Source organism: Aegilops tauschii, chromosome 5 (assembly GCF_002575655.3).
Source record: "Aegilops tauschii subsp. strangulata cultivar AL8/78 chromosome 5, Aet v6.0, whole genome shotgun sequence".
NCBI lineage: Eukaryota > Viridiplantae > Streptophyta > Magnoliopsida > Poales > Poaceae > Aegilops > Aegilops tauschii.
In genome coordinates this window covers 430,545,865-430,617,413 of record NC_053039.3, presented here as the reverse complement: position 1 = coordinate 430,617,413, position 71,549 = coordinate 430,545,865, and the positions used below count along the sequence as shown (strand labels likewise).

At 49.2% G+C, this 71,549-nt stretch overlaps 2 protein-coding genes, 2 long non-coding RNA genes and 1 other non-coding gene across 6 annotated transcripts in view; 4 read left to right on the top strand and 1 right to left on the bottom strand.

Annotated features, from left to right (window-relative positions):
- LOC120965238 (uncharacterized) overlaps positions 1 to 389 on the bottom strand; it is a 6,056-nt gene extending 5,667 nt beyond the window's left edge. Inside the window, exons 1-2 of one of the 2 annotated variants that reach the window (XR_012182980.1) lie at positions 193 to 389; positions 1 to 100 (exon numbers count right to left, since the gene is read on the bottom strand). The exon at positions 1 to 100 is cut by the window's left edge and continues 205 nt beyond it. This is a non-coding gene — a long non-coding RNA (uncharacterized lncRNA). The remainder of the gene's footprint in view (positions 101 to 192) is intronic. The other variant, XR_005757777.3, reaches the window with a different exon arrangement.
- Positions 390 to 4,749: 4,360 nt separating this feature from the next.
- On the top strand, positions 4,750 to 10,970 carry LOC123494192 (uncharacterized). Its single transcript, XR_006664464.2, has 6 exons — positions 4,750 to 6,880; positions 6,995 to 7,165; positions 7,613 to 7,842; positions 7,922 to 8,084; positions 9,782 to 9,894; positions 10,146 to 10,970. It is a non-coding gene; the product is annotated as an uncharacterized lncRNA (long non-coding RNA).
- Positions 10,971 to 13,774: 2,804 nt separating this feature from the next.
- LOC109737446 (cytochrome b561, DM13 and DOMON domain-containing protein At5g54830-like) lies at positions 13,775 to 52,507 on the top strand. Its single transcript, XM_073498031.1, has 2 exons — positions 13,775 to 15,006; positions 51,565 to 52,507. The coding sequence occupies exons 1-2, from the start codon at positions 13,775 to 13,777 to the stop codon at positions 52,379 to 52,381; spliced, it is 2,049 nt and encodes a 682-aa protein (XP_073354132.1). The 3' UTR covers positions 52,382 to 52,507.
- On the top strand, positions 17,752 to 23,511 carry LOC141022229 (uncharacterized). The gene is made up of 4 exons (XM_073498551.1): positions 17,752 to 18,556; positions 22,266 to 22,774; positions 22,951 to 23,035; positions 23,186 to 23,511. Exons 1-4 carry the CDS (start codon positions 17,752 to 17,754, stop codon positions 23,509 to 23,511), a joined length of 1,725 nt encoding a protein of 574 aa, XP_073354652.1.
- On the top strand, positions 49,777 to 51,171 carry LOC109737447 (uncharacterized). Its single transcript, XR_002226594.4, has 3 exons — positions 49,777 to 50,620; positions 50,707 to 50,771; positions 50,874 to 51,171. It is a non-coding gene; the product is annotated as an uncharacterized protein (transcript).
- Positions 52,508 to 71,549: the final 19,042 nt, after the last annotated feature.

Genomic DNA, 71,549 nt, shown 5'->3' with positions numbered 1-71,549 from the left:
AACGTCGGGGAGGACGGGACCCGACGGATCCGAGGCCAGGGCGGCGACGTCGGATGTTGACGAGGCGGGCAGCAGTTGAAGCTTCGAACGACCATGGCTCCTGTGCGAAGAACACACAGTTGAGAGAGAGGTCAGAGAGAGACCGGGGCATGAGAGAGAGGTTAGGGAGGGGGAACAGGATGGAGAGGGAACCCGAGGGAAAAGGGAAGAAGGGAAGGGCACGGCGCTCATCTGCTGGTCGCCGGTGGCAGCGCCGGTTGCCGGATGACGAGGCGAGGTGGACTTGCTATCCGCGAAGCAGAGGAAGCAGGGGAGGAAGAGGGAGATGGCGGCGCGAGGAGGACGGAGGAAAACCCTAGGGATCGCTGCGGGGCTTTCTAGGGGCGGGGGACGTGCTGGCCTCAACGTCCGTGAGCTCACGGCGCGACGGCGCGAGCTCCCTGTGTCTGAAGCGAGGGAGACGGAGGGGAAATGGAGCAGGTGGCCGTTTGAGGCACTGGGCTGGGCCGGCTGGGGAGAGAAACATGTGGGCTGCGGGGTCTGCTGCTGGGCTGCTCTTCCTTTCTCTCCTCATTTCTTTTACTTAATTCTTCAGGCAGAATAACAAGAGCAGAAATGCACAGGGAGATCAGGAAGGAAGTAGGCTGAGACGGAAATATTTATAAGATCCTGGATTTAGGCAAAATTTGAATAAAATGGTTTGGACATTTTTAAGGATATAAAAAATAATTCAAGTTTGAATTAAATTCAAATTTAAGCCATTTTTGAACCCAACCAAAACAATTCCAAAGGATCTGTAATTCGGCAGAGAGTGTGTAGGCATCATTTAGGATTTATAGGGATAAGTTGAACATTAATGGAGGAGCTTGGGAAGGTGACAAAAGAATTTATAGCAAGGATGGAGGCCGGGAATTGAGGAGGAAAAGGCATGAAACTTAACCTGTAAATGTGTTATGGTTTATTCCTAAAGAATGGAATATTTTTTTATAGCTCCCTAATAATATTGGGAGGATATGTTATAAAGAGAAAACACCATGTGAATTCCCTCGATTTAAATGGATCGAAGATCCATGCAATTTACTTAGTTGAGTTTTAAAAAAAATTAAATGATAAGATGGCATGATGACATGATGCAATGCAAAAATAAATAGAGCAAGCAAAAGAAACACAAAGAGATCACAAAAGTAAGGAAGTCTTCTGAAGCGTCGGTCTCGGGGCGTTACAAGGGGGCAGCAGGTTCTCTCTCTCTCTCTCTCTGCCACGGGGTGTTAAGGATGAAAGAAAAGAAGAAAACAAAAGGGGAAAAGGAAAGGGCTTGCGCTGGCGCGGCTCGCCGCCATCACCGGCGACTGGGGCGCAGCCGCGTGCCTCTATGGCACTGGATGCGGCGAGCGAGAGGGAGAGGTGAGGAGGAGCAGAGGAGGCGTAGCTGTAGCTTTATCTCTCTGCCAAAGGAAAGAAAGGGGAAGGTAGGGAGCTAGCGCGGCGCAGCGCGGCGCGGTGGTGCGTCGCCGTCGCCCGCGGTCGGTGAGGCCCGAAACCCTCGACGAGGGAGAGACGAAGGCGAGCGGCGCGCGAGGGGAGGAACTGGTTCGGTCGGGGGGGGGGGGATCGACCCCTGCTTTCTTCCAGCGAAATGCGCGCGTAGCCGTCGGATCAACTTGAATGGCCGAGATTGAAACCCTAGCTCATGCCGGGCTTTTTGGGCCGAAAGAGCTGAGAGGCTGGCAGTGGCGAGCTGGGCCGTGGCCAGCCGCAGCGGGCGCATGCGCTGGCCCGAGGCTGGGCTGCGCTGCAGTTTTTTTCGTTTATTCTGTTTTCTGTCCAAGTTTTGGGAAAATTTCAGATAGTTTTTCTATGCAAATTTTTCCAAGGAAATTTTTTGTTTAGAAAATAGAAAAGTAAACAGAAAAATTTTCTGAAAATGAAAATGGAAAATTTTCAGAAAAAGGAACGTTCGTGAATTTTATAAAGAAAATAATAAAGTTCATGAATTTTTATTTAGCGAAAGAAAAGTTTTTGTAAAAAGAAAAAGTTCATGAATTTTCTATTCATGTTTCCGCTGCAAATAAAAATAAAAGTGCTCTTTTTAAAAGTGAATAGAACTAAAGTAAAAGATAAAATTGTTGCTTCTCTAATGCATTTTCGAACCAATCGGTTATAATTGCTTAGAGAGTAAAAGAGTACAAAATTGTTTCTGAATAGAATATTATAAAGTTTCCGCTGCAAAGTAAAAAGTTTATCCTCCAGTTAAATTGGAACCAACGGGAAAATTTAATTGGAAGAACGGTTCTTAGCAATGTTTTTCCCCTGTGGGTGAAATAAGATGCAGATAGTTTACGCTATGACAAAAGAAAGATATTTGTTTTAAAAGTTAAAATGTGGTATTGTTATTTTCTGACCAACGTTGATGATAACAGTACGATAATTCTATGAGTCTTATGTTCAAAGCTTAAATCTCTGATAATTTTTGTATCAAAGTAATCAATTTTCAGAGAACAGTTAAAGATGAAGAAATGCTCTTGAACTAGAGAAATGCATATTTCTTGTTTCCGTTGCAATAAAGTTGATGATGATGATTATTTCTTAGCAAAGTTGTTTAATAGAAATACTATCATCACATTGTTTATGAGTTATATGCATTATTTCCATTTCCGCCCAACGGTGGTATGGAATTAATGTAGAAGAATTAGTTTTATTCTAATTCTACCACAACGGTGATTTAGAGTATGAAAAGAAAGTTTTAAAAAGTTTAATGTGCATATTTTTTAACCAGACCAACGTAGGGTTATTTTTTATGCTCATTATTGTTGATTATTGGCTAAGTTTTCTCAGACTAAAAGTTCTTCATGCTTTCATTCGTGAAAGCGAATGGCTGGGTACTTGTTACCCGAAAGATGACCAAGAAAGGTCAGAACATGAGGGAGTATGTTCTCTTTAAAGAATGGCTTTAAAAGAAAAGAATTCTTGGATATTAATCCAAGAAAAGAAAACAAATAGATCATTGAGAGTCTTGGTTGACGAATGTCTTTCATGTATTCTATATGAAGAAGATTTTCCAGTCAACATGATTTGAAATGAAACAAGCAACATGCGTGTTTAATTTGACCAACGTCGGATCAAGCATGTGTGTCAAAGAGCGTTCGGATTTATTTCTGAATTTCATGATTGCATATGCAGTCAAAAGAGCCAATTCTGGCATTTATGTTCCTTACAGGGAATTACCCGCATAGCGGGAAAAGAGGATTATGATAAAACCCGCATGGCGGGAAAAGTCAGGGAAAATACTTGCGTAACTGGGTAAAGTTGACATAGTATTATGTCAAAAAAATCATGTATGGCAGGAGAAATGTAGGCAAAGGACTTATCCTGTATGACAGGAGAAAGATATGATGACTCATGTGCGTTTAATGTGTCCCACTCTGGGAGAAAAGTATGGAGTAGCTATTATGCTTTCCTAGTATCGACCGTACACCTTATGTGTAACGGTCATTAAGAACTCAATAAATCCAAAGAGAATAAAAGTTACAGACGAACCTAAAGATAAGAATGATATGCAAGTGTGACTTACAAAAGTACTAATGATAAAGAACTATTTTGAGTTTCCGAAATGGAATGAGGAATAAGGAAAAAGTACTCCCATACCGTTAACAGATAACTTCATTACATATGAAGTAATCAGATACATGAAGTAGATACCCAAAGTTTCCTCAATTCATAAGAGTTGTGAATGGTTTTTCGAAATTGTGGCAGAAAAGTTCTTGCCACATTTCGAGGGGGAGAAAGAAATATGAGATATCCATTAATGAAGAATGTGATCATCTGGGGGAGTACGACGATCATAATAATACCCCTAAAGAAAAGAAATAGCTGTATTCCTGGATCTTTTACAGTTCCAAAAGCAGACTAAGGAATACTAAGACGGTGCTTAAAGTGCCATAAAGAAGAAAGTTTTAACAGAATAAACCCAAATAATAAAGTTTAAAGATACGCCATTTTTAGTGAAGATGGAGTAATCTGGGGGAGCATGTTGTATGACCTATACAACACCTGATGTTAGATCTATAAAGGATGAATGAGTACACATGGATCTTGTGACACAGGTCCCTGTAAAACCTATTGCCTCTTGGAAATAAAAGACTATAGAATTAATTTGCCTCTTGGCAATCACAGAGCAACAACAACCCCATATGAAAGAAGTGCCAGTACCTGAGACACAGATGGTCTCAAGGAATGAGAAAATCAGATACTTCTGATTACTATAAAGTCTATGTTAGTGAAAATCAAATCGAGGTTGATCCCACCTCATTTAAAGCGCTCAATCGAGCTTAGAGAAGTGTCTATTTGTCCAAATGATAAGAGACTATGTGAGATGAAATAAAATTGGTGAATCCTGACAATGTTTGGGACTCATAAGTAGTTTTCAATGGAGCATAAACAGTAGGCTGTAAAAGGTCTACAAGGTCAATGTGACTCCAAAGAAAATATGTAAAGGTGTAAAGCGCGACTTGAATCGAAAGATTTTGTGCAAAGAGAATGAACAAATTACAATGAGTGTTAGTGGCACATCATGACCGACATCATGATCTGAGTTACATCAGATGAATGTATAGAACACAAGGGATACTGCTTCAAGAAGTTTTTTATGGACTAGAGCAAGTCTCTAGACAGTTGCATTTAAAGTTTAAAGAATCAGATGATATTTTGGGTTAAAGAAAATGGAAGGACAATTGTATTCATGCAAAGTTATAGAATGGAAAATTCATTTCCCAATCCTGTGCATGTAGATGACGTCCTACTTGCTAGTGGTGATGTCAATCTACTTCAGGAGGAGAAAAGAAGTTCTTGTCCTCAAAGTTCAAAATTGCATTTCTCAGAGTGTCTCTCGTTATAAATATCGAGATTCACCAAGAAAAGAATAAAATGGGGTATTAGGAATGTCGCATGGACATGCTAACAAAGGTCTCTAAAGTAGGCATGCGAGAAAACCTACGCCTGTTCTTATAGTCAAGGGTAATTGAACTGGAAACTATGGTGTTCCAAAAGTTGATGAGAAAAGATTGAAAACGGATATGGTACCATATGCTTCAGCTGTTGGAAGCTCAATATATTACCCTGACACAGTTCACGTATCCGGGTTGTTTTGGCAATGTCCAGTCCATATATAGATCACTGGAATGGAGTCAAAGATATCGGCATCATGCTGAAAGAAATAAGTGCTCTCAAAAGATTGTGAGTACAAAGACAGGACTTGTGAAATGTATAGCGAAATCCACAATTGTCGCTAACTTTCATACTTGGAGGTTTTTGTGTGGAAAAGCTCCAAAGAATGAAATTATCATCAGTGTGATGCAAAGATATTTTATAGCTTAATATGAGGCTGAGGGACAGGCAAAATGGTTAAGGAGACCTGTACCCGGAGTTAATAATGGTTGACAACAGCGATAACCATTTTAAGTTTTTCGCTCCTATGACAACGAGTCAAGTGTTGATGCCAAACACACTGACACAGAGTTATGCGTTGTAAAGGAGAAAGTCCGGAATTATGTAGAAATGCTTGAAGCATAAAAGCAACAGACAAGTGTTTGCAGATCTGCTTATTAAAGGCTTACCGCCCAGTGTGTTCGAAGAACACACAGTCGACATGGGTTTTATGGTATAGTCTAAGATTTCCGGACAATAAAAGGGCCCAAGGTTAAAGAATTTGTTTCAAAACAGAGTGGTACGTTGTGGCTGTCTGATTCTATCGGCAATTGAGCTGTGACGATGAAACATATTCTATGTATTGATCTGTTATGAAACGAGTAAAGTAAAAGTATAAGGTCAAAAAGTTGAGATCAAGGAGGAGAATGTTAGGATGATCTCCACCGTGTGGGCCCAACGGCCCACCGGGCCCTTAGATCTGCGCCCTGATCGGGGGCGCTCAACCCACTATGGTTGACGGGCCCCTGTCACCTGCACTATATAAAGAGGTGGGGGCTGGCGGCTCGCATCACGAGGTTCGTCGCGATGCCGTACACCCCACCTACATCCCTACCGATCTAGGGTTAGTGCAGTGCTGATGGGAAGCGCCGCCACCACTTCGCCCATGATCTGCCATCACCACCGCCGCCATCCACCATGGCCACCCCATCGAGTTCATCCGGCCAGGTAGAAGGTAAGAACTACCGGAATATCTAGCCTATCCGATCCCGACGGATCTAACAGGGTATGCTAGAGTCCGGTTCGCCTGTCGCCTCCGAGAGTCTTGGTCCATCCTGTAGGTGGTATAAGGATGGAGAGGGGTCTGCTCTAGGGATGGGAAGGTGTGTTGTGGCGCTACAGCTTGTGCTCTGCATCTTAGGGGATGCATAGAGGTTGACGCTGGGTGCAGGGAGCGTGTTGTGCTATGCCCTGTGGTTCAGACAAGTTATCTCTCTCTCTCTCTCTCTCTCTCTCTCTCTGTGTGTGTGTGTGTTAAATTCCTCCCTTGCTAATATCTCTTCCTGTACACAGATGGAAACCAAAATATCAAGGCTGTAATATGTACAAGCATGAGAACTCTCTCTGTCATAGTATTAGTGTGGATTTATACCTTTTACAATGAGACATTAATGCATTCTGCAATGTTCCCTTCTGTAAATAAATGAACTATGCATTCTGTAACATTCCCTTCTATTAAATAAATGAACTATACATTCTGTTAAATCATGAATTGTAACCATGACCACCTCTCATGAGAATCTCAAAGGATTTTTCTCGAATACTTATCAGAAGGATGATCACCGTTGCCTTATGTTTGCTTCATTTTGGCTCCCTATGACTACTAACCGTGGTCACGTTATTCCTACATAATATGATATTGGCGATGGCAACTGTTGTCTTGCTTATGAAGCTTAAGGTATGATATTTGCTGTGACTATCAGATATACTATCAACTTTGCTTCATTGTTTGGAAACGGGCTTGCACAAGATATGTCATTGCTTACTATGATCTGTATGCTATATAATGCAGTTTTATCAGGTTTGGGTAAGGATCTGGAGGTGGAGAGCAGTATCGACGACAATGATATAGTTTCAACAAGCTATCGGGCGTTGGCACAAGATGGACGTGCCTCACGCAATTCAGACGGCTCTTACAATCCCAAGTTTTTTCTTGATATCCTCTTACGACCCCAAGTTAGATGTATGGTTTGCCAAAGTTAGATCTTATAAATTGTAGTACTGTATTATCCCAGATGGTTGCAATTACTACAATTATTAAAATTAGTTAATAGAAAATTACCCCCTACTGTTAATGCGAGGGTAAAAATGTGACATTGACACGGACAACAATAGTTTTTGTTGTATGTTTGATGCACTGCTCAATTGATTGCCTCATTTTCATTGCTTCGTTTCCATGGTGATAGACATAATATGCATCTCATATACATTTTTTCAAATGTTGAATGTGAGTACTCCACATTGCTCTGTTAAAATACTTGATGTGAACATCTCAAAGGCACTCTTGAAAAACAATTTGAGAGACTTCTACTTCTATGCCTTGCTTTTCATTTTGCTTTTTTATCAAGCCTTTCCATAAAATCGTATTGACTAGATTGTAACAACTACATGCATGTTGATTTATTTGCAGGTTGCCATATCTATTTTTACATCTTTTTGTCACAGGCGAACTGTCGTTGAGGGGGGGGGGGGGAAACAAGGATGGTGTCATTCACGTACGAACAGATGCTAGGGAAGTGGCCGGTCGGGGACATCACCTTCGGGGTCAGCCACTACATGCGCCTCTGGATGATCACTAGACCCAAAATATTTTGATCTACTGGAATGGTCGCATTGCCATTTGTGCTTGCCCATCATAAAGTGAGGAAAAACACGTGCCAAGGCAAAGATATTTTATCATTGTAAGTAGTATTTAAGATCGTCTTGGTACACATTCCAGGTTTCTCCACTCGTGCAAGAGAATAACTTGGATCACTAAGGATAAGATGCTCTGTGGTAAACTTCTCCTATGTTCTGCACCAAGGAGATGATTTTTCTTGCGACATCAACTGCGTTTGTACCGACAACTGAAAGCTCGTTGCTTGGCCGATCTTACAATTGAGGTACAATCTTATCTCCACATTTTTATTATTAATTGAAAGCTACATGACATCCATGAACATATGCACTTACAGTAGATTTGTGGTTGCCATTAAAGCTAAACTTTACATTTAACTTGCATATGCCATCTTATTTATGATCCGAGTATCCGTTCTCACTGCTCCGTGACAATTTCAACTTCGTATTCTTTACACTGTAGGTGGATATTTGATCTTATTTGGTTGTCTATGCTAGAAGAAAAATAGAAACAACAAAAATGATATTATTTTACCGTTTCAGTCTTTTATGTACGTTAATAATTTCTTTTAACGTATTCTGTTTTATTAGTGGTCACATCCAAAGTTACATGGTCCCTCTCTACTTTGAGGGTGCCATTTCAGCTTTTACGTACAAACAAAAATCTAAAAATATTGAGAGACGAAGAAAGAAATCATGTCCCAGTCGGGAAGGCATAATACTATCATCGTGTCGTGCACAAGCAGGGGTGGAGAGCAGAGGCTTGTTGTCTAAAACAGTGCAAGCAGTGTATGACCATTGAAAAATATGTCAGTGATACGTATACAAGTTTCAACAAAAACAAGCTAATTCACCCATTAGGAGTCACCTCAGCTTGAGAATCTTTTGGATACCAAGGAGAAAGTCAAAGCCGGGAGAAAATTCGAATCTCTACTCCTAATGGAGCAATTCATACTTCGTTTCGTTCGTTCGTTACTTCTCTCCCATCGATCGAAAAAACAACTGAGAGCTTGTTGCTTGGCCGATCTTACAATTGGAGGTACAATCTTATCTCCATATTTTTGTTATTAGTTGAAAGCTACATAACATCAATGAACAGATGCACTCACAGTAGATTTGTGGTTGCCATTAAAGCTAAACTTTACATATAACTGGCATATGTCATCTTACTTATGATCTGAGTATCGGTTCTCACTGCTCCGTGACAACTTCAACTTCGTATTCTTTACACTGTAGGTGGATATTTGATCTTATTTGGTTGTCTATGCTAGAAGAGAAGTAGAAACAACAAAAATGATATTATTTTACCGTTTCAGTCTTTTATGTATGTTAATATATTCTTTTAACATATTCTGTTTTATTAGTGGTCACATCCAAAGTTACATGGTCCTTCTCTACTTTGAGGGTGCCATTTCAGCTTTTACGTACAAACAAAAATCTAAAAACATTGAGAGACGAAGAAAGAAATCATGTCCCAGTTGGGAAGGCATAATACTATCATCGTATCATGCACAAGCAGGGGTGGAGAGCAGAGGCTTGTTGTCTAAAACAGTGCAAGCAGTGTATGACCATTGAAAAATATGTCAGTGATACACATACAAGATTCAACAAAAACAAGCTAATTCACCCATTAGGAGTCACCTCAGCTTGAGAATCTTTCGGATACCAAGGAGAAAGTCAAAGCCAGGAGAAAAGGAGCCCTCCACCGAATAAGATGTATGCTTTCATTTTTCGCAATGATATCTGCATTTTAGAATTTACTAACCGAAATGAATTGAAGACACATTTCTGTGTACACAGATGCATTTTTATTTTACTGAGCATGTGATGATGTATTTTTATTTCACTTGATCAATGCATTTTCCTGAAGTGTCCAATAAATAAATAAGAATGAAATGAGGCCAGGTTATTCCAAAAAATTAGTTGATAAACCTTGCTAACAAAAAGTGATATCCTTTTGCAGCATACCTCAGCTTGCATCTGAACAAACTTATTTGCCACCTCAGCTTGAGAATCTTTTGGATACCAAGGAGAAAGTCGAAGCTGGGAGAAAAGGAGCCCTCCATTTAATAAGATGTATGCTTTCATTTTTCGCAATGATATCTGCATTTTTAGAATTTACTTACTGTAATGAACTGACAACACATTTCTCCATACACAGATGCATTTTTTATTTCACTAAGCATGTGATGATGTATTTTTATTTCACTTGATCAATGTATTTTCCTGAAGTGCCCAAATCAAATAAATAAGAATGAAATGAGACAGGGTTATTCTAGCAAATTAGCTGATCAATCTTGCTAACAAAATGTGATATCCTTTTGCAGCATACCTCTGTAGCTTGCATGTGAACAAATTTATTTGTCACCTCAATTTGTGAATCTTTTGGATACCACAAGGAGAAAGTGGAAGCTAGGAGAAAAGGAGCCCTCTACTGCATATAATACTTCTAATGATATATGTATTTAAGAATTTACTTATTGTGATGAACTGACGATACACAACCAATGTAACCTAGAAGTGATGACATATTTCTGTAAGGGCAATGATCTGCGCCGGCGCGCCGGCCCAACTGTTGGGCCGGTCGAGCCCCAGCCGTACGATGCAGCGTGCGATGCAATCCCTTCAACCGTCAGATCAGATCCTTTCGTCTGTATCCCCCGTGGTCTTCTTCCCCAAATCACGCGACCGCACGCAGAGAGAAGAAAAGCCGATAGCGAGCACCACCGGCATTCCCACGCCGTGCTTGCAACTCGTCGTCGCCGTTCACATCCCTCATCGCCGGCCCCTCATTGCAGACCGTCGTGTCTTTGCAGTTCATCGCCATGACAGGTCGCCGCTCCGACATCACGCCGTTGTAGCACCGGCCGGCAGCGGTTGCAGCTCACCACCCCAATGGTTGCAACTCTAGATGCGCCGCCGGCCGCCCTCGCTGACGATGCTCGCCGTCGGGTGCATGTCGCTCGCATCGTCATCGTCTCCTTGGTCACCACTTCCATCTATCGCCATCGAAGCAAAATAATCATCGGTGGAAGCTTTGCAAGTTGAAGAACTCCGGTCGTCGGCGATGCAGCAAAATTGGTCATCGGTTGTAGAAAAAACTAACAACGTTTGTAACAAATGGGCGGTGATGAAGCTTTTTTCCATGGCCATTGAAGCCTTTTCACTCACCGTATGAATCTTTTTATGCACTGGTTGAAGCCTTTTCCGTTTTTGCTACAAACACGAAGACGGCGAAAGTGTGGCCGGCGACGACGGTTGCGAATTTGTTGCAACCGGCAGTGGGAAAAGCTACCTCCGGCGACCGAATTTGCTACACTTGGTGTGCGGTGGTGCGAGGAGCCGGCGACATAGGTGACCACGTCGTCAGCAGGGCGGGGGTAAAGGGAAGAAAGCACAGGCACGGGGAGGGATGAGGTTGGAGGTAGGGGATGAAGGTGTGCGGTTGGGAATAGAGAAGGGAGGAGGGCGCGATCTACGTGGGGCCACAAAAACGTGTCTCACACAGGGGCTCTGTTTTCGTGGGCACGGGATGCCAGCGTGGCTTGCGTCCGGCTGAAAATTCGGCCGGTGCACAGGTCACAATCGTTTCCCTTTCTGTAATGATATCTATTGTGATGAACTGACGATACACAACCAACTCCTCGTCTTCACCCAGTTCTTGTTTTGGTGCCTTGAAAAAATCATCTTAATCAGATACTAATATCACTTATTCGAGAGTCATGTTTGGATATTAAAAGAAATGGTTTTCAGAATGGAAAATCTTGTTCCTTGTAAAGTGCCAGTGGTTTTTGAATCTGGAGAACAGAAAAATATAAGAGAATATATCTGATAAAAAAATTTGTCCTTGTTGAGCCGGCGTTCAAAAAATGCTCTTTGGGAAAACCAGCACCAGGCCTACAAGTAGGGAATGATGGATTCTGGATATACATATTCTTATATATCAGTGTAGTACTAGGTTGTACAGTACATGACTGAGCTCTTCCACCTATCCAGGTAATTCGATTCATAGCCTAGGCACTTACAACATGGACATTACCACAAAAAGTGGCATCGTCCTTTAATCTGATGTAGTTCTCCCTTTGCAATGCTTTCTTGTACGCCAAATTATTTTTTAGCTATTTAATAGATAAGGTGCACTTACAATATATGGTTTTGTTCGCTCATTTGCCTCCCCTTCATCTATCTATCGATTTTCTCAAAAATAATAATATATCTATCGATCCAGCCTCCCTCCCCCTGATTACATACCAGTCGTCAGGCATAAGATATGGAAAATAATTGCCTGTTATTATGGAGATATTTGGTTGCTAAATAAAAATTGACGATTCCCTCAAATGTCTCCGTCATATGGAGATAATTGCCCTGATTGATATGGAAAAGAATCCTCAATTATCATAGGTATATTTCGTTGCCAAACAAAACTGATAACTCCCTCAAATATCTTTGTCATATGAAGATTGTTATTTAAGTATGATTTATTATAGGGTTGGTCATTCATCGAAACCCCTAGCTCACGTGCTCTCCATCAAGCACAGATGACAGATCACTAGGAGATCGTCAGACAAGTCGGTCACATGAGTTTACCATCAACAAACTGCATAGTCTCACTTTCATCGCCTGAAGGTGAGTTCGCCTTTCACACCGGCACTGCCATCCCCTTCCTGTCAAAGCAATCTGATTCCCTAGCACGTGACGAGAGGCAGGCATTGCAGACTCAACACAATGCAGACCTCGCAGCTAAGCGGAAGATCCCATTGCGCCGAATCCATTGCAATGCCTCACCCAGATGCACATCTCTTATGAATCACCATGTTATGTTACTGAGATTTTCATATGTCCAGTTTATATTTTCAGTTACTTGTTAACTCACATGAATGATTTAAACGCATCAAGTAGATCATATTTTGTACGAGATGATTATCTGGATCATTGTTGTCTATGAACACATCGTTTTGTTGGATATTCTTATCGACTTGCATCGCAAGTTAAGTGGATATCAAATTACTTCTCCATTGACATGGGCTATCATTTCTATACATGCAAAATTTTATATGCATTGTATTTGTATGTGCAACTGGTATCCATGGTCCATGGCAACGCACGGACATTATACTAGTGTCGATAGGAAAAGAGTCAGATCCGGAAAACTTTTGCTTATAGGGTTAAATCGTGCTTAAGTTATGGAAAAGGGTCAAAACAGGCCTTCCGAGGCCGCACGATCGCCCTGTTCCTCCCGCCCCGACGAACCCGCCGCAGCCCCCACCGCGCCGCGCGATCGCGCCCATGCCACCGGCCTCCTGACCCCCCGCACCCGAGGGGCCCCGAGCGCGGCCATGGCGCCGCTCGCCCTCCTCTGCCTCGCCCGCCTTCTCCTCCTCGCCCCCTCCCGCTCCTCCGCGGCGGAGTGCGGGCGGAACACGAGCCTTGCGGGCCACGAGGCGGACCTGCGGATGTCGCAGCACCAGCTGCGGGGCCCCGTGGCCGTGCTGGACGGCTGCTCCTTCCGCGTCTCGTCGCTGGACCTCCTGGCCGGCTCCGCCGACGCGCGCTGGTGGCGGGCCGACGGCGCCGACCTCGCCGCGCTCTCCCGCGGCTCCCCCGCCGCGCCCGACCCGCTCAACCGCACCTTCGCCTCCGAGTCCCTCGTCTTCCGCCTCCTCCCGGGCCACTCCTGGCCGCTCGTCCCCGTCCTCGCCGCCTTCGACCCGCTCACCTCTTCCCTCTTCGGCTTCGTCCGCCTCGCCGCCTCCAACTCCTCCTCCAAAGCTGCCGCCGCCGCGTCCCCCACCGAGGAGCCCACCATGTTCGCCTCCTGCGCGCAGCTCTCGCCGCGGCTGCGCGTGCGCTGGACGCTCCGCGAGGCGGCCAACGCCATCGACGTCGGGCTCGAGGCCCCGTCGGGTCCGAGTACTACATGGCGTTCGGCTGGGCGGACCCCGGCAGGAACGTCTCCATGATCGGCGCCGACGTCGCCGTCGCGGGCTTCACCGAGGAGGGCCTCCCGTTCGCCGACGACGACTTCGTCACCAAGTACAGCGAGTGCCTGCTCCGCGGCGACGGCGGCGCCGAGGACGTCTGCCCGGACACGTTCTACGACCGCCGCAACGGCAGCACCGCCGGCGACGCGTCCGTCAACAACACCAGGCTCGTCTACGGCCACCGCCGCGACGGCGTCTCCTTCGTGCGCTTCTCGCGCCCGCTGGCGTCGCCCGACAAGAGGTACGACGTGGCGGTCAACGCCACGAGGGAGATGACCGTGATCTGGGCCATCGGGCTGCTCCGGCAGCCGGACTTGCTGAGGCCGTACTACCTGCCGTTGAACCACGGCGCGCCGGCGGGCACCGCGTACGGGTTCCTCACGCTCAACGTGTCTGCGGCGACCAACGGGTGCCCCGGGCCGCTGGACGCCGAGGACAAGGAGGACCAAGGCAGGATCAAGGCGGAGCGGCAGACCCCGCTGGTGGTCACCACGGGGCCAGCGCTGCACTACCCCAACCCGCCCAACCCAGAAAAGGTGCTCTACATCAACAAGAAGGAGGCGCCTCTGCTCAAGGTGGAGCGCGGCGTGCCGGTCACCTTCTCCGTCGAGGCCGGGCACGACGTGCCGCTGTACATCATGTCCGACGCCGTCGGCGGGAACGCCACGGCCCGGAACATGTCCGAGGTAATCTACGCCGGCAACCCGACTGCAGAGGGCGTGCCGGCAACGCCTACAGAGCTTGTCTGGCTGCCTGACCGCAACACACCGGACCTAGTATACTACCAATCCCTCTACGACCCCAAGATGGGTTGGAAAATTCAGGTGGTCGACGGCGGCCTCAGCGACATGTACAACAACAGCGTGCTGCTGGACGATCAGCAGGTGACATTCTTCTGGACTTTGTCCGGCGACTCCATCAACATCGCAGCTCACGGCGAGAAGAAGAGCGGGTACATCGCCATCGGCTTCGGCGGCGCAATGGGGAACAACTACGCCTACGTAGGGTGGGTCGACGGCAACGACATGGGACATGTCAACTCGTACTGGATCGACGGGAAGGACGGCATGAGCGTGCACGAGACACACGAGAACCTCACCTACAAGAGGTGCCTGTCAGAGAACGGCATGATCATATTCGAGTTCACCCGTCCATTGACACCTTCGTGCAGTGGAAGGGTGGAGTGCAAGAACATCGATCCCTCGACACCTCTGAATCAACCCGGCAATCCGACCCATGGGCGGCCGCGCCCATGGGCACCCGACCCTAATGGGTAGGGTATGGGTCGACATATTCACCCATGGGTAAGCCCGATGGGTAACCCGATTAGTCATGGGTAGGGTATGGATGTGAGGTCCTGCCCGTGGGTCATCCGATGGGTTGCCCGATTAACTGACATGTGGGCCCCCACCTAAATAGTAGTGGCTTCCTGCAATGCCAGGCTGCCAGTGCCAGCCCAACATCCCCGGCCCAATCCAGTAAGCTAGCACCTCAGGTTTAGGCAGAGAGAGGTCAATCGCGTCCTCCACTCCACTCCTCCTCAATCATCACCCAACCACAACCCTAGCCGCCGCACTCTCTCTCGATCCCATCCGCTGATGGATAAGTCTGTGTACTAGGGTCATTGTGGGGCTGCAGCACATGGTCCTTGTGGCAGTTAGGATAGAGTTCCTGACCATCAAGGACTGGCAGCTAGGATAGCATCATAGACTGGCATCTTAGCAACATCTCAGCATATGCTTGGCTGGCTAGCAGCCTATAAGTATGTATCCCCAACCCCCCAGGTTGGTATGGCATTGTGTGAGAAATAAACCAGCGAAAATTGTCCCAACTCTCCTAGTGTCATCCACAACTATCAATGCTCAGGTTCAAAGGTCTAACAAGTGGTATCAGAGCCTCATTATCTTATACCCTGAGCATTTCCTGTGAGCAGCCTAAGTCGGTAGCAGCAGCTGCTCCGTCTGCCTCTGGTTACCTTCCTCCCTCTGGACTGTCGAGCAGCAGTTCATCTTCAACAGCCTCCTCTTCACGCAACAGCCCCCCTGCAGCAAGCCATGTCTGCAGGTCGCTCTCAGCACACGGCTACCTCGAGCATACGGCCGGCAGGAGGCTGAGCGCGCCCGGGCAGAGGAGCGTGAGCGAGCAGCTGTAGCAGCAGCTGCTGTGGCAGCAAGGGTGTCGAGGCTGGCTGCAGCGGAGCTGGCAGCAGCCAGAGTGGAGGTAGAAGTAGCCAGGGCGGAGGTAGAAGCAGCAGCAGCAGCAGACGCAACACGTGAGGCTACGGCAGATGCCAAGGTACTCCGTGGCTGCTCCGGCAGCTTCAACAGCTCCGCGCCTATGGACGACGGCGCTGACGCAGACCGCGCCAAAGTGGCGCAAGAGCGGACGGCGCAGTGGGCAGCCGAGCACGCCCGCGCTCCAGGTGGAGGTACGCACCGCGACGGCGGCTGCAATGACCAGGACCGCGGCCTCTACGAGGTCCGGACTGTGGTCAGGGATGTTGGTCCCAGTGCTGGGTGGCCTACCCTCACTAAAACCAACTACGTCAACTGGGCCGGGATCTGAAGATCAGGCTCCAGGTGTGGCGCATGTGGGAGGCAGTCCAGGACAGCAACGTCGACCACCAAGAGGACCGACGGGCGCTGGACGCCCTCATCGCCACAGTCCCGCCCGAGATGCAGTTCTCACTTTCTAGCAAGCGGACTGCCAAGGAAGCTTGGGACGCCATCGCCGCGACGCGCATCGGTAGCGACTGTGCTCGCAAGTCCACTCTGCAGGCACTTCGTAAGGAGTGGGAGAGCCTGGGTTTCAAGCCAGGTGAGGACGTTGATGACTTTGCTCTCCGTCTCAACACTCTGCTGCAGAAGTTGGTGAAGTTTGGTGATGCCACCTACACCGAGGAGAGAGCTGTCGAGAAGCTTTTTCGGTGCATCCCCGAGAAGTACAAGCAGATGGCTCGGTCGATCGAGTCTTTGCTGGACCTCTCCACGATGACAATCGAGGAGGCGATAGGTCGCCTCAAGGCCGTCGACACCGACGAGCCACAACCTTCCTCGGGGCCCATCACCACCGGCGGGAAGCTGCTCCTAACTCGGGAGCCGTGGGATGCCATCCTTGGTGACAGGAAGAAGGGGGAGCCTTCTTCCACGACGGGCGGCCGCAAGCGTGGCAAGCAGCGTAAGACGCGAAGAGGCCCCCCGGGCAGGGCACAAGGACGTGCCGAAGGTGACGCCCGCGGAGGCGCCAAGGACGGCGTCGCTGGCAAGCCCAAGCCGGCACAAGACAACAGTTGCCACAACTGTGGCCGGTTTGGCCATTGGGCCAATGAGTGTCGGCAACCACGACAAGGCCAGGCTCACGTCGCACAGGCGAAGGAGGAGGAGACGGCTCTGTTCATGGCGCATGCAAGCATTGAGCTATCTTCAGCGACACCAGTCGCAAAAGCTCTCATCCACCTCAACAAGCCAAAAGCTCACGCTCTTCTCGGCGATGGCTCCGGGAAGGACAAGACTACGGGGTGGTGCCTCGACACCGGCGCCACCCACCACATGACCGGTCGAAGGGAATTCTTCGCCGAGCTCGACTCCGATGCGCGAGGCTCCGTCAAGTTTGGGGATGCCTCCGCTGTGGAAATTAAGGGCGCTGGCTCCATCATCTTCACCACCAAGACGGGAGAGCACCGGCTGCTCACCGGTGTCTACTACATCCCCGCGCTAAGGAACTAAGTGCCAAGGAGATGGTACGAGGCCTGCCATGCCTCGACCATGTGGAGTAGTTCTGCGACATCTGCGTACTGACGAAGCAGAGACGACTCCCCTTTCCCCAACAGGCGAGTTTTTGGGCCAAGGAGAAGCTGGAGCTCGTGCACGGAGACTTGTGCGGCCCGGTGACGCCAGCCACACCAGGAGGTCGATGCTACTTCCTGCTGCTCGTCGACGATCTCTCTCGCTACATGTGGGTGATGATTCTCGGCAGCAAGGGAGAAGCGGCGGACGCCATCAGGCGCGCGCAGGCTGGTGTGGAGGCGGAGAGCGGCCGAAAATTGCGCGTGTTGCGCACTAACAACGGCAACGAATTTACGGCGGCTGAATTCGCGTCGTACTGCGCCGATGAGGGCATCCAGCACCACTACTCCACGCCGTACAACCCGCAGCAAAACGGAGTCGTCGAGCGGCGCAACCAGACGGTTGTGGGGATGGCTCGGGCTCTCCTCAAGCAGAGAGGGATGCTGGCTGTTTTCTGGGGAGAGGCGGTGCTGACGGCCGTCTACATCCTCAACCGCTCACCTACTAAGGCACTCGACGGCAGGACACCGTACGAGGCCTGGCATGGGCGAAAGCCGGCGGTCTCCCATTTGCGGGTCTTTGGCTGTCTTGCGTTCGCTAAGGAGCTCGGCCACATTGGCAAGCTTGACGACAGGAGCACTCCAGGAGTCTTCATTGGCTACGCGGAGGGCTCAAAGGCCTACCGCATCCTCGACCCAAAGACACAGCATGTGCGCACGGCGCGAGACGTCGTGTTCAACGAAGGGCGAGGGTGGCAATGGGACAAGGCAGTGGACGACGGCTCGACGCTGACGTATGACGACTTCATTGTCGAGTACGCCCACTTCAAGGAAGCCGGGGGAGCAAGCAGCTCCTCTTCGCCGGGCACGTCTACCCCGCCCCCCAAAACTACATCGACTCCGGTGCCTGCTACGCCGACGGCACCACAATTGGCGACGCCGCATACTCCAGCCCTGGCAGTCACCACTCCGGGTTCGTCTTCATTAGCACCAGCTCACGCAGAGCACAACCCGATGAAGTTCGCTTCCCCGCTCACTCACGATGAGGAGCGTGTCGACGCGTATTATGGAGGCGAACAACTGCGGTATCGCACGATGGATGATCTACTCGGTGACCAGCCGGTGCCGGGACTGATGCCACGTGTGTCGGGTGGTAGGTGCGACATATGCCAACGGGTGGCTTATCATTGTGGGAGCCAGTAAGACATCGCCGGTGCCTCGAAATGGGATAAGGCGAAGACATGCACGCCGGCGAATCTTACCCAGGTTCGGGACTCTCCATGGAGATAATACCCCTAGTCCTGCTCTGCGGGGTCTCCGCATGATCACTAGATCAACGCAAGTGGCTACAAGTGGCTCCTTGAGCTGTTCGGCTATAGGAAGAAGAAGGGCAAGGCTAGCTCTCCTCTTCTCTCTATGTGGTGTCTAAAACTCTAAGAGATCAACCCTTTGCATGGGTGCCCTGGGGGGTTTATATAGGCCTACCCCCCAGGGGTACAATGGTAATCCGGCTGGATGGGGGTCCAGGCCGTCAGTGTTTGTATCCGCCGGCCGCTGGGGCCCGCCAACTGGTGGGTCCCACCGGCTGCCGGCCTCTTGGCCGACAGGTCGGCCCCACCGCCTGGGGGTCTTACCGGCGGCTGGTTACTGTAGCCTCGCCCCTGATGATGAGGGCTTTGCTGAGGTAAGCATGGCTACAGTGCTGCCGTCTGGCGGGCTCTCACTGTAGTCTTACCTCGTCTTGTGTCCTTAATGATGCACATACTTCGAGGGAGTGAGGTAGCCGGCTATTGGGAGCCGGCTACACCCCAGGCCGACTGGGGGGGCTTGGCCGCCTTCGAGCGTCTCTCTGGCTGAACGGGCCCGCCGCCTGCGGGCCGTACTGACAGCCTGTCGTGGGTGGCGTCATGGTCAACATGGCAACAGTGCTGCGCCGGACGGGGGATGGCCGACCCGTACGGCGCACTGTGGCCATGCGTGCTCTAGGATTCGGGGGTGGCAGGCTTTACTGTAGCCACGCCCTGTCTCATCACCGTTATGTGGGTGCAGTATTTGAGGGTGCAATCTTGGCCGCTTGCCGGGAGCCGGCCCTCTTGTGGCCGGCATCGTGGAGTCGGTCTTCTTGTGGCCGGCTTCTTGGAGTCGGCCTTCTTGTGGCTCTCTTCGGGAGGGTTTTAGGGCCGGGCCGCCTTCCAGTAGTCGGCCTGTGAGATAGCCGGCCAGGGGAAGGCGGCCCTGTGCTTTGGGTGCTTGAAGGCTCGATCGACCCGATAATTTTTGAAGAGCCAGGGGGAGTCGGTTAGGCTACCCGTGGTCATTTACTCCGACAGTAGTCCCGGAAGCTGGTTGGGCTTCGAGGCTGAAAGGAGGACGAGAAGCTTAATCAACTTCCTATCTTGAGGAGCCAGCAGCTAGGAGCCGGCTTTGATCAGGTGCGCTGTCTTGGTGAGGCTTTGAAGTCTGAAGGCGGGAACTAGCTGGCGCGCACGCCAGGTTGCGGGCCGGCCGCTTGCCGCCCGCGCGCCACGTGGCGCCCTCCGGCTGGGAGAGCCTGCCAGCCCACGCGCACGACGGGACGCCGCCGCAGGCCGGGGCCCGCCACTTCCACGCCTCGACCTAGGTGTGGATCTTCTGTGGCCCAAAACGGGCCATTCGCCTTCCAACGGCAGTTTCCGCATGCCGTTAGGGCGCAATAATCGCGGGACGTGGGGGAGTGGGCGCAGTTAATCCCACGCCCCCCCTACACCTCGCCTCCTCGGCTTCGCCGCACGAGGCTATAAATAGGGGGAGGAGGAGGAGCGGCAGACGCTCGCACGCTCGCCCTCGCTCCGCCATCTTCTTCTTCTTCCTCTCCATCGCTGTAGCCCCTCGCTGCCGCGCCGTCCCTCCAGTCATCGCACTAGCCCGCAGCTTCGCCGCCGCGGGGCCGTGCTTTCGCCGTCGCCGCGCCTTTTTCATCGGCTTCTTGCCCTCATGTCGCGCGGCGGAGACTGGGACGGCTCCAACGTCCACGAGGACCACATCGACTTCCTCCGCAAGACGCGGCGGTTGCCCGGCAAGGATCATGTGCGGGGCCGTCTTGCGCCGGAGAGGGAGATCTCACCGGCGCCGGAGGAGGGCGAGCGGGTAATCTTCCGCTCACACTGCTTGCGCGGGCTCGGCCTGCCTGCGAGCGGCTTCTTCCGTTCCTTCCTCGAGTTCTACCAGCTCCAGCCGCACCACCTCACTCCAAACATGGTGGTGCTGCTGTCTGCCTTTGTCACTTTGTGCGAGGGCTTCCTCGGCGTCCTTCCCACCCTCGAGCTCTGGGGGGAATTCTTCCAGTCCAAGCTCGGTACCGCCATGAGGGGCGTGCCGGCTCAGAGCGGCGCCTTCATCGCGATGCGGAGGCCGGTAGCCGACAACCCTTTTCCTCCCATCACGCTGATCCAGTCGGTGAAGCTCTGGCAGCAATCCTACTTCTATGTGAAGAACGTCGCTCCGCAAGGCGACTTCGTCAACTTGCCGGCTTATGTAGCCGGCCCGCCGGCTGGGAGGCGGCCCCAATGGTCCTATTGGGCCAAAACACTGTCGCCTGCTGGAGCCGCCGCCGTCACGCGACTCCGGGTATTGGTCCAGTCAGAGGGCCTGACCGGGCCTGACCTGCTGGCCGCCTTCGTGGTGCGCCGGGTGCTCCCGCTCCAAGGCCGCCCTCATATGATTTGTCAAATGAGCGGCCAACTCGATCCGAGTCGGCTGTGTACCAAGGAGATGCCTCATGCAGAGGTAGCTCACATGATGAACTACCTTGCGAACTGCAAGCTCACCGACGAGTGGCAGTTTGGCAAGGAGCCGTACTCCCGTGCCAATCCCCCGCCTATGGTAAGCTTTCTTTTTCTTCTCTTCTTTACCTTTGTCACCAAGTTTCTCTTGGCCGACTCTGACCAGTCGGTTTGTCTTGGTAGAGCCCCCTCCTTCGACCGGCAGCCGGGGCAGCGGGGGTGGAGCGCCAATATCCCCCCGACCGGACGACGCATGACTTGGACGACCCCGACTTGGGGGCGACCGCTCTGGACGACGACACCGTGGGGGAAGGCGGCGAGGCAGGCGGCTCCGGGCTTGGAGCCAGCTTCGACGACTGGCCGGATGATGACGAGGCGGAAGTCGTCCCGCGCCGCCAGCCGGCGTCCGATCATCATGGCGCGGGTTCATCTGCCGCGTCGGCTGTCCGAGGCGGCGCGCAGAAGCGCCGGGCCGCGCCGAGCCTATTCGGTAGTCGGCCGAAGAAGCCCAAGAGCGCGGCGGCGGCGACCAAGCAGGACGAGGCAGCCGCGAAGGCTGCCCGCTTCCGCAAGGTGGTGAAGCAGCCACAAATGATTTCGGCGTAAGTGTCAATTCTCTCACGTATTCCTTCTTCTTTTTTGTTGATATTCTTCTGAGTCCTTGTCTTGACTTAAAAAAATAGGGCTCGCTTTCTCTTGAGCGGAATGCTGCCGCCTCAGTGGTTGGAGCGGAGGGAGGATCTGCAAGCGCCCGCCGCGTGGACCCCCGTGCCGAGCTTCAAGCGACGATGGAGCGGAATGCGCGGGAGGCGGAGGAGCTGAGGGCGGCCGCTGCCACGGTGGTGCAGGAGACGACGGAGAGGTCGGCGGAGGCACAAGCCGACGCAGCGGCCAAGGCTCAGGCGGAGGCTGCAGCCGCAGAGAGGGCGGCGGAGGCCCTGCGTAACTGGCATCCGCAGCTTGTTGTCCTCCTTCGTGCTGTGGAGCCCGAGATCCCGGTGCCCCCGCCGGAGGAAGCCGGTGGCGACCAGCTGGTGGTGGAGAGGGAGGAGGGCGACGTCGTCGTCCAGGAGAGGGAGGCGGCACCGCCATCACTGACTGGGGCGGACCAAGGCAGCCGGCCTAGCACGCCGCCCGTGCAACCGGCTGGAGACGAGCCGGCTGCGAGGGCTGACCTTGTGGTCCGGTCGCCATCGCGCCAGCGCGCAGGGAAGGCGACTTCGGCGCCGGACCCGCAGAAGGCCGCGGGCTCTAGCTCGTCGGCCCAGGATCTGGAGACGGCCAGCGCCAGCTCGCCGGGGTGGACGCCGGGTGGTGGGACGGCCGTGCTGAACGTGGCAGCGCAAGAAGTCCGGAACCGGCTTCAATCCCAAGCCACCGTGCTGAAGCAGTGTACTCAAGAGTTCCTCGCGACGCGGACGGCCATTCGGGTGAGTCTTCCCGCTTTTTTGTTTCTTGTTCTTGATTTCTTCCGTGGGGGCGCGTCAGCGCACCCACTGGGTGTAGTCCCCGAGTTCCGAGTCGGCTGCTGAGCAGGCGACTTAGAACTTCTTAGTAGACTTCGATTGCTATCTTGTTCTTATTCGCTCCTCTGTCCTATTTGCAGGACTATCACAACCTCCGCGCGGCTACCTTCAACTCCCAGGCCCGGGAGCTGAACCAGAAGACCATTGATCTGACCGAGAGCCGGAGTAAGTGCTTCATCTTTTATCTCACGTGGGGGCGCGTCAGCGCACCCACTGGGTGTAGTCCCCGAGATTCGGGCCGACTGCTGAGCAGCCGGGCCGGATCTTTCCTGGCGACTTCTTTCTTATTGCTTTTTTTCTTTACCATATCTGCAGAGGCCAATGCCGACCTGAGGGAGCAGTTGGGTGGGGCCCAGATCGCCCTTCCTGCCAAGGAAGCCGAGTGCAACGCCTTGGCTCAGGAGCGTGACCGCTTGGTCAAGAAGCTGGCCGACCAGGAGGAGAGCCATAAGGCGGCCCTGAAGGCGGCGCAGGACAGCGAGGCCGCCCTCCAAGCCGAATACGAGACCGAGGCGGCGAGCTGGGCTGAGGCAAGGCAAGCGATGAGCGACGGCTACGGCCAGATCGAAGATTTGGTTGACGGTAGGCCTTCTTCTTCTTCGTCCCTTTGCTTGCCGCCTGCCATTTGGTCCATTTTCTGACTTTGTGTTTTTTTAGCGCAGAGTACTTCCCCGGTTACTCCGTTGCCGCCAACCAAGTCATCGAGGCCCGCCGCGACGCGCAAAGGCAGGCTGGGGTTGAGATCGCGCCGGATGCTCGCCGGTCGCTTGAGGAGCAGCTTCTTGCGATCCAAGCCTGCCTCCAGCCGGCTCACCGCATGCTCCGTCGTCTTCAGCGCGTTGGGGCGCAAGTGCTAGCCGCTCTCTGGCCCGACGAGGTGGTTCCCCGTACCCCCAGTCGGACTGCCGACTGGCTGGAGGTAGTGGTTGGCCGCTTCGAGGCCTGGAAGGCTTCTGCGGCTCGGTCAGGCGCCAGGCTGGCGCTGGAGTTCATCCGAGCTTGGTATCCTGGGCTGGATTTGGCCCAGCTGACCACCTGGCGGCAGGAGGCCAACGAGGAGCTGGAGGCGGTGCGGCCGGCTATCATCCAGCGCGCCTCGGCGATCGCCGACTACACCGCCACCAGTGCCTTTGCCCCTGAGGTGAATGATGACGGCGTTGCTCAGCCGGAGGAGTGGTTTGGGTTGAAGACTCGGCGGAGGAGATCGACTCCAGTGACGAGGGCGAAGAGGAGGAGGGAGAGGATGGTGAAGACACCGTGCCAGACGGTGGAGCAACCGGCCAGCCTCAGCTTGATCGTGCCTCCAGCAACGAGGCGCGTGCGAGCGCGCCGCCTGCAGCGTGATGATCAAGCCGAGACTCGCCAGCTGGCCACTCCTCCAGCCAGCACTGCCGTCTCCACTGACCTTCCTGGCTCGCCTATTGCACCTTTGGCCTGATCCGCCACCTTTGCTTTCCTGTTTATTACTCTTTGAACAATATTTGTTAGGTTTGCGCAGTTCCACCCACTGGGGGTGTATTCAAACTATGTTGAACGCCGGCCTTTCGAAGGCCTTTTGTGTAAATATAATCATGCATGTGCTTGGCTTCTGATTGTATTTGCTTTTCATCCTTTTGGCTGTTTCCTTTGCCGCCCTCCCTTGGTCGCCGCCTTCCCAGCCGGACAGCTGCTCTGCAGTCTGTGGCTGGGGAAGGGCTTGGCCGTTTGGGAGGGCAAGTGTTGGGTATCGTAGCATAATTTTAAAATTTTCCTACGTTCACCAAGATGCATCTATGGAGTATACTAGCAACGAGGGGAAGGGAGTGCATCTACATACCCTTGTAGATCGCGAGCGGAAGCGTTCCAATGAACGTGGATGACGGAGTCGTACTCGCCGTGATCCAAATCACCGATGACCGAGTGCCGAACGGACGGCACCTCCGCGTTCAACACACGTACGATGCAGCGACGTCTCCTCCTTCTTGATCCAGCAAGGGGGAAGGAGAGGTTGATGGAGATCCAACAGCACGACGGCGTGGTGGTGGATGTAGCGGTTCTCCGGCAGGACTTCGCCGAGCTTCTGCGCGCGAGAGAGAGGTGTTGCAGGGGAGGAGGGAGGCGCCCAAGGCTGTTGTGTGCTGCCCTCCCTTCCCCCCCTTTAGATAGGCCCCCTGGGGGGGGCACCGGCCCCAAGAGATGGGATCTCAAGGGGGGCGGCGGCCACAAGGGGGAAAGGGTTGCCTTGCCCCCCAAGGCAAGGGGGAACTCCCCCCTAGGGTTCCCAACCCTAGGCGCATGGGGGGAGGCCCAAGGGGGGCGCCCCAGCCCACTGAGGGCTAGTTCCCTTCCACTTTCAGCCCACGGGGCCCTCCGGGATAGGTGGCCCCACCCGGTGGACCCCCGGGACCCTTCCGGTGGTCCCGGTACAATACCGGTAACCCCCGAAACTTTCCCGGTGGCCGAAACTGGACTTCCTATATATAATTCTTCACCTCCGGACCATTCCGGAACCTCTCATGACGTCCGGGATCTCATCCGGGACTCCGAACAACTTTCGGGTTTCCGCATACATATATCTCTACAACCCTAGCGTCACCGAACCTTAAGTGTGTAGACCCTACGGGTTCGGGAGACATGCAGACATGACCGAGACGCCTCTCTGGTCAATAACCAACAGCGGGATCTGGATACCCATGTTGGCTCCCACATGTTCCACGATGATCTCATCGGATGAACCACGGTGTCGAGGATTCAATCAATCCGTATGCAATTCCTTTTGTCAATCGGTATGTTACTTGCCCGAGTTTCGATCGTCGGTATCCCAATACCTTGTTCAATCTCGTTACCGGCAAGTCTCTTTACTCGTACCGCAATGCATGATCCCGTGACTAACGCCTTAGTCACATTGAGCTCATTATGATGATGCATTACCGAGTGGGCCCAGAGATACCTCTCCGTCACACGGAGTGACAAATCCCAGTCTCGATCCGTGCCAACCCAACAGACACTTTCGGAGATACCCGTAGTGCACCTTTATGGTCACCCAGTTACGTTGTGACGTTTGGCACACCCAAAGCACTCCTACGGTATCCGGGAGTTGCACGATCTCATAGTCTAAGGAAAAGATACTTGACATTGGAAAAGCTCTAGCAAATGAAACTACACGATCTTTTATGCTATGCTTAGGATTGGGTCTTGTCCATCACATCATTCTCCTAATGATGTGATCCCGTTATCAATGACATCCAATGTCCATAGTCAGGAAACCATGACTATCTGTTGATCAACGAGCTAGTCAACTAGAGGCTTACTAGGGACACTTTGTGGTCTATGTATTCACACATGTATTACGATTTCCGGACAATACAATTATAGCATGAATAATAGAAAATTACCATGAACAAAGAAATATAATAATAACCATTTATTATTGCCTCTAGGGCATATTTCCAACAACAAGTACTCTAGCTTTCTTAGATTGTAGCAAGGTGAATCGGAAGCCGGCCAGCCGGCTGTTCTGACAGCCGGTTTGGCGGGGTGGGAAGCCGGCTTGTGTTATATAAGTTCGTTAGTCCTTAGCCATTTTTCGTGTGGGCATCCTTTCCTGCCTTTGACTCTTGCCAGTCGGACATTCGATTCTTCGAGCTGCGACTTTCAACAAGAGAGGGCTTGGGTGCCGGCACACTACTTGTCTGACTGCAGGTAGAACTTTAATATAACTCAAGGCGGCAAGTCCCCGGGCCGACTGATCGAACCCGGTGCCGGACAGGAAAACAAATGTAGTAATACATTCATAGGTATGACACTCATCATTCGTAGATAAAAGAGGGTAGTCCCCGAGTGCTCCTCGGGGGGCCCGTTGTCTTGTGCTTAATACAAAAGGTAGCGTGGTACATACTGCATTTAGCTGTAAAATCTTCGGAAGAGATTGGCGTTCCATGGTCATTCCGACTCCTTGCCGGAATCATCTCTCTTGCGTGCCTTCGGCTTCTGTGCGTCGATCAGGTAGTAGGAGTCGTTGCCTAGGGCCTTGCTGATGACGAAGGGGCCTTCCCAAGGGGCCGAGAGCTTGTGTTGGCCGGCTGTTCGCTTGATCAGCCAGAGCACAAGATCGCCTTCTTGGAAGGATCTTGGCTTGACCTTCCGGTTGTGGTAACGGTGCAAACCCTGCTGGTAGATGGCGGACCGGCTGAGTGCTAACAGCCGGCCCTCTTCCTGTTGGAAATATGCCCTAGTGGCAATAATAAATAGGTTATTATTATATTTCCTTGTTCATGATAATCGTTTATTATCCATGCTAGAATTGTATTGATAGGAAACTCAGATGCATGTGTGGATACATAGACAACACCATGTCCCTAGTAAGCCTCTAGGAGACTAGCTCGTTGATCAATAGATGGTTACGGTTTCCTGACCATGGACATTGGATGTCGTTGATAACGGGATCACATCATTAGGAGAATGATGTGATGGACAAGACCCAATCCTAAGCCTAGCACAAGATCGTGTAGTTCGTTTGCTCAGAGCTTTTCTAATGTCAAGTATCAGTTCCTTAGACCATGAGATTGTGCAACTCCCGGATACCGTAGGAATGCTTTGGGTGTACCAAACGTCACAACGTAACTGGGTGACTATAAAGGTGCACTACATGTATCTCCGAAAGTGTCTGTTGAGTTGGCACGAATCGAGACTGGGATTTGTCACTCCGTGTAAACGGAGAGGTATCTCTGGGCCCACTCAGTAGGACATCATCATAATGTGCACAATGTGACCAAGGAGTTGATCACGGGATGATGTGAGTTACGGAACGAGTAAAGAGACTTGCCGGTAACGAGATTGAACAAGGTATCGGGATACCGACGATCGAATCTCGGGCAAGTAACATACCGATAGACAAAGGGAATTGCATACGGGATTGATTGAATCCCCGACATCGTGGTTCATCCGATGAGATCATCGTGGAACATGTGGGAGCCAACATGGGTATCCAGATCCCGCTGTTGGTTATTGACCGGAGAACGTCTCGGTCATGTCTGCATGGTTCCCGAGCCCGTAGGGTCTACACACTTAAGGTTCGATGACGCTAGGGTTATAGGGAAAGTATGTACGTGGTTACCAAATGTTGTTCGGAGTCCCGGATGAGATCCCGGACGTCACGAGGAGTTCCGGAATGGTCCGGAGGTAAAGATTTATATATGGGAAGTCCTGTTTTGGTCACCGGAAAAGTTTCGGGTGAAATCGGTAATGTACCGGGACCACCGGGAGGGTCCCGGGGGTCCACCAAGTGGGGCCACCAGCCCCAGAAGGCTGCGTGGGCCAAGTGTGGGAGGGGACCAGCCCCAGGTGGGCTGGTGCGCCCCCCACCAAGGCCCAAGGCACATGGGAGAGTGGGAGGGAGCAAACCCTAGGTCCAGATGGGCCTTAAGGCCCACCCTAGTGGCGCCCCCCCTCTCCTCCCCTTGGCCGCCCCCTTGGATGGGATCTAGGGCTGGCCGCCTCCTCTTGGGGGTGGAAACCCTAAGGGGGGCGCAGCCCCCTCCCCCCTTATATATAGTTGAGGTTTGAGCTGCCCAAGACACACGAGAACGTCTATCTTTCGGCGCAGCCCTACCCCTCTCCCTCCTCCTCCTCTCCCGCGGTGCTTGGCGAAGCCCTGCGGGATTGCCACGCTCCTCCATCACCACCACACCGTCGTGCTGCTGCTGGATGGAGTCTTCCCCAACCTCTCCCTCTCTCCTTGCTGGATCAAGGCGTGGGAGACGTCACCGGGCTGCACGTGTGTTGAACACGGAGGCACCGTTCTTCGGTGCTTAGATCGGAATCAACCGCGATCTGAATCGCTACGAGTACAACTCCCTCATCCGCGTTCTTGCAACGCTTCCGCATCGCGATCTACAAGGGTATGTAGATGCACTCACCTTCCCCTCGTTGCTAGATTACTCCATAGATTGATCTTGGTGATGCGTAGAAAATTTTGAATTTCTGCTACGTCCCCTAACAGTGGCATCATGAGCTAGGTCTATGCGTAGTTTCTATGCACGAGTAGAACACAAAGTAGTTGTGGGCGTAGATGTTGCCAATTCTTCTTGCCGCTACTAGTCTTATCTTGTTTCGGCGGCATTGTGGGATGAAGCGGCCCGGACCGACCTTACACGTACGCTTATGTGAGACAGGTTCCACCGACTGACATGCACTAGATGCATAAGGTGGCTAGCGGGTGTCTGTCTCTCCCACTTTAGTCGGAACGGATTCGATGAAAAGGGTCCTTATGAAGGGTAAATAGAAATTGGCATATCACGTTGTGGTCTTACGTAGGTAAGAAATGTTCTTGCTAGAAACCTATACAAGCCACGTAAAAAACTTGCAACAACAATTAGAGGACGTCTAACTTGTTTTTGCAGCATGTGCCTTGTGATGTGATATGGCCAGAAGATGTGATGAATGATATATGTGATGTATGAGATTGATCATATTCTTGTAATAGGAATCACGACTTGCATGTCGATGAGTATGACAACCGGCAGGAGCCATAGGAGTTGTCTTTATTTTTGTATGACCTGCGTGTCATTGAATAATGCCATGTAAATTACTTTACTTTATTGCTAAGCGCGTTAGCCATAGAAGTAGAAGTAATCGTTGGCGTGACAACTTCATGAAGACACAATGATGGAGATCATGATGATGGAGATCATGGTGTCATGTCGATGACAAAGATGATCATGGTGCCCCGAAGATGGAGATCAAAGGAGCAAAATGATATTGGCCATATCATGTCACTATTTGATTGCATGTGATGTTTATCATGTTTTGCATCTTATTTGCTTAGAACGACGGTAGTAAGTAAGATGATCCCTCACTAAAATTTCAAGAGACGTGTTCCCCCTAACTGTGCACCGTTGCGAAGGTTCGTTGTTTCGAAGCACCACGTGATGATCGGGTGTGATAGATTCTAACGTTCGAATACAACGGGTGTTGACGAGCCTAGCATGTACAGACATGGCCTCGGAACACATGCGAAACACTTAGGTTGACTTGACGAGCCTAGCATGTACAGACATGGCCTCAGAACACAAGAGACCGAAAGGTCGAACATGAGTCGTATAGCAGATACGATCAACACGGAGATGTTCACCGATGATGACTAGTCCGTCTCACGTGATGATCGGACACGGCCTAGTTTGACTCGGATCATGTATCACTTAGATGACTAGAGGGATGTCTATCTGAGTGGGAGTTCATAATCAAATGAACTTCATTATTATGAACATAGTCAAAAGGTCTTTACAAATTATGTCATACGCTTTAGTTCTACTGTTCAAGATATGTTCCTAGAGAAAATTTAGTTGAAAGTTGGTAGTAGCAATTATGCGGACTGGGTCCGTAAACTGAGGATTGTCCTCATTGCTGCACAGAAGGCTTATGTCCTTAATGCACCGCTCGGTGTGCTGGACCTCAGCGTCATCTGTAGATGTTACGAAACATCTGACATACACGTTTTGATGACTACGTGATAGTTCAGTGCGTAATGCTAACGGTTTAGAATTGTGGCACAAGAGACGTTTTTGAAACGTCGCAGAACATATGAGATGTTCCGAAGACTGAAATTGGGATTTCGGACTAGTGCCCACGTCAAGAGGTATGAGACCTCTGACAAGTTTCTTAAGCCTGCAAACTAAGGGAGAAAAGCTCAATCGTTGAGCATGTGCTCAGATTGTCTGAGTACCACAATCGCTTGAATCGAGTGGGAGTTAATCTCCCAGATGAGATAGTGATAGTTCTCCATAGTCACTGCCACCAAGCTAGTAGAGCTTCGTGATGAACTATAAATATCAAGGATAGATGATGATCCTTGAGCAACTCGCGATGTTTGACACCGCGAAAGTAGAAATCAAGAAGGAGCATCAATTGTTGATGGTTAGTAAAACCACTAGTTTCTAGAAGGGCAAGGGCAAAAGGGACACTTCATGAAACAACAAATCGTTTGCTGCTCTAGTGAAGAATCCCAAGGTTGAACCCAAACCCGAGACTAAGTGCTTCTGTAATGAGGGAAACGGTCACTGAAGCAGTACTACCCTAGATACTTGGTAGATGAGAAGGCAGACAAGGTCGACAGAAGTATATTGGATATACGTTATATGAATGTGTACTTTACTAGTACTCCTAGCAGCACTAGGGTATTAGATACCGGTTCGGTTGCTAAGTGTTGGTAACTCGAAATAAAAGCTGCGGAATAAACGGAGACTAGCTAAAGGTGAGATGACGATATGTGTTGGAAGTGTTTCCAAGGTTGATGTGATCAAGCATCGCATGCTCTCTCTACTATCGAGATTTGGTGTTTGCGTTGAACATGATTGGATTATGTTTATTGCAATACGGTTATTCATTTAAGGAGAATAATGGTTACTCTGTTTATTTGAATAATACCTTCAATGGTCTTGCACCTAAAATGAATCTCGATCGTAGTGATACACATGTTCATGCCAAAAGATATAAGATAGTAATGATAGTACCACACACTTGTGGCACTGCCACTTGAGTCATATTGGTATAGAACGCATGAAGAAACTCCATGCAGATGGATCTTTGGACTCACTCGTTTTTGAAAAGAATGAGACATGCGAACCATGTCTATTGGTATATATGCATGAAGAAACTCCATGCAGATGGATCGTTTGGACTCACTTGATTTTGAATCACTTGAGACATGCAAATCATACCACATGGGCAAGATGACTGAAAGGCCTCGTTTTCAGTGAGATGGAACAAGAGAGCAACTTATTGGAAGTAATACATTTTGATGTATGCAGTCTAATGAGTGCTGAGGCATGTAGTGGATATCGTTGCGTTCTTACTTCACAGATGATTTGAGTAGATGCTGAGTGTATTTACTTGATGAAACACAAGTCTGAATTATTGAAAGGTTCAAGTAATTTCAGAGTGAAGTTGAAGATCGCCGTGACAAGAGGATAAAATGTCTGTGATATGATCATAGAGATGAGTATCTGAGTTACGAGTTTGGCACACAATTAAGACATTGTGGAAAGTGTTTCACAATTAACACCGCCTGGAACACCATAGTGTGATGGTGTGTCCGAACATCATAACTGCACCCTATTGGATATGGTGCATACCATGATGTCTCTTATCGAATTACCACTATCGTTTATGGGTTAGGCATTAGAGATAACCGCATTCACTTTAAAAGGGGCACCACGCAATTCCGTTGAGACGACACCATTTAGAGAAACCTAAGTTGTCGTTTCTTAAAAGTTTGGGGCAGCGAAGCTTATGTGAAAAAGTTTCAGGCTGATAAGCTCGAACCCAAAGCGGATAAATACATCTTCATAAGAATACCCAAAACAGTTGGGTATACCTCCTATTTCAGATCTGGAAGCAAAAGTAATTGCTTCTAGAAACGAGTCCTTTCTCGAGGAAAAGTTTCTCTCGAAAGAATTGAGTGGGAGGATGGTGGAGACTTGATAAGGTTATTGAACCGTCACTTCAACTAGTGTGTAGCAGGGCACAAGAAGTTGTTCCTATGGCACCTACACCAATTGAAGTGGAAGCTTATGATAGTGATCATGAAACTTCGGATCAAGTCACTACCAAACCTCGTAGGACGACGAGGATGCGTAATACATCAGAGTAGTACGTGATCCTGTCTTGGAAATCAAGTTGTTGGACAACGATGAACCTACGAGCTATGGAGAAGCGATGGTGGGCCCATATTCCGACAAATGGTTAGAAGCCATGAAATCCGAGATAAATAGATCTTTGAGAAGAAGACGGACGTGGACGGTAATGTTACCGTCTACGAAGCTCGACTTGTGGCAAAGAGTATTTCCACAAGTTCAAGGAGTTGACTACGATGAGATTTTCTCATCCGTAGCGATGCTTAAGTCCGTCGGAATAATGTTAGCATTAGCTGCATTTATGAAATCTAGCAGATGGATGTCAAAACAAGTTTCCTTACCAGTTTTCGTAAGGAAAGGTTGTATGTGATACAATCAGAAAGGTTTTGTCGATCCTAAGGATGCTAAAAGGTATGCTAGCTCCAGCAATCCTTCCATGGACTAGAGCAAGCATCTCGGAGTCAGAATATACGCTTTGATGGAGTGATCAAAGTTTTTGGGTTTATACAAAGTTTGTTAGAAACTTGTATTTACAATAAAGTGAGTGGGAGCGCTACAACATTTCTGATAAGTATATGTGAATGACATATTGTTGATCCGAAATGATGTAAAATTTCTGGAAAGCATAAAGGGTTGTTTGAAAGGAGTTTTTCAAAGGAAGACCTGGATAAAAGCTGCTTACATATTGGGCATCAAGATCTATGGAGATAGATCAAGACGTCTGATGATACTTTCAAGGAACGCACACCTTGACATGATTTTGAAAGAGTTCAAAATAGATCAGCAAAGAAGGAGTTCTTGGCTGTGTTACAAGGTGTGAATATTGAGTAAGACTCAAGACCTGACCACAGCAGAAGAGAGAGAAAGGACGAAGGTCGTCCCCTATGCTTTAGACGTAGGCTCTACAGTATGCTATGCTGTGTACCGCACTTGAAGTGTGCCTTGCCATGAGTTGGTCAAGGGGTACAATAGTGATCCGGGAATGGATCACATGACAGCGGTTGAACTTATCCTTAGTGGACTAAGGAATTTTCTCGATTATGGAGGTGAAAAGGAGTTCGTCGTAAAGGGTTACGTCGATGCAAATTTAGACGCTAATCCGGATGACTCTGAGTAGTAAACCGGGTTCGTATAGTAGAACAATTATTTGAAATGGCTCCAAATAGCGCGTGGTAGCATCCACAAGATGACATAGATATTCGTAAAGCACACTCAGATCTGAAAGGTTCAGACCCGTCGACAAATAACCTCTCTCACAAGCATAACATGATCAAACCAGAACTCATTGAGTGTTAATCACATAATGTTGTGAACTAGATTGTTGACTCTAGTAAACTCTTTGGATGTTGGTCACAAGGTGATGTGACCTGTCAGTGTTAATCACATGGTGATGTGAACTAGATTATTGACTCTAGTGCAAGTGGGAGACTGTTGGAAATATGCCCTAGAGGCAATAATAAATAGGTTATTATTATATTTCCTTGTTCATGATAATCGTTTATTATCCATGCTAGAATTGTATTGATAGGAAACTCAGATGCATGTGTGGATACATAGACAACACCATGTCCCTAGTAAGCCTCTAGGAGACTAGCTCGTTGATCAATAGATGGTTACGGTTTCCTGACCATGGACATTGGATGTCGTTGATAACGGGATCACATCATTAGGAGAATGATGTGATGGACAAGACCCAATCCTAAGCCTAGCACAAGATCGTGTAGTTCGTTTGCTCAGAGCTTTTCTAATGTCAAGTATCAGTTCCTTAGACCATGAGATTGTGCAACTCCCGGATACCGTAGGAATGCTTTGGGTGTACCAAACGTCACAACGTAACTGGGTGACTATAAAGGTGCACTACATGTATCTCCAAAAGTGTCTGTTGGGTTGGCACGAATCGAGACTGGGATTTGTCACTCCGTGTAAACGGAGAGGTATCTCTGGGCCCACTCGGTAGGACATCATCATAATGTGCACAATGTGACCAAGGAGTTGATCACGGGATGATGTGAGTTACGGAACGAGTAAAGAGACTTGCCGGTAACGAGATTGAACAAGGTATCGGGATACCGACGATCGAATCTCGGGCAAGTAACATACCGATAGACAAAGGGAATTGCATACGAGATTGATTGAATCCCCGACATCGTGGTTCATCCGATGAGATCATCGTGGAACATGTGGGAGCCAACATGGGTATCCAGATCCCACTGTTGGTTATTGACCGGAGAACGTCTCGGTCATGTCTGCATGGTTCCCGAGCCCGTAGGGTCTACACACTTAAGGTTCGATGACGCTAGGGTTATAGGGAAAGTATGTACGTGGTTACCGAATGTTGTTAGGAGTCCCGGATGAGATCCCGGACGTCACGAGGAGTTCCGGAATGGTCCGAAGGTAAAGATTTATATATGGGAAGTCCTGTTTTGGTCAACGGAAAAGTTTCGGGTGAAATCGGTAATGTACCGGGACCACCGGGAGGGTCCCGGGGGTCCACCAAGTGGGGCCACCAGCCCCAGAAGGCTGCGTGGGCCAAGTGTGGGAGGGGACCAGCCCCAGGTGGGCTGGTGCGCCCCCTCCACCAAGGCCCAAGGCACATGGGAGAGTGGGAGGGAGCAAACCCTAGGTCCAGATGGGCCTTAAGGCCCACCCTAGTGGCGCCCCCCCTCTCCTCCCCTTGGCCGCCCCCTTGGATGGGATCTAGGGCTGGCCGCCTCCTCTTGGGGGTGGAAACCCTAAGGGGGGCGCAGCCCCCTCCCCCCTTATATATAGTTGAGGTTTGGGCTGCCCAAGACACACGAGAACGTCTCTCTTTCGGCGCAGCCCTACCCCTCTCCCTCCTCCTCTCCCGCGGTGCTTGGCGAAGCCCTGCGGGATTGCCACGCTCCTCCATCACCACCACACCGTCGTGCTGCTGCTGGATGGAGTCTTCCCCAACCTCTCCCTCTCTCCTTGCTGGATCAAGGCGTGGGAGACGTCACCGGGCTGCACGTGTGTTGAACGCGGAGGCACCGTTCTTCGGTGCATAGATCGGAATCAACCGCGATCTGAATCGCTACGAGTACGACTCCCTCATCCGCGTTCTTGCAACGCTTCCACATTGCAATCTACAAGGGTATGTAGATGCACTCCCCTTCCCCTCGTTGCTAGATTACTCCATAGATTGATCTTGGTGATGCGTAGAAAATTTTGAATTTCTGCTACGTCCCCTAACACTTCCAGCAGGTTAACGCCGTCTTCTCGCGCTTCCTTGGCCTCCGCCTCCGTGTACATGGTGACCCGAGATGAGTCGAACTCAATGTTAGTTGGGATGATAGCCTCGGCACCATATACAAGGAAGAAAGGGGTGAAGCCGGTTGACTTGTTCGGGGTAGTACGCAGACTCCAGAGGACGGCCGGCAGCTCATCGAGCCAGCAGCCGGCCAACGCTCCAGTGGTACGACCAGTCGAGGCTTGATGCCGGAGAGGATGAGGCCGTTTGCTCGCTCGACTTGGCCGTTTGACTGCGGGTGGGCTACGGACGCTAAGTCCAGTCGGATGCTCTGTGTCGCACAGAAACGTGGCAGTGCTCCTTTGGCAAAATTCATGCCATTGTCGGTGATGATGCTGTGTGGTACGCCATACCAGGTGGTGATATCTGCAATGAATGTCATGACAGTCGGCCCGTTCAGCTTCTTGATTGGCTTCGCTTCAATCCACTTGGTGAATTTGTCCAAGGCGACAAGCAGATGTGTCATGCCGCCGCGCGCCGTCTTGAATGGGCCCACCATGTCCAGTCCCCAGACGGCAAAGGGCCAGGTGAGGGGGATGGTCTTGAGTGCAGAAGCCGGCAGGTGTTGCTTGGAGCTGAAGACTTGGCACCCTTTGCAGTATTTGACTAATTCCTTGGCGTCTTCCAAAGTAGTCGGCCAGAAGAACCCATGGCGGAAAGCTTTGGCGACAAGTGATCTTGAGGCCGCGTGGTGGCCGCATTCGCCTTGGTGGATGTCCTTGAGGATTGCTATGCCCTTCTCTGGCTCGACGCAGCGCTGGAAGACTCCAGTGACGCTGCGCCTAACGAGTTCTCTGTTTACTATTGTGTATGATCCGGCTCGGCGTTGAACTTGTCTTGCCGAGATCTTGTCAGTCGGCAGCTCTCTGTTTACCAGGAAGTTGAGGATGGGTTGGGCCCATGATGGAGCTGTGACTTCTTCTATTGCCAATACGGCTACCGCGACCAGGGTGGGTGGGTTGGGTGGTGAAGAGTTGGAGTCGGCCACCGCCTATTGTGTCGTTGCAGTCCCCGGGCTGACTGCTGCAGTCCCCGGGCCGGGTTCTGAAGCCCCCGAGCCGGGTGCGACTACGGCAGTCCCCGAGCCGCCTGTCGAAGTCCCCGAGCCGCCTGCTGGGTTCCCCAAGTCGGATCCAACTGCATCAGGGTCATGCGGTACGAAGATGGAGTCTGATTCTGGAGACGGCTTGACAGACGGTTTGAGGAGGTGTTGGAGAGAGATGCCGGTTGGGATAGCTTGTCGGGTGGAACCGATTCGTGCCAGGGCATCTGCTTGCTCGTTGTCGGCCCGTGGCACGTGGAGGAACTCGCATCCTTCAAAGTATCCGCTGATTTGCTGAACGAGGAATCGGTAGCTCGCCATGTTTGCGTCCTTGGCATCCCAGTCGCCAGATGATTGTTGGACTACCAAATCCGAGTCGCCATAGCACAGGATCCGGCGGATGCCGAGCTCTTTGGCTAGCCGGAGCCCATGTATGAGCGCCTCGTACTCGGCCACGTTGTTGGAGGCGGCAAAATGAATTTGCAATGTGTATCTGAGTTTGTCGCCCTTGGGAGAGGTGAGGACGATGCCGGCTCCCAAGCCAGTGTGCATCTTGGATCCATCGAAGTGCATCCGCCAATGAGTGGAGTCGGGAGCCGGCAGTAGGTACTGGGTCTTGGCCCAGTCGACAAGGAAGTCGGCCAATGCTTGGGACTTGATGGCGGTGCGAGGCTGGTAGAAGATCGTGTAAGGAGCCAGCGCAATGGCCCACTTGGCCACCCGGCCGGATGCATCCCGGCTGCCTATGATCTCGGCAAGCGGGGCAGTACATACGACCGTGATGGGGTGCTCTTGAAAGTAGGGCTTCAGCTTCTTGGCGGCGAAGTATACTCCATAGCACATCTTCTGGTAGTGCGGGTAGTTTTGCTTCGAGGTGGACAGTACTTCGCTCAAATAATACACCGTCCTCTGGACTAACTGAGCCCGGCCTTCTTCTGGGCGTTGGACCACAATAACTGTGCTGACCACTCAGCTAGTCGCGGCAATGTAAAGGAGCATTGGCTCTTTCTCAGTTGGCGCCGCCAAGACAGGTGGCGTGGTCAGCATCTTCTTCAACTCGTGAAAAGCTTGGTCTGCTTGGTCGTTCCACTCGAAGTGGGTGGACTTTTTCATGAGTCGGTACAGGGGGAGAGCCTTCTCTCCTAGCCGGCTGATGAAGTGGTTCAGGGAGGCCAGGCACCCGATAAACTTTTGGACGTCTCACAGCTTGGTAGGAATCTCCATTCTCTCTATGGCCTTGATCTTCACTGGGTTGCACTCGATGCCGCGTTCGGAGACCAAGAAGCCTAGAAGTTGGCCGGCTGGTACTCCGAACACGCATTTCTCAGGGTTGAGCTTGATCTGAAACCGGCGCAAGTTGTCGAATGTTTCTCTGAGGTCTTCCAGCAGGGTGCCGCGCTTCTCCGTCTTCACCACAATATCGTCTACATAGACGTGGGCATTTCTGCCAAGTTGCTTGAGGAGGCATTTCTGCATGCAACACTGAAAAGTGGCACCGGCATTTCTCAAGCCGAATGTCATAGTTAGGTAGTAGAAAGCTCCGAATGGTGTGATGAAGGCGGTCTTCAGGCGGTCGGCTGGATCCAACTTGATCTGATGGTAGCCTGAGTAAGCATCCAAGAAACTCAACAACTCGCATCCGGCTGTGGAGTCTATCACTTGATCGATTCGAGGGACGGAAAACGGATCTTTGGGGCAGGCTTTGTTGAGGCTGGTATAATCTATACACATGCGCCATTTATTGTTTTTCTTCAATACAAGGACCGGGTTGGCAAGCCATTCTGGAAAAAACACCTCCATAATGAAGCCGGCTGCCAGAAGCCGGGCTATCTCTTCTCCTACAATCCTTCTCTTTTCCTCCGACAGTCGGCGGAGAGGTTGTTTGACTGGTTTTGCGTCTGCTCGGACATGTAGCTTGTGCTCGGCGAAATCCTTCGGAACACCCGGCATGTCCTTTGGGGACCATGCAAAGATGTCCCGATTCTCACGGAGGAAATCGACGAGCTCGCCTTCCTATTTGCTGTCCAGGTTTGCTCCAATGACGGCAAACCTCTCCGGGTTCTCTGGGTCCAGAGGTATCTTCTTTGTTTCCTTGGCCGGCTGGAAGGAGCCTTGAGCATCATATTCCTTGGGGTTAGGGGACAGGGCCGGCTGCTTGCCGGCCATGGCCATGACTCGGTCCAGCATCTTTTTTTCTTCGACAATCACGAGGGACTCGGCCAGCCGGCTGCTGGCTGCAGCACACTCAGAGGATTTCTTGTAGTCTCCGGCTATGGTGATGATCCCCTTTGAACTAGGCATCTTCATCTTGAGGTAGGCGTAGTGGGGCACAACCATGAACTTGGCCAGGGCAGGTCGGCCAAGCAACGCGTGGTAAGGGCTCTCTAGATCCACCACTTCAAACCAGACTGCTTCTCGGCGGAAGTGATCCTTGTCTCCGAAGAGAACATCTATCTTGATCTTGCCGATTGGTGAGCAGGACAGGCCGGGTATGATGCCATGGAACACAGTCCGGCTTGGCATGAGTTGCTTCGTCTTGATGTTCAGCTTCTCCATGGTGTCGCGGTACAGTATGTTGATCCTGCTCCCACCATCAATCAGTACTCGAGAGAAACGGGCAGCTCGCCTTTCTGTCACGAGGGTGGCGTCCAACACCAATGCATAAGAGCCGGGAGACGGCATCACCTCTGGGTGATCGGCCCGGCTCCAGCTGATAGGCTTCTCAGACCAATGCATAAACTCTAGGTTGTTAGATGCGACCGCGTTGACTTCTTGGTGTTGTCGGTGCCTACTGCGTCTGTTTTCAGTTTGGCTTGTAAAGACGACGTAGGCGGCATGCTCGTCCGGAAACTCGTCTTGAATGGCTCCGACTGCTGGTCGAGCAGCCGGCTGCTGATGGGCTGGTGGTGGCTGGCCAGCAGGTGGAGGCGGCACCAGCCCTTCGCCTTTGGAGATTCGCGTGAGCCAATGACACTTCCGAGTCGTGTGGTTGGGCGGCTTCGCGCCGCTGTGGAACTTGCAGGGGGCATCAAGGGTTTGCTCGTAGGAGAAAGCCGGCTGCCAAGCCGGCCTGCCGCCCTTCTGCTTCTTGGGCATGGGCCGCCCTTCAGGTTGTTCGTCTTCGACTGTGGCTACTTGCCAACTGGTGGAAGGCGGCATAGGGGCCTTGCGCTTGTTGTCGTTTGGGTACGGGCGTCGATTGGAGTCACCGGCCGGCGTCTTGGGAGCCGGAGCGAGCACCTTTCCAGAGGCATCCACTCGAAGCTCAGTCTTCATTGAAGAGTCGGCCGTGGCGTACTTGTCTGCTATGATCAGCAGCTCGTCGAGGGTAGTCGGCTCGTCGCAGAGGAGCCGGTGCTTGATGAGGGTGCCCTCTCGGCACCCGGCGGTGAAGTACTCTATGGCTTGAACCTCGTGAACCCCTTCGCAGGAGTTGCGGAGCTCGGCCCAACGCGTGAGGTAGTCACGAGTTGATTCGTTAGGCCCTTGGACGCACAAGGAAAGCTGGCGGGGCTTGGGAGGCCGCTTGTATGTGCTGGTGAAATTGCGGATGAAGACTTCCGTGAAGTCTAGCCAGGTGTTGACGCTGTAGGGCTTGAGGCTATTCAACCAGGTGCGTGCCGTGCCTTGAAGCATGAGCGGGACGTACTTCACGGCAACGCGCCTGTTGCCGTTTGCTATGTGGATTGCGGTGGAGTAATCGATCAACCAGTCTTCCGGCTTCACGGAGCCGTTGTATTTTGGCGTGTCTCTTGGGAGTGAGAACCCTTTGGGAAAGGGCTCGTCGTGGATGCGGGGGCCAAAGCAAGGCGGGCCGACATCATCTTCTTCTTCTAGCGCCAGGGATCGCGCTAGGCGGTCGATCCGGTGGCGGGCGTCATTCTCGCCGACCCCTTCGCGGTGGCCTAGTCGGTCGCCGAGAGTCGGATGCGTAATAGGCGGCGGGGTGGGATATCTCTTCCCACGAGGCGGGGGAGGAGGCGGATTGCCTCGTCGTTCCACAGCTCGGGGGCGGCCTTCTGCGTCGCGCTCGATGGTGAGCCGAGTCCGACTGCGGCTAGCAGCCGGCTCCTTGTCTTTTCTCCCGCGGGCGCCGCTTGCAGTCGGCGTCCGGGATGTCGTGCCGTGCTCTCGGCGTGGGGGACGACTTTCAGCGCGGGCGCCGGCTTCATGCCGCTCTGCGGCCGCGTTGATCAGCTGCTGGATGCGTCTAGTCATGTAGGGGAGCTCGTCGGCCTTCAGCCCGTTCAACGGCCGCCTGAGCGGCACGCAGGTTCTCGAGTGGCGTGGCGTAGACTGGGCGGTCTGCTCCCAGCATGCTGGCGATGGCCGCGCCGCGCTTCTTGACGATGCCGACTCGGCTCGGCCCGCCAGGAGGCGGCGTACCAAAGGCGGCGCGGTCGACTTCGCGCTGGTGAGCCTCAATGAGGCGTCCCATGGATGCTATCTTCTGGCCCTCCGCGATGAGGGCGAGGCGGCGTGCCTCCAGTGTCTTGGTGTCGGCGTCGGCCGGAATGGGGGCGGACAGGTCATGTAGCGCCGCTTGTAGGGCGTCGTGGGCGTTCTCGCCTGAGACGGCACCATGGCTGATGACCAGCACCTCAGTGATAGTGCTGCCGCCACTGTCGGCTCGAGGAAGAGGGTCGTCGATGATCACCACGTTGGTGGGGAAGGCGTCAAGCGATGCCGTGTCGGAGTCGACAAGCATCGGGTCGGTGGAGCCGACCGACTCCAAATCCACAGCAGGCTCGCTGGAGACGTGAAGCTGATCGAGGAGGCTGACGAGGCGGCTCTCGGGGTAGTCTGTGCCCGCGTCGGACGCAGACTCGTCGGAGATGCGAGCCTCGCCAAGAAGATTGGGGAGGCAGCTCGCCGCGCAGGCGTCGTCGACGCCTTGCAGCGCGTCGGGGCAAGCGCCATCGGGCGTGCCGGGCTGGCTACGCTCGCTGGGAAGGAAATGGGTTCCCGTCCAGAACAGGTCTCCGGACGACGGTGCACCTGGCCCCATGGTGGGCGCCAAATGTTGGGTGGTAGGTGCGACATATGCCAACGGGTGGCTTATCATTGTGGGAGCCAGTAAGACATTGCCGGTGCCTGGAAATGAGATAAGGCGAAGACATGCACGCCGGCGAATCTTACCCAGGTTCGGGACTCTCCGTGGAGATAACACCCCTAGTCCTGCTCTGCGGGGTCTCCGCATGATCACTAGATCAACACAAGTGGCTACAAGTGGCTCCTTGAGCTGTTCGGCTAGAGGAAGAAGAAGGGCAAGGCTAGCTCTCCTCTTCTCTCTATGTGGTGTCTAAAACTCTAAGAGATCAATCCTTTGCATGGGTGCCCTGGGGGGTTTACATAGGCCTACCCCCCAGGGGTACAATGGTAATCCGGCTGGATGCGGGTCCAGGCCGTCAGTGTCTGTATCCGCCGGCTTCTCCGCCGGCCGCTGGGGCCCGCCGACTGGTGGGTCCCGCCGGCTGCCGGCCTCTTGGCCGACAGGCCGGCCCCACCGCTTGGGGGTCTTGCCGGCGGCTGGTTACTGTAGCCTCACCCCTGATGACAAGGGCTTTGCCGAGGTAAGCATGGCTACAGTGCCGCCGTAGGTAGCCGGCTATTGGGAGCCGGCTACACCCCAGGCCGACTAGGGGGGAGGGGCTTGGCCGCCTTCGAGCGTCTCTCTGGCTGAAGGGGCCCGCCGCCCACGTGCCGTACTGACAGCCTGTCGTGGGTGGCGTCATGGTCAACATGGCAACAGTGCTGCGCCGGACGGGGGATGGCCGACCCGTACGGCGCACTGTGGCCATGCGTGCTCCGGGATTCGGGGGTGGCAGGCTTTACTGTAGCCACGCCCCGTCTCGTCACCGTTATGTGGGTGCAGTCCTTGAGGGTGCAATCTTGGCCGCTTGCCGGGAGCCGGCCCTCTTGTGGCCGGCATCATGGAGTCGGTCTTCTTGTGGCCGGCTTCTTGGAGTCGGCCTTCTTGTGGCTCTCTTCGGGAGGGTATTAGGGCCGGGCCGCCTTCCAGTAGTCGGCCTGTGAGATAGCCGGCCAGGGGAAGGCGGCCCTGTGCTTTGGGTGCTTGAAGGCTCGATCGACCCGATAATTTTTGAAGAGCCAGGGGGAGTCGGTTAGGCTACCCGTGGTCATTTACTCCGACAACGTGACCTGGAGGCGCAGCTACAACTCGCGTGTGAGGACGACGAACCACGGTCCTTTGCAGAGGCCAAGAGAGATGCGGCATGGCGCGCCGCAATGTAGTTGGAGATGGATGCGGTCGAGCAAAACCGCACCTGGGAGCTCGCTGACCTCCCTCGTGGTCACCACGCAATCACCCTTAAGTGGGTGTTCAAGCTGAAGAGGGATGGAGCCGGCGCCATCATCAGGCACAAGGCTCGCCTGGTGGCCCGAGGCTTCTCGCAGCAGGAAGGAGTCGACTTCGACGACGCCTTCGCTCCCGTGGCACGGGTGGAGTCCGTGCGACTTCTCCTTGCGCTGGCTGCCCAGGAGGGCTGGCGTGTCCATCACATGGATGTCAAGTCGGCATTCCTCAATGGCGACTTGAAGGAGGAAGTCTACGTGCAGCAGCCACCGGGATTTGCGATTCCCGGCCAGGAGGGCAAGGTACTCCGCCTGCGCAAGGCTCTCTATGGCCTACGGCAGGCACCTAGGGCGTGGAACGCCAAGCTGGACTCCACGCTAAAGAAGATGGGCTTCGAGCAAATCCCGCATGAGGCTGCCGTCTACCGACGGGGCAGTGGAGGAAATGCCCTGCTAGTGGGCGTCTATGTTGACGACTTGGTGATCACCGGCACCAAAGATGCAGAGGTGGCGGCGTTCAAGGAAGACATGAAGGCCACCTTCCAGATGAGTGATCCGACTGAGGTATCACTTCATCCGCAGCTATGTGGAAGAAGGGAGCATCGAGGCGAGCTACATCAACACCACGGACCAGCTCGCAGACCTGCTCACCAAGCCTCTTGGGAGGGTCAAGTTCCTCGAACTTTGCTCCAGGATCGGGATGATTCAACTTTCCCACAAGACAACGTACAAGACTTAGGGGGAGAATGATGGATAAGTCTGTGTACTAGGGTCATTGTGGGGCTGCAGCACATGGTCCTTGTGGCAGTTAGGATAGAGTTCCTGACCATCAAGGACTGGCAGTTAGGATAGCATCTTAGACTGGCATCTTAGACTAGCATCTTAGACTGGCATCTTAGCAGCATCTCAGCATATGCTTGGCTGGCTAGCAGCCTATAAGAGCATCTCTAGTGGATCATCTATATGGACGTGTATAGCAAATATACACGATGCGAGCTAAAAAACTGCTCCCAGCGACTCGTGTAAAAGGGCGTGTAAACATCCACGCCCAGGCCACGACGGTACGAGGCGTGAAAATATACACGAGCAAGCCACGCTCGTGAGCTCGCGAAAAGGAGACCGCTGCTTCGTCCCGCGCCCGCCCGGAGGAAGGATCGGAGGAGTTCGCCCCAGGTCGCCGTTGCGTTTCTAATATACACGTCCTAATTTATACGTTCCACTGAAAAACTGGGAGGTGTATAATTTAGCAAGGTGTATATGGACGTGTATATGGAGATATACACGTTCAAATTTACACCATCCACTAGAGATGCTCTAAGTATGTATCCCCAACCCCTCAGGTTGGTATGGCATTGTGTGAGAAATAAACCAGGGAAAATTGCCCCAACTCTCCTAGCGTCATCCACAACTATCAATGCTCATGTTCAAAGGTCTAACATCCGCAAGCCGCCGCCGCCGCACTCTCTCTCTCGCTCCCATCCGCAAGCCGCCGCCGCCGCCGCACACCGTCCCATCCCCGTCGCCGCAAGCTGCTGGATCCCCGGACCGCCATCCTCATGGGCCACAGGATCCCCGCCGCCTCCATCCTCACGGGACGCAGGATCCCCACCGCAGGCCACCTCCATCCTCGTCGGCTGCTGGATCCCCTGCCAAGCACCGCCGCTGCCGTCTCCAGCAAGCACTGCCGCCGTCGTCTCCATCTCGTTCTTCCTCCAAGGCTTCACGTCACCGGAGCAGCACCGCCACCATCACCACGCCGGAGCAGCACCGCTGCCATCCTCTATCTCACCAAGGTGACTCTCATTTCTTTCTCCCATTTTCCAGCCTTTCTATTTGGTTCACAACAGTAGAAGTGTAGAATAGCTGAGAGATGTGTTGAACTAGCTATTTTGTGTGATCTTGTGTAGATGAGTTCACCGGTGGATAGTTCCTTGTTAAACGTGATGTATAGTTAGGATTCTGGTTGTTAGGCTAGCTGTAGATAAGGGCAGATCACGCCATCAGTTGTAACCCTAACAACCTTGTACTTATCCTTTGTACGTACGTGTATAAATATATGAGGAGGCCGGTGGTCATCATCACGGCAAATCATTCGTTCTGACTTGGTATTCAGAGCAATAAGATCTAATCCTACCCACCATGGCCGGCTCCAACGCTGCTCCCATCACCAACACTTCCGGCGCCCTTTCCACCGTCAACGCCGGCACCCTTGCCGCCGGCTCCTCCTCCTCCGCTCCAATCTCCGTCACCACTCTCGGCAACCTCATCACGCTGCGCCTTACCCGGGACAACTTCCTGATGTGGAAGACTCAAGCCGTCCCTGCCCTCGCCTCGAACGGTTTGTTCGGCTATGTTGCCGGCACCGAGGAAGCGCCGCCGCAGACCCTCATAGAGGGCACTGGCGATGCAGCTGTCGAGGTCGCCAACCCGGAGTTCCTTCGCTGGTTCCAGAAGGATCAGCTCGTCATGATCGCGCTCCTCGTCTCCATGACCGAGAATATACTTGGGCAGATGACCCAGCTCACCACTTCTGCTCAGGTCTGGACTACTCTTCATGAGTTGTTTGCATCACAAAATTGTGCTCGTATCATGCAGTTGCGCTACCAGCTATCCAATCTGAAGAAGAAAGACCTCACCGCCTCGGAATACTACCGCAAGATGCGGGGCTTCGCCGACGCCATGGCTTCCATCGGCAAGCCGCTCGACGATGACGAGGTGCTGGGCTACATACTCGCCGGACTAGGTCCTGAGTTCGAGCCTCTGGTCGCGTCCATCACGGCGCGCAACGACCCCATCAGCCTCAGCAGCTTCTATGCCTTCTTCCTCAGCGCCGAACTTCGCCTCGAGCAGCAGGCATCGTCCGGCAACATCCATCCGTCCGCAAATGTTGCTGCGCGCCACATTGATGGTCATCGTGGCGGACAAGGCGGCCAAGGCGCACGCGGCGGACACGGCGATCAGGGCGGACGTGGTCGCGGAACGCGCGGCCGCGACAACGGCCGGACTAACCTAAAGTGTCAGGTCTGCTCCAAGTTCGGCCACGACGCCCTCCACTGCCGCAACCGGTTCAACCACGCCTTCCAGCCAGAAGAGCAGCGTGAGCGCTCCGGCAACGTCGCCAACACCGGCCCAGGAGGCTCGTACTCCGTCGACACCGACTGGTATGTAGATACCGGCGCCACCGATCACCTGACGAGTGACCTGGACCGTCTCAGCTTCCATGAGAAGTATGGTGGCAAAGACAAGGTGCATGCAGCCAACGGAGCAGGTATGTCTATTGCGCATGTTGGTCATTCCACTATTCCCGGTTTATCCAAACCTCTGCACCTCCGTAACATTCTGCATGTTCCACACATCAACAAACACCTCCTGTCTGCACAAAAACTTGCCTATGATAATCATGCTTTTGCTGAATTCTATCCTGATCTTTTTCGTCTTAAGGACCAAGCAACGAAGGCGGTTCTTCTTCAAAGTAGATGCCGCAATGGTCTCTACCCGGTGCCAAGCTACAAGCAGTCGTCGCTCGTATCTGGTTCTCGAGCTCTCTCCAGCATCAGGCTATCTTCAGATTTATGGCATAAAAGATTAGGTCATCCGTCCAAAAGTATTGTCGATTCAGTTCTTAGGTTAAATAAATTTGCTTGTGCACCATCTACCGAGTCTAGTGTTTGTGATGCGTGTCAGCGCGCAAAAGTTCATCAGCTACCTTTTCGAGATTCTAATCATGTCACTTATACACCTCTTGAAATTATTCATTCGGATGTATGGGGCCCTGCTACTACTTCCGTTGGTGGTTTTAAATATTATGTGAGTTTTTTGGACGATTATAGCCGTTTTACATGGATCTATCTCCTTAAACGAAAATCCGATGTTGAACAAGCCTTCTACACCTTCCAAAAACATGTTGAACGCATGCTCGATGCAAAAATTAAAACTGTTCAGACGGATTGGGGCGGCGAGTATCGCCGTCTCTCCCGCTATTTCCAAAAAGAAGGCATCGCGCACCGGTTTCCTGTCCTCATACCTCACAACAAAATGGCATCGCAGAACGGAAACATCGTCATATCGTCGAAACAGGCATCGCTCTTCTCGCTCACTCCTCCCTCCCCGTTCGGTTTTGGGACGAGGCTTTTCTCACCGCTTGCTATCTCATAAATCGCATGCCCACTCGAGTCCTTCAAAACTCCACACCAGTCTCTTGTCTTTTTGGCGATAAACCAGACTATACATTTCTCCGTGCTTTCGGTTGCGCTTGTTGGCCGAACCTGCGCCCTTATAATAACCGCAAGCTAGAATTCCGGTCTCGGCAATGCGTTTTCTTGGGATATAGCTCCATGCACAAAGGCTACAAATGCTTAGATCGCTCTAGTGGTCGCATTTATATTTCTCGTGATGTCACTTTTGATGAACAAGTGTTTCCGTTCTCAACTAGCTCAGTAGTGCAAAAGTCCTCACCCATTCTTTCCACACCATCCTCTTTTTTTCCCATCACCGAGCCGGCTCTAATGGATGATCGCATGCGCAAATATGACATGACCTTGCTGCCTGATGCTTCGTGTAGCTCGTCTTTGTCTCCTGCAGGTACTCGCCAGGAGTTCACGTCGCCATGTGCGCCACGTAGCAGCCATACAGACGGGGGCCATGCAGATGTTTCAGCCGGACCCTCGGCCGTTCTCGTCACGCCGCCTGGATCGCGCAGCCCGGCTTCTCCTGTCAGCCGGCTTAGTCTAACGCCCAACCAGGCTGACGACGTCGACCCGGCCTGTTCGTCCACCGGAACTCCAGCGTCAGTACCGCCGGCGACCCCGTCGTCCGATGCTGCCGCGGAGGCTGAAGTTGCTTCGTCCAGCGCCCTGCATCCGATGACGACTCGCCTTCGCAACAACATCGTCAAGATGCTCGTGCCAAGCGATGGCACCGTCCGCTACGACCCTCGCCGTCGTGCGTTCCACGCGGAGCCTCGCTCATTTCGCGCCGCCCTTGCCGATGATCAGTGGCGGCCCGCGATGGAGTCTGAGTTCCAAGCTCTTCAACAAAACAAGACATGGTCATTGGTGCCTCGACCTCCCGGCAAAAATGTTATAGGCTGCAAATGGGTCTTCAAAGTGAAGCATAAGGCAGATGGCTCCCTCGACAAGTTCAAGGCACGGCTCGTCGCGCGCGGCTTCACTCAGCAGTACGGGCTTGATTACTCGGAAACATTCTCTCCGGTAGTCAAACCTGCCACCGTGCGCCTCGTCCTCTCGCTCGCTGTTTCCCGTGGCTGGCACTTCCGTCAAGTGGACATCAGCAATGCTTTCCTTCCCGGTGTCCTCACTGAAGAAGCTTACATGCAGCAGCCCCCCGGCTTTCAGGACGGCCAGACTATGTTTGCAAGCTCCACAAGGCGTTGTATGGCCTCAAACAGTCCCCTCGTGCATGGTATGCCCGTCTTAGTGAGCGTCTTCAGCAGCTTGGGTTTCATCCGTCAGCAGCCGATACATCTCTGTTCATCCTTGTTGATCGAGGTGTCACCATCTACATGCTTGTCTATGTGGATGATATCGTCATCGTGAGCTCATCTGCCTCTGCCATGCATAATCTGCTTCAGCGACTCTCGGATACCTTCCCTGTGAAAGACCTTGGTTCTCTGAATTATTTTCTCGGTATTGAAGTACTTCGCAATTCCGGGGGAATGACTCTTACTCAGACAAAATACGCCCTTGATTTGCTGCAGCGTACTGATATGGTGAATTGCAAAGCAATTTCAACACCCATGTGCACCCATGAGAAGCTCACTCGTGATGCTGGACATAAACTGAATGAGGATGAAGCTTTCAAGTACAGAAGCACCGTTGGAGCTCTTCAGTACTTAACTTTGACACGACCGGATCTCTCGTTCGCCGTGAACAAAGTCTGCCAGTTCTTGTCAAGGCCCACTAATGTGCACTGGGAAGCTGTTAAACGCATCTTGCGATTTGTGAAAGGGACAGTTGCGACAGGCCTGACCATCAGGCGCTCGCCATCAACTTTGATCAGTGTATTCACTGACGCTGATTGGGCTGGCTGCAGCGATGACCGAAGATCCACCAGTGGTTTTGCTGTCTTTTTTGGACCAAACCTCGTTTCATGGAGTGCGAGGAAACAGCCGACAGTCTCGCGTTCATCCACCGAAGCCGAATACAAGGCGCTTGCGAATGGAACCGCTGAAGCCTCTTGGATACAATCCTTGCTGAAAGAGTTGCACGTTCCGCAGCCTCGAGCACCCATTCTATGGTGTGACAACCTCGGTGCCACGTACCTCACTGCAAATCCGGTGTTTCATGCTCGTACTAAACACATTGAGGTGGATTTCCATTTTGTGAGAGAAAAGGTGGCCATGGGTGCACTTGACGTCCGGTTCATTGCCTCTGCTGATCAGGTAGCCGATGCATTTACCAAACCTCTCACGAAGGTCATGCTTGAGCGGCTGCGCACCAATCTCAACCTTGTGTCAGGATGAGATTGCGGGGGAATGTTAAACGTGATGTATAGTTAGGATTCTGGTTGTTAGGCTAGCTGTAGATAAGGGCAAATCACGCCATCAGTTGTAACCCTAACAACCTTGTACTTATCCTTTGTACGTACGTGTATAAATATATGAGGAGGCCGGTGGTCATCATCACGGCAAATCATTCGTTCTGACTTTCCTCGGCGCCGGCAATGCAAAGCTCAGCTGTACATGGAACTGAACATGACAAGTCATCCACTCCACAAGAAACAGGGGGTATAGATGGCATCGAGGCTGAGGCGACCCAAGGTACTAGTACAGAACCTGGACAAACTAAAAGGAGGAAACTTACATCTGAAGTATCGACAAAATATCTTCTATTCGTCTAGCAATACGAAAATGGTCTACTAGTGAGCATGTTCCTTTGCAAAAGATGTCTGAGGAAATGAAGACGAAGTTTGAGAAGTATTGGAAAGAAGTCCATGGTCTTATGTCTGTGGCAACAGTCCTTGATCCAAGATATAAGCTTCATACGTTGCAAGCTTTGTTTGTCTCTCTCTATGGGTTTGAACATGCAACTACAGAAGTGGAGAAAATTAGAAAGTTAATGGGTGATTTGTTGCTAGAATATCAAGCATCTGATGGTGGTGTGGGTACCTCGGAGTCACAGGTAGGTAGGAGTGTTTCTACCCAAGGTGGTGCTGCAGTAGATGAAATGGAGAATATATTTAAACAATATATGTCCTCGAAGTCTGTTACGAGTGCTTCTCATGTGCGGATAGAACTGGACTTATATTTGGAAGAGGAAATTATCCATAGGCCAGAGGGTCTCGACATCATCAATTGGTGGCAGTTTGGAGGTATCAAGTATCCTACATTGCGAAGAATGGCTCATGATATACTAGCCATTCCTGTAACAACCGTGCGTTGGAATCTGTCTTCAGTACTAGTGGGAGAATACTAAGTGCACATAGATGTTCACTTGCACCAAACATGACCGAAGCTCTTATGTGTATGCAAGCTTGGTCCCGTGCAGACATGTTAGGTGATAATCTAGTTGAATCATGACTCTTCTTTCCATACACAATATTATTTCCTTGCTAGATGTTAATATCTAAATCTATGCATCAGGGGATTGAAATTCTACTCTCTTTGCGGACTTCGAAACTGTTCTTAAGGATGACACAGAAATGATGGTAACAGATTCTACTTTTAGCAACTTAGCATGCCTTTTAATCTTAGATTTTAATGCAAATCTTGTTCTTTACTTTGAATGCTTCTATTTTCTTATGTTTCAGGAGGTTGATGATCAATCCATCCTAACTGAAGCCTGAAACATGATTGTATGATGTTGCTGCTGCTGCTTGGTTGCGACGAGAAGGCCGACGACCCGGCGTGCTACACTACTACCTGCTGTTATTTACATTTATCCATGGGCTGCTACACTGCTAGCTTGTTGGCACACAACTACTCAACCTGAACCTTGTATTTGTGCATTTGTGCTGCTGCTGAACCTTGTATTTCTGCTGCTATTTGTGCACCTGAACCTTGTATTTCTGCTCCTGAACCTTGTATTTGTGCTTCTGAAGACCTGCACCATGTATTTGTGATGCTATTTGTGCTCCTGAACCTTGTATTTGGCTTCCTGATACTGTGTTTTCTATTTGTTCTACTATATATTCACATTGATGGTTAGGAACTGAAGCTATTTGTGCATTTTTGCTGCTGTGTGAACCAATATTTGTTATATGAATTTTGCCACTACTCTGTTGTACACTGTACAAGAACACTATACAGCAGCCCGATGGGTACCCCATCGGGTTCGGGCGTGGGTCTGATCCTTCGCCCATGGGCAGGGTCGTGGGCGACTGGGTAGACCCATTTAGTAATCGGGCATGGGTTTGGTAGACATCGACCCGGGCAAACCCGACCCGACTGCCAGGTTTGGTAGACATCGACCCGGGCAAACCCGACCCGACTGCCAGGTTGACCTCTGAAGGTCATCTGGGCCATGGGCTCCCAGTGGTCATCTGGCCGACTGAGTGTGAAGAACATGCACTCTGTCACTAGCAACCGTCCGATCCGAATCCTTCTTCTCAGCGGCTTGGCGGAGGCGGTGGAGGATCTGCGGCCGGTGCTCGCCGTTCATGGTTTCATGATGTTTGTGGCATGGGGACTGCTGCTTCCAGGAGGAATCGTCGCAGCACGGTACCTGAAGCATGTGAAAGGGGATCTCTGGTTCCAGGCTCACACATATCTTCAGTACTCAGGCCTAGCTGTCATGTTCATGGGGGTTCTCTTTGCTGTGGCCGAGCTCCGGGGTTTCTCTTTCAAATCCACACATGCTAAAGTCGGCGCGATAGCATTTACATTCACTTGTATGCAGCCGGTAAATGCTTATCTCCGACCACACCAAGCGGAGAATGGAGAAATTTTATCAAGAAACAGGATCACCTGGGAATATCTACATACCTACACCGGGAGGACTGCTCTGGTAGCCGCTGTCACGGCACTCTTCACCGGGTTGCAGCATCTTGGGCACAGGTACGGCAGCAAGACGATCAAGGGACTTACATGTGGATTGGTTGTATGGGTTGTGAGTGCTGTATTGGTGGTGGCTTACCTCGAGTACATGAAGGTTAAGCGAAGAAGAGATGGCGCCGATGGCCTTATGCACAAATTTGTGCTCGGCAACACTGAGGAAGACGATTCAGTTGATCTTCTGCAGTCCGATAGGTTCGACAGTAAAATGGACTCAGGTTCGCCTGGATCGATGGAAGTGCAGCTTGAGCCACTCAAAGGATGAATATACCTTTTTCTATAGTAGTAAATATCAACATAAAGGATTTTAGTTCAGATTCTTTATAGATAGAACAAAGCGGAGATATAATATACATATATACATCTCAAGGTAGAAGGATTTTACTTGAGGTTCTCTATTGATACAACGTAGAAGGACCTCCTCTTTGGCTGCAGGAGAGGTATTATCATGCTGCCACATGGCTTAGAATAGGTGCTCTGTTTTTCAGAATAGGTGATCTGTTTTCATCTTTTTGAGCATAGGTCTCGTTCCTTTTTTCTAATCTTCTAACTTAGTGACTCATATGTATATCTGTACAATTTTGGTATATACTTCAAAGAGAAGATTGCTCTTTCTTACATGTTCAAAAAATAATCACATGATGCATTTGGTTTCATACCCAGTAAATCTTAACATCGGTCCATGACATACAGTAAAGTGAAGCTGTTAATATACATAATAAAGTAACCGAGTACTATTGTCAGATTACTTACCTTTGTGTTTTTTTGCGGGTCAGATTATTTACCTTTATATTCTTATATGTCCTACTTTTGACCCTTTTCAATTTCTAGATTCAGTTTTATACAAGTCGAACTCATAGGATTTGGCAATTTGGCACCAATAGAAGCTGGTCCAGTCTTAGGCTGATCGCCCCCTGATTAGCCTACTCAACAGATGTGATTATTTGATAACCAATCACACCAGATTACCATAAATTCATTTAGCTTCAGGTTAAGCGAACTCTCTGTTATTCGTGGTCCTGACGTGCAGATCTTGTTGGGGAACGCAGCATGCAATTTCAAAAAAAAATCTTACGCTCACGCAAGATCTATCTAGGAGATGCATAGCAACGAGAGGGGGAGAGTGTGTCCACGTACCCTCGTAGACCGAAAGCGGAAGCGTTAGGTTAGCACGGTTAATGTAGTCGAACGTCTTCGCAATCCAACCGATCAAGTACCGAACGTGTGGCACCTCCGAGTTCAGCACACGTTCAGCTCGATGATGTCCTTCGAACTCTTGATCCAGTAGGGGGTCGAGAGAGAGTTTCGTCAGCACGACGGCGTGGTGACGGTGATGGTGATATGATCCGCGCGGGGCTTCGCCTAAGCACTATGTGAATATGACCGGAGGAGTAAACTGTGGAGAGAGACGCCACACACGGCTTGGAATGGTGTATCTCCAAGGGGTGCCCTGCCCACATATATAAAGGAGGGAGAGGAGGAAGCCGGCCACCAGGGGGCGCGCCAAGCGGGGGGGGGGGGTCCTACTAGGACTCCAGTCCTAGTAGGATTCGCCCCCCTTTTTTTCCTTCTCTTGGAGGGGGAAAGAGGGAAGGAGAGGGAGAGGGGGAAAGGAAGGGGGGGCGCCCCCTTCCCCTTGTCCAATTCGGACAGCCTATGGGGGGGGGGGGCGTGCGCTACCCCTTGTGGGCCCCCCTCTATCACATCCCTAGTTCTGGTATGACCTAGGCTAGCTTTCATGTGAGCATCATGTTTAAAATTCAAATGAACTTGAAATGGGGGATGTTCAAACCCTACAATCAATGAAATTCAAATAGGTTCACTGAAAAATAATTTGAATTTCATTGATGCTAGGGTTTGAACATCCCGCATTTCAAGTTCATTTGAATTTTAAACATGATGCTCACATGAAAGCTAGCCTAGGTCATACCAGAACTAGGGATGTGACACCCTCTCTCTCCCCTATGGCCCATGTTGGCCCGTTACTTCCCCGGGGGGTTCCGGTAACCCCTCGGTACTCCGATAAATATCCGAAACGTCCCGAAACCATTCCGGTGTCCAAATACTATCGTCCAATATATAAATCTTTACCTCTCGACCATTTCGAGACTCCTCGTCATGTTCGTGATCTCATCCGGGACTCCGAACAAACTTCGGTCACCAAAACATATAACTCATAGTACAAATCGTCATCAAACGTTAAGCGTGCGGACCCTACGGGTTCGAGAACTATGTAGACATGACCGATGCACATCTCCGGTCAATAACCAATAGCGGAACCTGGATGCTCATATTGGTTCCTACATATTCTACGAAGATCTTTATCGGTCAAACCGCAATGACAACATACGTTATTCCCTTTGTCATCGGTATGTTACTTGCCCGAGATTCGATCGTCGGTATCCTCATACCTAGTTCAATCTCGTTACGAGCAAGTCTCTTTACTCGTTCCGTAATGCATCATCCGTAACTAACTCATTAGTCACATTGCTGGCAAGGCTTATCACGATGTGCATTACCGAGAGGGCCCAGAGATACCTCTCCGATACTCGGAGTGACAAATCCTAATCTCGATCTATGCCAACCCAACAAACACCTTCGGAGACACTTGTAGAGCATCTTTATAATCACCCAGTTACATTGTGACGTTTGATAGCACACAAGGTGTTCCTCCGGTATTCGGGAGTTGCATAATCTCATAGTCAGAGGAACATGTATAAGTCATGAAGAAAGCAATAGCAATAAAACTTAATGATCATTATGCTAAGCTAACGGATGGGTCTTGTCCATCACATCATTCTCCTAATGATGTGATCCCGTTCATCAAATGACAACACATGTCTATGGTTAGGAAACTTAACCATCTTTGATTAACGAGCTAGTCTAATAGAGGCATACTGGGGACACCATGTTTTGTCTATGTATTCACACATGTATCAAGTTTCCGGTTAATACAATTCTAGCATGAATAATAAACATTTATCATGATATAAGGAAATATAAATAACAACTTTATTATTGCCTCTAGGGCATATTTCCTTCGGTCTCCCACTTGCACTAAAGTCAATAATCTAGATCACAGTGTAATGATTCTAACACCCATGGAGTCTTGGTGCTGATCATGTTTTGCTCGTGGAAGAGGCTTAGTCAACGGGCCTGCAACATTCAGATCCGTATGCATTTTGCAAATCTCTATATCTCCCTCCTTGACTTGATCGCGGATGGAGTTGAAGCGTCTCTTGATGTGTTTGGTTCTGTTGTGAAATCTGGATTCCTTCACTAAGGCAATTGCTCCAGTATTGTCACAAAAGATTTTCATTGGACCTGATGCACTAGGTATTACACCTAGATCGGATATGAACTCCTTCATCTAGACTCCTTCATTTGCTGCTTCCGAAGCAGCTATGTACTCCTTTTCACACGTAGATCCCGTCACAACGCTCTGCTTGGAACTGCACCAACTGACAGCTCCACCATTCAATATAAATACGTATCCGGTTTGTGACTTAGAGTCATCCGGATCAGTGTCAAAGCTGGCATCGACGTAACCATTTACGACGAGCTCTTTGTCACCTCCATAAACGTGAAACATATCCTTAGTCCTTTTCAGGTATTTCAGGATGTTCTTGACCACTATCGAGTGATCCGCTCCTGGATTACTTTGGCACCTCCCTGCTAAACTTATAGCTAGGCACACATCAGGTCTGGTACACAGCATTGCATACATGATAGAACCTATGGCTGAGGCATAGGAAATGATTTTCATTTTCTCTCTATCTTCTGTAGTGGTCGGGCATTGAGTCTGACTCAACTTCACACCTTGTAACACAGGCAAGAACCCTTTCTTTGACTGATCCATTTTGAACTTCTTCAAAACTTTATCAAGGTATGTGATTTGTGAAAGTCCAATTAAGCGTCTTGATCTATCTCTATAGATCTTGATGCCCAATATATAAGCAGCTTCACCGAGGTCTTTCATTGAAAAATTCTTATTCAAGTATCTTTTTATGCTATCCAGAAATTCTATATCATTTCCAATCAACAATATGTCATCCACATATAATATTAGAAATGCTACAGAGCTCCCACTCACTTTCTTGTAAATACATGCTTCTCCAAAATTATGTATAAAACCATATGCTTTGATCACACTATCAAAGCATATATTCCAACTCCGAGAAGCTTGCACCAGTCCATAAATGGATCGCTGGAGCTTGCACACTCTGTTAGCACCTTTAGGATCGACAAAACCTTCTGGTTGCATCATATACAACTCTTCTTTAAGAAATCCATTAAGGAATGCAGTTTTGACATCCATTTGCCAAATTTCATAATCATAAAATGGGGCAATTCCTAACATGATTCGGACAGACTTAAGCATCGTTACGGGTGAGAAGGTATCATCGTAGTCAACTCCTTGAACTTGTCGAAAACCTTTCGCAACAAGTCGAGCTTTGTAGACAGTAACATTACTGTCAGCGTCAATCTTCTTCTTGAAGATCCATTTATTTTCTATGGCTTTCCGATCATCAGGGAAATCAACCAAAGTCCACACTTTGTTCTCATACATGGATCCCATCTCAGATTTCATGGCCTCAAGCCATTTTGCGGAATCTGGGCTCATCATCGCTTCCTCATAGTTCATAGGTTCGTCATGGTCTAGTAACATGACTTTCAGAACAGGATTACCGTACCACTCCGGTGCGGAACGTACTCTGGTTGACCTACGAGGTTCGATAGTAACTTGATTTGAAGTTTCATGATCATCATCATTAACTTCCTCACTAATTGGTGTAGGCATCACTAGAACTGATTTCTGTGATGAACCACTTTCCAATTCGAGAGAAGGTACAACTACCTCATCAAGTTCTACTTTCCTCCCACTCACTTCTTTCGAGAGAAACTCCTTCTCTAGAAAGGATCCATTCTTAGCAACAAATGTCTTGCCTTCGCATCTGTGATAGAAGGTGTACCCAACAGTTTCTTTTGGGTATCCTATGAAGACACACTTCTCCAATTTGGGTTCGAGCTTATCAGGTTGAAGCTTTTTCACATAACCATCACAGCCCCAAACTTTAAGAAACGACAGCTTAGGTTTCTTGTGAAACCACAGTTCATGTGGTGTCCTCTCAACAGATTTAGATGGTGCCCTATTTAACGTGAATGCAGCCGTCTCTAAAAGCATAACCCCAAAAGGATAGTGGTAAATCGGTAAGAGACATCATAGATCGCACCATATCTAATAAAGTACGATTACGACGTTCGGACACACCATTACGCTGTGGTGTTCCAGGTGGCATGAGTTGCGAAACTATTCCACATTGTTTCAAATGAAGACCAAACTCGTAACTCAAATATTTGCCTCCGCGATCAGATCATAGAAACTTTATTTTCTTGTTACGATGATTTTCCACTTCACTCGGAAATTCTTTGAACTTTTCAAATGTTTCAGACTTATGTTTCATTAAGTAGATATACCCATATCTGCTCAAATCATCTATGAAGGTCAGAAAATAACGATACCCGCCGCGAGCCTCAACACTCATCGGACCGCATACATCAGTATGTATTATTTCCAATAAGTCAGTGGCTCGCTCCATTGTTCCGGAGAACGGAGTCTTAGTCATCTTGCCCATGAGGCATGGTTCGCAAGCATCAAGTGATTCCAAAAGCCCATCAGCATGGAGTTTCTTCATGCGTTTTACACCAATATGACCTAAACGGCAGTGCCACAAGTAAGTTGCACTATCATTATTAACTTTGCATCTTTTGGCTTCAATATTATGAAATATGTGTATCACTACGATCGAGATTCAACAAAAATAGACCACTGATCAAGTGTGCATGACCATAAAAGATATTACTCATATAAATAGAACAACCATTATTCTCTGATTTAAATGAGTAACCGTCTCGCATCAAACAAGATCCAGATATAGTGTTCATGCTCAACGCTGGCACCAAATAACAGTTATTCAGGTCTAAAACTAATCCCGAAGGTAGATGTAGAGGTAGCGTGCCGACGGCGATCACATCGACCTTGGAACCATTTCCGACGCGCATCATCACCTCGTCCTTAGCCAATCTTTGTTTAATCCGTAGCCCCTGTTTCGAGTTGCAAATATGAGCAACAGAACCAGTATCAAATACCCATGCGCTACTACGAGCATTAGTAAGGTACACATCAATAACATATATATCAAATATACCTTTCACTTTGCCATCCTTCTTATCTGCCGAATACTTGGGGCAGTTCCGCTTCCAGTGTCCACTTCCTTGCAGTAGAAGCACTCAGTTTCAGGCTTAGGTCCATACTTGGGCTTCTTTCCGGGAGTAGCAACTTGCTTGATATTCTTCTTGAAGTTCCCCTTCTTTCCTTTGCCCTTTTTCTTGAAACTAGTGGTCTTGTTAACCATCAACACTTGATGCTCCTTCTTGATTTCTACCACCGCAGCCTTAAGCATCGCGAAGAGCTCGGGGATTGTCTTTTCCATCCCTTGCATATTATAGTTCATCATGAAGCCTTTATAGCTTGGTGGTAGTGATTGAAGAACTCTGTCAATGACACTATCATCCGGAAGAATAACTCCCAGTTGAGTCAAGTGGTTATGGTACCCAGACATTGTGAGTATGTGTTCACTGACAGAACTATTCTCCTCCATCTTGCAGCTATAGAACTTGTTGGAGACTTCATATCTCTCAACTCGGGCATTTGCATGAAATATTAACTTCAACTCTTGGAACATCTCATATGCTCCATGACGTTCAAAACGTCTTTGAAGTCCGATTCTAAGTCGTAAAGCATGGCACATTGAACTATCGAGTAGTCATGAGATTTAGCTTGCCAGACATTCATAACGTCCGGAGTTACTCATGCAGCAGGCCTTGCACCTAGCGGTGCTTCCAGGACGTAATTCTTTTGTGTAGCAATGTGGATAATCCTCAAGTTACGGACCCAGTTCGTGTAGTTGCTACCATCATCTTTCAACTGAGCTTTCTCTAGGAACGCATTCAAATTCAAGGGAACGGTAGCACGGGCCATTGTTCTACAACAACATAGATATGCAAAAACCATCAGGACTAAGTTCATGATAAATTAAAGTTCAATTAATCACATTACTTAAGAACTCCCACTTAGATAGACATCCCTCTAGTCATCTAAATGATCACGTGATCCATATCAACTAAACCATGTCCGATCATCACGTGAGATGGAGTAGTTATCAATGGTGAACATCTCTATGTTGATCATATCTACTATATGATTCACATTCGACCTTTCGGTCTCAGTGTTCCGAGGCCATATCTGTATATGCTAGGCTCGTCAAGTTAAACCTGAGAATTCTGCACGTGCGAAACTGTCTTACACCCATTGTATGTGAACATAGAGCTTATCACACCCGATCATCACGTGGTGTCTTGGCACGACGAACTGTAGCAACGGTGCATACTCAGGGAGAACACTTATAGCTTGAAATTTAGTGAGGGATCATCTTATAATGCTTCCGCCGTACTAAGCAAAATAAGATGCATAAAAGATAAACATCACATGCAATCAAAATATGTGACATGATATGGCCATCATCATCTTGTGCCTTTGATCTCCATCTCCAAAGCACCGTCATGATCTCCATCGTCACCGGCTTTACACCTTGATCTCCATCGTAGCGTCGTTGTCGTCTCGCCAACTATTTCTTCTACAACCATCGCTACCGCATAGTGATAAAGTAAAGCAATTACATGGCGATTTCATTTCATATAATAAAGCGACAACCATAAGGCTCCTGCTAGTTGCCGATAACTTTTACAAAACATGATCATCTCATACAATAACTTATATCACATCATGTCTTGACCATATCACATCACAACATGCCCTGCAAAAACAAGTTAAACATCCTCTACTTTGTTGTTGCAAGTTTTACGTGGCTGCTACGAGCTTCTAGCAAGAACCATTCTTACCTACGCATCAAAACCACAACGATTTTTCGTCAAGTGTGCTGTTTTAACCTTCAACAAGGACCGGCCGTAGTCAAATTTGATTCAACTAAAGTTGGAGAAACAGACACCCTCCAGCCACCTTTATGCAAAACAAGTTGCATGTCTGTCGGTGGAACCGGTCTCATGAACGTGGTCATGTAAGGTTGGTCCCGGCCGCTTCATCCAACAATACCGTCGAATGAAAATAAGACGTTGGTGGTAAGCAGTATGACTATTATCGCCCACAACTCTTTGTGTTCTACTCGTGCATATCATCTACGCATACACCTGCCTCATATGCCATTGTTGGGGAACGTAGCATGCAATTTCAAAAAAATTCCAACGCTCACGCAAGATCTATCTAGGAGATGCATATCAACAAGAGGGGGAGAGTGTGTCCACGTACCCTCGTAGAACGAAAGCGGAAGCGTTAGGTTAACGCGGTTGATGTAGTCGAACGTCTTCGCGATCCAACCGATCAAGTACCGAACGTACGGCACCTCCGAGTTCAGCACACGTTCAGCTCGATGACGTACCTCAAACTCTTGATCCAGCAGAGGGTCGAGGGAGAGTTTTTCAGCACGACGGCGTGGTGACGGTGATGTGATCCGTGCAGGGCTTCGCCTAAGCACTACGTGAATATGACTGGAGGAGTAAACTATGGAGAGAGACGCCACACACGGCTTGGAACAATTGGTGTATCTCTAAAGGAGGGAGAGGAGGAGGCCGGCCACCAAGGGGCGCGCCAAGAGGGGGGAGTCCTACTAGGACTCCAGTCCTAGTAGGATTCGGCCCCTCCTTTTTTTCCTTCTCATGGAGGGGGAAAGAGGGAAGGAGAGGGAGAGGGGGGAAGGAAAGGGGGGCCGCGCCCCTTCCCCTTGTCCAATTCGGATAGCCCATGGGGGGGGGGCTCTAACCATTGTGGGCTCCCCTCTCAATCCCCTATGGCCCATGTTGGCCCATTACTTCCCCGGGGGGTTCCGGTAACTCCTTGGTACTCCGATAAATATCCAAAACGTCCCGAAACCATTCCGGTGTCCAAATACTATCGTCCAATATATCAATCTTTACCTCTTGACCATTTCGATACTCCTCGTCATGTTCGTGATCTCATCCGGGACTCCGAACAATCTTCGGTCACCAAAACATATAACTCATACTACAAATCGTCATCGAACGTTAAGCGTGCGGACCATACGGATTCGAGAACTATGTAGACATGACCGAGACACATCTCCGGTCAATAACCAATAGCGGAACCTGGATGCTCATATTGGTTCCTACATATTCTACGAAGAACTTTATCGATCAAACCACAATGACAACATACGTTATTCCCTTTGTCATCGGTATGTTACTTGCCCGAGATTCGATCGTCGGTATCCTCATACCTAGTTCAATCTCGTCACCGACAAGTCTCTTTACTCGTTCCGTAATGCATCATCCCGTAACTAACTCATTAGTCACATTGCTTGCAAGGCTTATCATGATGTGCATTACTGAGAGGGCCCAGAGATACCTCTCCGATACTCGGAGTGACAAATCCTAATCTCGATCTATGCCAACCCAACAAACACCTTCGGAGACACTTGTAGAGCATCTTTATAATCACCCAGTTACGTTGTGACGTTTGATAGCACACAAGGTGTTCCTCCGGTATTCGGGAGTTGCATAATCTCATAGTCAGAGGAACATGTATAAGTCATGAAGAAAGAAATAGCAATAAAACTTAACGATCATTATGCTAAGCTAACAGATGGGTCTTGTCCATCACATCATTCTCCTAGTGATGTGATCCCGTTCATCAAATGACAACACATGTCTATGGTTAGGAAACTTAACCATCTTTGATTAATGAGCTAGTCTAGTAGAGGCATACTAGGGACACTATGTTTTGTCTATGTATTCACACATGTATCAAGTTTCCGGTTAATACAATTCTAGCATGAATAATAAGCAGTTATCATGATATAAGGAAATATAAATAACAACTTTATTATTGCCTCTAGGGCATATTTCCTTCAGATCTGTCACAAGATACTTGTCTACTTGCCTTGAATGGCAGCTAACATGCTTGGAGTTCAGTTTGTTGACCCTTGAGGGGATTGTCCATTACGACAATGAGCTGGACATCCTCTGCTCCAAGCAAACCAAATCAGGTACCGAAATCTGTCCTTTTGCTGCTGTGCCCTTACTATATTGTGTTCAGTGACATGGACTTCAGACTGCATGTTAGGCCTATTGTTTTACTAGTAGTTAGGTATTCCTAATTTCCAATTCAGATCTGGATCTTTGGTAGGTGGCTTACCACCTTGTAGGGAAAGCAGTAGTAGGTGTGTAGCCAGGCAGAGGGACAAAAATAAGCAGCATTACATCTGTCCCTTTGTCCTTAGAATCCGAGTCTTCTTTTCTCTATTAGTTAGTAGGGATTCAGGGAAATGGGAAGTTAATATAGTTTAGAAGCAATTTTCTCTTATTCTTGTTGCTGAGGCCGACAATTCTGTAGATTGCCCGCTTAGACATCGATTGCACCATCGTAAATTTTGTAAATGGAGCTCTAGTTTAATCCTCATGGGCCTTATGAATCAGCTACAAATAGATGCAGCTATGGAGCTCGTCATCTTCAGAAGTTGTGAGTGTATCAAGAAGTCATTAAAAAAAGCAGCAATGTTTTCCTTTTGTGATTAGCAACAATGTTGTCTATTCCTTTGAGAATACTCCAGCCAAATCAGATCAACATAATCGACTATGGATTCAAGGATTGCACAATATATATTTAATAAATACTTGACAAATGATAGTGGGTTCAAAATATTGCCCAATGATAACAAATATTGCACGGCTCAACAGAAGATGTAATCGGTTTGTTTTCAGAACAACCCTCTTGGTTTCGCGCGGAGATCTTCAAACCACATCCTGCACTTGCTGATTAAGCTTTCTCAACTTAGTTCAGACATCCACCACAACATTTCTTATTCAAGAGCTCCACCACCTATATAACTACATTTTGGTACCTGTACAACTACTACAGCCCACCACCTGTAGATGTCATTGAGGTTTGGTTTGCTCCAATCTCCCACACTTGTTAATTTGGACACTTTTTGGTGACCCACGAGCTTGTTTGTGATAGATCCATGTTCAAGGCCTGGCTGGCCGATTAGATTGGCTCTCTCTTGTGATACCTTATTCTCCCTCCCTTCCCAAATATAAGTCTTTCTAGAGATTCCAACAAATGACTACATACGGAGCAAAATGAGTGAATCTACACTCTAAAATATGTCTACATACATCCGTATGTTGTAGTCCATTTGAAATGTCTAAAAATACTTATATTTAGAAACAGATGGAGTAGTATATAGCAGCAGTACAACAACAAGCCATACATACAGCTAGCCTGCCTAGGTAGATATTCGCATTGATAAGGTATGTATATGCATGCACTTTACCTGAGTTAACATAATGTTGTACATTTGGGCACCTGTCATGCATGCATGCTTGCTCTGCGCCTGTCAATCTGTCATGCATCATTGCATCGGTCTCATTTTCTTAGTGCCTTTTGCATCAATCACCCGTCAACAAACTAAGTATGTCTAGCCTACACGTAAGCGTGAATGTGGATTCTATCAAACAAAGAGTAATGTGGATTCCATCAATCTTGGACCCAGCTCGGATGCACGATTGGCCTACAAATTTGTGACTCCATCAAGGTCCTAGCTGCAGACGAACAAGACACACCCTCGGTCGTGATGTCGAGTCACGACAAGGACTGGGTCCCCTACGGGCTTTCGTTAGGATATGTATGTCGGTCGAAGCCACTGCCTCGCCTGGATTTATCACTTGCCACTGCAAATTATGTCGGTGACCCCTAAATGTTTTTTTGTGCTGAATAGTAGCTATCTGTTTTATATTTTTTCACCTCAGAAAAAATTATATTGGTGGTTCAATTGTATAGAAGGAACATGATACACATGAATCAGCTAGTCTAGATGCATCAGAACATGGACATAAGGATCTGCTCATCATCCCATGCTAAGATTGTACGAAGAAGCCATTAACATGTAAATAAGCAGCAGTGTTGTTTTACATCTTTACCTTTATAAGCCTACTGCCAAATCAGATCAAAATACCCGACAACAGATTCAAAACACCTCACAATATTTCATAAGTACTCGACAGTGGATTCAAAGCAATATATGTCGATAAATGAACATTGCAATGCTCAACAGAAAATCTAATCGGTTTGTTTTCAAGACAACCCTCCTTAATTGTGTTTTGTTCACAAATCACAACCACCCAGCAATTGAAACATTGAGTACAACATTAATTTCTACAGTTAGCACTGATAGACAAAAGCAACTTGGTGAGCAGACCACCACTAAGTCCATTACAGAAGCTAAATTCAGATCTAAGTATATCGACACTTATGGGTTGCCAGGGAGCGAGATATTAAAACCACCTATGCAAGATACGCTCCTAGCTTCCCTGAAGTATTGAGTACAACATTGATGCTTAGCCCTAATAGTCAAAGCTAATATGGTGGCCAGGAACAAGTCAATTACGTTGTAGAAGCTACATCTCATATCGAAATTAAATAAGCTTCCTATGACCTATTTTCGACATCCACTACAACACGTCTGATTTGACATCCAATTTTTGTTCTTCTGAAGTGAGAATTTTCATTCCATTAGCTAACTCGTGCATTGAGATCGCTGGCTACAAAGCATTGGAAACAAATATCTGCTGTACGACCACCCAACCAGATGCTTATCTTCGGCCACAACGAGCGGAGAATGAAGAAATTCTATCAAGAAACAGGATCATCTGGGAATATCTGCATACCTACACCGGGAGGACTGCTCTGGTAGCCGCTGTCATGGCACTCTGCATCGGGTTGCAGCACCTTGGGCATAGGTACGGCAGCAAGACGATCAAGGGACTTACATGTGGATTGGTTGTATGGGTTGTGAGTTGTGTGTGTTGGTGGTAGCATACCTTGAGTACATGAATGTTAAGCGAAGAAGAGATGGCGCTAATGACCTTACGCACAAATTTGTGCTCGGCAACACCGAGGAAGACGATTCAGTTGATCTTCTGCAGTCCGATAGGTTCGACAGTATAATGGACTCTGGTTCGCCTGGATCGATGGAAGTGCAGCTTGAGCCACTCAAAGGATGAATATACCTTTTTCTATATATTTGTAGTACATATCCACATAAAGGATTTTAGTTCAGATTCTTTATAGATAGAACAAAGTGGAGATATAATATACATATATACATCTCAAGGTAGAAGGATTTTACTTGAGGTTCTCTATTGATATAAGTTAGAAGGAACTCCTCTTTGGCAGCATGAGAGATATAGGTGCTCTGGTTTTTAGAATAGGTGCTCTGTTTTTCATCTTTTTGAGCATAGGTCTTGTTCTTTTTTCTTAATCTTCTAACTTAGTGACTGGTATGTATATCTGTACAATTTTGGTATACTTCAAAGAGAAGATTACTCTTTCTTACATGTCCAAAAATAATCACATGATGCATTTGGTTTCATACCCAGTAAATCTTAACATCGATCCATGAGACTATGACATACAGTAATTGGAAGCTGTTAACATAGATAATAAAGTAACCGAGTACTATTGTCAGATTATTTACCTTTGTGTTCTTATATGTCCTACTTTTGACCCTTTTCAATTTTTAGATTCAGTTTTATACATGTGGAACTCATATATGAATTTGGCAATTTGGCACCAACATAAGTTGGTCCAGTGTTAGGCTGTTCGCACTCTGATAAGCCTACTCAACAGATGTGATTAATTGATCACCAATTACACCAAATTACCATAAATGCATTTAGCTCCAGGTTAAGCAAACTCTGTTTTTCGCAGTCCTGATGTGCAGATCTGTCACAAGGTTGTTGTCTAGCTACTTGCCTTGCAATGTCAGCTAACATGCTTGGAGTTCAGGTTGTTGACCCATCACCCATTACGGCGATGAGCTGGACCTCTTCTGCTCCAAGCAAACCAAATCAGGTACTGAAATCTCTCCTTCTCCTGCTGTGCCTTAGTATATTGCCTTCAGTGACATGGCCTATTGTTTTACTAGTTAGGTGTTCCCAGTTTCCCATTCAGATTTGGATCTTTGGTAGTTGGCCTACCACTTTGTTGGGAAAGCAGAATTAGGTGTTTTGGCAGGCAGAGGGAGAAAATAAGCAGCACTATTGCAGTACATCTGTCCCTTTGTCCTTAAAAATATGTGTTCTTTTCCTTTCTAATTTCGTCGGTCTTCAGAGAAATGGGAAATTAATCTAGTTTGAAAGCAATTTTCTACTATTATTGTTGTTTCAGGCTGACAATTCCGTAGATTTCTTGCTTAGACGTCGATTACACGAGCAGTGGTAGGTAAGTACGGTAAATAGAGCTCTAGTTTAATCCTCTGGACCTTATGAACCAGCTGGCCGCAAATGCATCTCAACATGGACATAAGGATCTCGTCATCTTCAGAAGATTAGAATATATCAAGAAGCCATAAAAAAAGCAGCAGTGTTGTTTACACCTGTCCCTTTGAGAAGCCCCCAGACAAATTGGATTGACATAATCGACTATGGATTCAAAAGATTGCACAATATATATTTGATAATTACTTGACAAATGGCAGTATTACTAGACTGAATAAGCTTCCTCAACTTAATTCAGACATCTGCCGTAACATTACTTATTTGATACTCAGGTTTTCCATTGCAGTATAACTACATTTATGTAGATGTACAACTGCCCGACTCCACACTACAAAAAAATACACTTCCGTGATGATACGTCTTTGTCACAGTAGGTCACGTTTTCTGTCATGCATGTACATCCACGACAAATTTATGACAGAATTAAGATAGTCATACCTGTGCTGTCGTAGAAGTGTTCCATGACATTACCAAAATTATCATCAGGGAAGTGTCCACTTCCATGATGATAAATCGCGCGTCACAGAAGTGCTTTCGTCAAAGGTGACCGACACGTGGCATCCACCGTAACGGAACGCCGTTAAGCTATCGGGTCCGGTTTTGGATCCGATAACCCGTTAACAGCCCCGACCAATGGGGATTTTCCACGTGTAAAATCATCATTGGCTGGAGGAAACACGTGTCGGCTCACCGTTGGGACAGATGTCATCCACTCATTGGACCCAAAGCGCCTATGATACGTCAACACGTGGCACGGCCCAACAGAGGCCCATATAGGTTAAAAAGGCCGGCCCAGTCAAAGGCCCGTAGTACTTACTCAGGTACTAGTGGGCCAGCCCAATAACGACCTGCTTAATAAAGGCCCATTTACGGCCCGAAGCCAGATCTGGCCCGTTAATTGTGCGCCGAATATTTGGGCCCATTTACAGCCCGAAGCCAGATCTGGCCCGTTAGTTGTTCGCCGAATATTTGGGCCCAATTATAGCCTAGTGACTTTCGGCCTGTTAGAGGCCTGAGGTAGACATGGGCCCATTTCAGCCCGGTGTGACTTTCGGCCTGGGAATGGCCCGTGCTGCCCATGGGCCATATATGGTCTGACGGGACATCGGGCCCACTAACGGCCCGTGATAAAGGTGGCAACAATTAAGCCCAACGTGACTTTGGGCCTGTTAAAGGCCTGTCGCATAATTCGGCCCGTTGATGTCTGTACTAAGCTTTCGACCTCTTACAGGCCCATGATATCAGTGGGCCAACTAAGGCCCGAGATATGTTTCGGCCTGGTAACTACCCGTGATATAACTGGGCCCAAAAGGCCCGGTTTACATTTCAGCCTGCTGAAGGCCCATCGACGACTAGTGAAAATTGAGGCCCAATATGCATTTCGGCCAACTAAAGGCCCATGGTTTCATCTAGGCCGTAACAGGCCAGTACAATATTCAGCCTGTTAATGGCCCAACGCTACCTAGGCCAAACTAAGCGCTGGGTCCACAAAAGGCCCAACTAAAATATAGGCCGGTGTAAGTTGTGGGCCTCACACAAAGTGTGAAGGCCCCAATCATTCGGGCCCAAGAATGATGCAGGCCGGCCCAATTGTGGCCCGCTAAACACCAGGCCCGTTAGAGGCGAATGTTTCGGCCCGGTCGACTACATCTGATTTTTTTTCAGATAGCGAATGATGGCAGTAACTAGTAGGAATTAAGAACAAACCTACTCTATATAATAAAGAAATTATGGCATAGTAACTAAGAATAAACCTACACCATACAATAAAGGATTTATGGTATATTACATCCACTTGGCATCGAAGTTCGCCACCAGTGATCATAAAGTGCAACGAAGAAGCAGATTACAAAAACTGGGCACCATTGCAGCGTAACAAAATAATACTGAACCAAGACCACTTCCAAGACAGTTCAAGAAAGGTTAGCCTTGCGCGGGAACTGCTGCGCAAGCTGCTGAGCAAGGCTGTGAGACCGGCCTAGCATGTCGGTCATAGCTTCCAAGTGTAGCTGTTTAGCGATGAGGTTCTCATTGGTGTTCTCCGCAATCTTTCTTAGAGATAGGACTTCAAGTCGAAGTTGAGTTGCAGAATGCCTTTTTGCTAGAACTTGGGACTGAAGAAGTCGAACTGATTTAGACAACGAATTCTGTGAGCTTGTCTGAGTGCTAGTCTCAAGTAACTTGAACACTGCATCAAGACAAGACTTTGGGGTTGTCTCGCTATCTTCAAGATGTTTTGCCTTCTTTGCTGCAATATATGTTGGGTTTGTCGCACAACCTTTAGCAGACTTGTGCATGCCATCAGGCATATCACCCTGAAACAAAGCAGAGAGATGACAGGTTTTGCACGTGTATAAACAAAGATGATAACTGTGCTGTCAATTCCATCCAATTTCAAATTAGAAAATAAAGAGTAAGTTCAAAATATCAATAGCATAATCTGGCATTGTTCATAATGTGGGGAGATTCACCACACTACTGGATTACCATGTCAACATAACAAGCATAGATGAAGGGCAAAGAAAATCATTGTATCTATTTTGGTTAATGTGCATGGCATGTTGTTCATATCATCAGCCACATCAGTAAGATAAAATAGGAGATGACAAGGTGCAAACGTGTGCTGCTTCACCACACACTGGATTATAGATCCACAAAAACAAGCATACATATAGGGAGTATTGAGTAATCTGCATGGTATGAATAAGGAATTTGGTTTTACAAGTAAAACTTAGAACTTACGGTTCTTGCGAACATGCATTTTGGTAGAAACAGCAAACTAAACAGCAGTAACCGATAGGGAGTATGAGCAAATTAAACAGCAATTGAGGATAAAGGCTTTAGAAGGACTGACTTACATTAACAGTTAACACCGGCTTTATAATGCCCTTCTCCATGTCAAGGGAAGGATAACTCAAGAATTTTAGCACAAAATCTTCTTCATAAGCATTACCTGTACTCTACATTTTGTAGAGAGTAATTATAGATATGATAATACTGGAAGGGATAGAGGATAATGAAGATAAGATGCAGATTGATGCTACATAATCAACTACCAATCCTTGGAAGTACAAGCATTACAGGACAAAATGTACTGACAAGAGCAATGGGCTACACTTCTGCACTGGCATTGTCTGTGTATTCTACTTTTTGGTAAGATTAAATATAGATCTGATCTTTTTTAGTAAATGGTGGGCGAGGGAGATAAGATGCAGAATGCTACACAATGAACCAATCCCTCTTCCCATAATACAAGAGTGTTTTGAACACTGGTGTACTGTACAAAATGTTCTTATATTATGGGACGGAGGGAGTAGCTGTTAATGTAAGTACAGTCATAGACGACGTTCAGTCCTTACAAGAGGACTGCAGAGCTAAACCTCTTAAAAAGCATTGGGTTGATTCTAAATTTATGTAAGAGTCCATACGGATCTTATAATGTCCACCAAATGGACGATGATGAGGCTAACACGTGCAGTGATGCTACATAGTCAAACAGCTATGAAAGTAAGTATGGTCATACAGGGCAAGAGGTACTCACAAGAGCAATGCAGTGTGCAGTATAGTTGCGAGATTCCGTGGTCCCTTGAGAACGAATGTTCTCCTGCTAACAGTTTTTGTACAAGTGAGACGTTAAGGCAAATGCAGAAATGTAGTTCAAATTGTGATGTGATATCATATGCAGCCGAGACCAATGTGTAACAAGATTATTCCAGTCACCGTCGGATAAATGTAGCACCGGAGACTTTACAGAAATTTCGTTTAGAGGCTTGCCATCGAAGTGCGCTTGCCTCAGGTAGGAACGATACTTCATCAACGAGTGCTTGAAAAGCGCAACCAACCCTTGCTCGTTTTTGATAACCCACAAATATAGGGGATCGCAACAGTTTTCGAGGGTAGAGTATTCAACCCAAATTTATTGATTCGACACAAGGGGAGCCAAAGAATATTCTCAAGTATTAGCAGTTGAGTTGTAAATTCAACCACACCTGGATAACTTAGTATCTACAGCAAAGTATTTAGTAGCAAGTAATATGATAGTAGTGGTAACGGTAACAAAAGTAACGGCAGCAAAAGTAATATTTTTGGTGTTTTGTAGTGATTGTAACAGTAGCAACGGAAAAGTAAATAAGCGAAGAACAATATGTGAAAAGCTCGTAGGCATTGGATCGGTGATGGAGAATTATGCCGGATGCGGTTCATCATGTAACAGTCATAACATAGGGTGACACAGAACTAGCTCCAATTCATCAATGTAATGTAGGCATGTATTCCGAATATAGTCATACTTGCTTATGGAAAAGAACTTGCATGGCATCTTTTGTCCTACCCTCTCGTGGCAGCGGGGTCCTAATGGAAACTAAGGGATATTAAGGCCTCCTTTTAATAGAGTACCGGAACAAAGCATTAACACATAGTGAATACATGAACTCCTCAAACTATGGTCATCACCGGGAGTGGTCCCGATTATTGTCACTTCGGGGTTGCCGGATCATAACACATAGTAGGTGACTATAGACTTGCAAGATAGGATCAAGAACTCACATATATTCATGAAAACATAATAGGTTCAGATCTGAAATCATGGCACTCGGGCCCTAGTGACAAGCATTAAGCATAGCAAAGTCATAGCAACATCAATCTCAGAACATAATCGATACTAGGGATCAAACCCTAACAAAACTAACTCGATTACATGATACATCTCATCCAACCCATCACCGTCTAGCAAGCCTATGATGGAATTACTCACGCACGGCGGTGAGCATCATGAAATTGGTGATGGAGGATGGTTGATGATGATGATGGCGATGAATCCCCCTCTCCAGAGCCCCGAACGGACTCCAGATCAGCACTCCCGAGAGGTTTTAGGGCTTGGCGGTGGCTCCGTGTCGTAAAACGCGATGAATCATTCTCTCTGATTTTTTCTCGCCGAAAGTGAATATATGGAGTTGGGGTTGAGGTCGGTGGAGCGTCAGGGGGCCCACGAGGTAGGGCCTAGG

Excerpts from the sequence above, each read along its gene's own strand:
- LOC109737446 (XM_073498031.1), top strand. The coding sequence starts at position 13,775 with ATGATCGGCGCCGACGTCGCCGTCGCGGGCTTCACCGAGGAGGGCCTC. Across the intron at positions 15,007-51,564 it reads AAGAACATCGATCCCTCGAC|ACCTCTGAAGGTCATCTGGG; the intron begins ACCTCTGAATCA and ends ACTGCCAGGTTG.
- LOC141022229 (XM_073498551.1), top strand. The coding sequence starts at position 17,752 with ATGTGGGTGATGATTCTCGGCAGCAAGGGAGAAGCGGCGGACGCCATC. Across the intron at positions 18,557-22,265 it reads CCTGGCAGTCACCACTCCGG|AGAGGGCGGCGGAGGCCCTG; the intron begins GTTCGTCTTCAT and ends CTGCAGCCGCAG. Across the intron at positions 22,775-22,950 it reads CGACGCGGACGGCCATTCGG|GACTATCACAACCTCCGCGC; the intron begins GTGAGTCTTCCC and ends TCCTATTTGCAG.